The 72,089-nt window shown below is 38.2% G+C and overlaps 2 protein-coding genes and 1 pseudogene across 3 annotated transcripts; 2 read left to right on the top strand and 1 right to left on the bottom strand.

Moving 5' to 3' along the window:
* The first annotated feature begins 6,280 nt into the window (after positions 1-6,280).
* On the top strand, positions 6,281-10,834 carry LOC149818550 (E2F transcription factor-like E2FE). The gene is made up of 11 exons (XM_089984088.1): positions 6,281-6,369; positions 6,456-6,523; positions 6,611-6,663; positions 6,770-6,847; positions 7,110-7,169; positions 7,259-7,388; positions 7,846-7,913; positions 8,006-8,081; positions 8,205-8,266; positions 8,361-8,805; positions 10,444-10,834. The coding sequence occupies exons 1-11, from the start codon at positions 6,281-6,283 to the stop codon at positions 10,542-10,544; spliced, it is 1,230 nt and encodes a 409-aa protein (XP_089840214.1). The 3' UTR covers positions 10,545-10,834.
* A 33,143-nt stretch (positions 10,835-43,977) lies between these two features.
* On the top strand, positions 43,978-58,377 carry LOC149818549 (pyruvate dehydrogenase E1 component subunit alpha-1, mitochondrial-like). The gene is made up of 8 exons (XM_089985920.1): positions 43,978-44,854; positions 45,567-45,646; positions 47,350-47,427; positions 51,500-51,595; positions 51,690-51,761; positions 51,943-51,996; positions 57,879-57,944; positions 58,032-58,377. Exons 1-8 carry the CDS (start codon positions 44,152-44,154, stop codon positions 58,074-58,076), a joined length of 1,194 nt encoding a protein of 397 aa, XP_089842046.1. The 5' UTR covers positions 43,978-44,151; the 3' UTR covers positions 58,077-58,377.
* A 2,721-nt stretch (positions 58,378-61,098) lies between these two features.
* Positions 61,099-62,756, bottom strand: LOC149818548 (putative galacturonosyltransferase-like 6 pseudogene; annotated as a pseudogene). The gene has a single exon (XR_016427173.1). The product of XR_016427173.1 is annotated as a putative galacturonosyltransferase-like 6 pseudogene (transcript).
* Positions 62,757-72,089: the final 9,333 nt, after the last annotated feature.

Genomic DNA, 72,089 nt, shown 5'->3' with positions numbered 1-72,089 from the left:
CATGATCAATTTTAGAAGTTTTCGTCTACTTCCTTTTGGTTATTTCATCACCTTAATTCTTTTACACTTCAATGTACCCCTTCACGACGAAGCAACATCTATCTCTACTCTAGTATTCGATGCCAACTTTTTTTGTTCAAGGATGTTCTTCTCAACAATCAGATGAAGACAAAGAATTTGATGACCAAAAATTCGAGACGCCATCACATTCTAACATATTTTCTGTTTTGGTGGATGTCCAGACGACACAAGACCTTCTTATGCAGAACCAAGCTTCATTAATAGAGGTGTTTCAATCATTGAAAATCAGACAAGATCTCATCCTCAAGCATTTGCATTCGCCATCAAATTCAGAATAACTTTCTTTCATAACGATCTGTAATATTAATACTTTTATTCCTTTCTCTTTTTGTCGATGACAAAGGGAGAGAGAAAAACTCATTATGCACAATGATGTGTGCAACAAAAACCTCTTACCTTTTTTATATGTTTGTAATAAGCACCTACTCTGATTTACGGTTTCTATTGCTTATCATTATTTTTTTTATATAGATGCATTTACTATCTATCATATTTAATCATTCTAAAATATGGCATATTGATAGAGGAATCATATATTGTCATCATAAAAAAGGGGGAGAATGTTGAGAAACTATGTTTTGATGATGCATATGTGATATGATAAATATGATATGCTTTTATGTATGAAACTGAATATGTTATAGTATGACTGAATATGATGTGCTATAAATCTAACGTGTATTTGGTGCAAGGATCCTTCATTTGAAGATAGTGAAGGCTTTATGTTTAAGTACAACATCCTGATGCAATCATACTATTCTGAAGAAAAAGCTTGATAGGCCATACATTCATAAAGTCTTTCCAAGAAGATCGGCTACTTCAAGATGAAGATTTTTCTTCTTTAGAGTCATATGTAACAGAACCTTCAGAAGCATGCATATTTCATATTAGAGTATATGCTTTAAAATCATACAAAACCATTCATATACAAAAAGACAAGCTTTCATAAAAAGAACCGTTATGTATATTGTATTATTTCAAAAACACCTTTTTGAAACAAATCATTGTACTTCTCAAAGCATTTATGAAAAAGACAATTTGACAATATATAAAAGCTCATGATTTCAAAAATATTTATGTAAGAAAAGACAAAATACATTGGTTCATAATACACAAACATTCACATAAGAAATTTTGGTTCATAATACATAAACATTTATGTAGGAAAAGACAAATTATGAAAATAAATATTATTTTTATACACAAACATTTATTGTTGAATAAAACAATTAATTTAAGAAATGACCATTTATTTATTTAAGGATTAAATACAATTTCAAAAATAGTCACTTAAAAAGTGACGACTTGTATTTGAGAACATCATTCTTTTTAGTAAGCATTAAATGGTACTTCAAAAGCATTTACTCAAGAAAAGATCATTTGAAAAATGAGTAGTACAAAGAGCATTCATTGTACTTTCAAGTATTTACTCTAGAAATGACGATTTGTGTTTTAAGTCTTATTTTTTATACCCAAAACATTTAATGTACTACAAGTCATTTATTTAAGAAATGACAAATTACAATTCTTATTTCAAAATACGTAAAACATTTAATGTACCTCAAATCAATTTAGAAATGACGATTTGATAAAACAATCATCATTCTTTAAATGCACAAATATTTATTATTAAACTAAACATTCATTTAGGAAATAACGATTTGAGATAATGAATATTATAACACACATTTATTGTTCTTCCAAAGCATTTAATTAAGAATGACAACTTATGAAAAAGTAAAATAGTATACAAATTATTGTACTCTCTTTTTCATTAAAGAAAAGATGTTTTGAAAGACAAAGTGATACGTACCAAAGAGTACTCTCATCTGAAATAGTCTTTCAAAACGAAACTCGACTTTTTCTATACCTATATATATAAACAAAAAGATGTAAAAAGATATATACACATAAAATATTTTTGAGATAACACTCAAAGCTTTGAAAAAGAGAAAGAAAGAAAAAGTGACAAAGAAAACTCTCAAACAAAAATCAAGTGTGTATTTGAAAGCAAAAGAATATTTTTTGTTCACCAGAGTGATTATTCTACCTACTTTTCAAAGAGAGAACATTCTGTGAGAATCTTCTGAAAAGAGTGATATTATTATACGTGCTTTCATATTCTGCATATCATTCTGAAGGTTCTATAGGAAAGTGTTGTAACTTTCTATTTTATTGTTGATTCCTTCTCGGGTTTGAGAAGAAAACCTCTGTGTTAGAGAGTGTTGTTTTCTTCTCGAGTTTGAGAAGAAGACCTCTGTGTTAGAGGGTGTTGTTTCCTTCTCGGGTTTGAGAAGAAGACCTCTGTGTTAGAGGGTGTTGTTTCCTTCTTGGGTTCAAGAAGAAGACCTCTATAAGAGGGTGTTGTATTATTTATCTCGTAACAAGGATTAAATAGTGGAAAGCTCAAGTGGTTTTACTTGAGAACTGGACGTAGGTCAGTAACTCGACCGAACCAGCATAAATCTTGTGTTTATTGTGGTGCATATTGTCTTATGTTTTAATTCTCGATCTATGCTCATAAATAACTATTCACCCTCCCCTCTAGTGGTATTTCAATGTTGGAGTTGTGCCCATCATTGGCCTTAGCTCTGTTGGCCTGAGCGCTGCTCGACTGTGCCGAGCCTAGCTAAAAATGACCAAGAATAAGGGAGGCAAGTCACGAGAGTGGTGACCTTTTTTGGTTGGTGTAGTCTCTAGAAAAAGGCAGGAGGTGGTGCCAATGGGTGGTCGTGCTACAACATCGGCAATGAACCAAAAGAAGGAGAAGAAGGGTGTTATTGGGTGGCGCATGTAGAAAATCAGAAGAAGGGGGAGGTGGTGTCGGCGGGTGGCCGTGCTGCGACATCGATAGGTGGAGACAGTGATGAGGGTGTGGGTCAGCACCCTTACATCAAGAGAGGGAGAGAATAAGAGAGACGAGAGGGTGAGATAGTGCATGAGATGTGAGTGACCTGAGAGTTGGGAGGGGATATTTATAGGGTTTTAGGCTTGAATTAGGGAGAGGGGGTAGGTGACAAAAATAAGGGAAGTGAAGTGGGTTGGCAAGGGTTTTAAGTGATTTAATTTGTTTTGAAATTTTGTGTAAAACTCATTTGGGTCTTTGGACCCAAATTCAACGCACCATCCTTATGTGTGCACAATCCATTTGAGTTGGGTCTTGTACTCCAGACCCAACCCAAATAAAGATCTAAAAAAAGAAAAATAGATTAAGGATCCAAATTGTAGATCAACCCAAATTAGGTCCAAAACTAACCCATTTGAGTTGACTCGTTTGTATATATCCCAAATGATTTTAAGATCTACTAGGTCCAAAACCAACCTATGTGAGTTGACTAATTTGGATCCCCCACTTAGGTCCAAACTCAGTTCATTATATATTTGGATCGGGTCCCCCAAATGAATCCAATCCTAACCCATGTGGGTCAACTCTCTTGGATCTCCTCCAAGATCCAAAGCCCCATGTGGCAGAGGCAACGTCCAACACTTGGTGATGTGCACTAGCTGCTATTACCAAACAAACGAAACCCCTGTTGGTAATATATAAAATATATATGCACTAAGCGTAATATATATATATATATATATGTGCATGATCACTTATGAATATGACCAGAACGAACTCGCGCGGCCGGTCCATCGTGCGGGTGATGGACACTCCATACGAGGTTCCACCAAATAACACCTTTAACGACCACAAAAGTTGCTGCGAAAAGTCCCAACGTAGAACACTTCCACTGAGTGGCAGAAGTTTGTTTTGGTCATGTTCGAAAGTAATCATGCACCTACGCACTACTATATATATATATATATATATATATATATATATATATATATATATATATATATAGATAGAGAGAGAGAGAGAGAGAGAGAGAGAGAGACGAAACATTATTTCAACATAGCCACATAAAGGGTCAACAAAGTTGAGCCTAAAGAGAATAAAAGCAGAACAAAAACAAGCAGAAGTAAAACAAATGAAAAAATAAGCGGCTCATGCAGGAGTTGCAAAACCAATAAGGTCCGGGGGGAGCAGAGCGACAACAGGAGGAGACGTTAGATCGGGAAGATGAATACGCAAAATCGCGTAAACGTCCACTAGGATTTTTTGCGCAAGATGATTAATGTCGACTGAAGATTCCTGAAAAAGGGCATCATTGTGCGCCATCCAAATGAACCACCAAGTGGTAAACAACCACGACCTCCAGATTAACCGCCAACGCTTGCTGCGCCAAAGGAAGATCGAACCCAAGATGAGGTCTAGCATAAAGGACTCCTCCATAACCAGGACCTCCGGGTGCCTCCAAGTCCTACGAAAGATCTCCACAAAGGTAGGGCAAGACCAGAAGAGGTGTAACGAGGATTCTTCAGTAGCTTAACAAAGCACACACCAACTCGGAAGCTGGAAGCCCCACCTCTTTAAGGTAGAGTGAGTTTGGATCTTATCGTGCAAGATTAACCAAGCCATGACCCGAGTACGGGGAGAAGGGCCCTTCGCCCAGAGCGCAGATTCGGGCAACCAGACCACCCCGAGGGAAGCAACGATCTATAGACTTTGCTGGTCAGGAACCTCCCAGTATGAGCAATAGCCCAATGCACTCAGTTACCAATATCGGTGGGATCATCAAAATTGTTGTTGAAGAAAGCTAAAGCCGACAACCATGACTTACGCAGATGAGAAAATGCTCCATGCCGCAAGTGAAGGAAAACCAAAAGGAGAGAAGAAGACCCATACTTAGAGAGAAGAAAAGTAGCGCAAGGATTAGCCGGTTGATGGGCAAGCTAACATTGCTTAGACACTAGGGCAATACTCTTGAGTCTGGGTGCATGAACACCTAAACCAGCCATAGAACGCGGCAAGACTACCGAACACCAGCCAACCAGGTGGTGCTTACCCTTGAAGTGACACCCAAACCAAAGGAAGCCTGCTAGCTGCTAACGGGTTAAGTGCTCAAATAGAGGTTACTCAAATGTCCATCACGCAGCTTGATGGACTCAACATCATTTTTATGCAAAAAAAGCTTTTATTGGCACTATTTTGGCACAAGTAAAAGTCCAAAAGTATTAGCTAAGACTTTTAATGGCATTATTTTAGCGCCACTGAGAGTTTGTTTGTGCAAAATAACGATGAGCGTCCATCACGCCCCATGGTGGACACTCAGTGTGAGTACCTAACTTGTGAGCCGCTACCAATTTTCATATACATGAGAAGTGAACATATTAATTCCCATTTAAAATTAAAATAACATGAAACTTTTTGTACCATCCAGCTCGCATAGGGCTCGTCTCCTTCGTGGATGAGTTGAGCTCGATTGGGTCTGGTAAACACTAACACCAACCAAGTCACAAGTACAATCTACTGGTAAACCAGCCGAGCCCAAATATGCCATGCTGGGTTCGTTAGTCTCGTTTGCGAACCCTAGAGGTGATGTCAAATCTTTCTTTACCAAAATCAGAAAATAATGGCTTCCCATCTCAACAATCAGTCCAAGACACAGCTTTAATGGCTCATGATGTTCAAAATTTCAAGATACAGCCCAATGTGAGAGCAAATACCTTTCAAACATTGCCTCCAAAACTATGCCAATTTAAACAGTGCAGACAAGGTGGGGGATGCCCTAGCTTTGAACAGGTGTGCACTACGTCATCATAGTCTATGCGTGCAGCTCACTCACGTGTCACGTGAATCCGTATTTTACCAACACACCCTCACTTAACCCAAACATTACAACCAACGATTTCAAACATTGGTGGGCATTTGAATCATTTAAGCAGTCAAGCACCATATCCGTCCATGGAAAAGTCAGAAACCCTAGGTTGGTGGTCACTGATGGAGGTTGAGGGAAAGAAAGGAAGCACGTGAACACGATTAAAAAAAAACCCAAAAAAAGGCCGTGCTGTGCTTTTCGGCGTCCGCAATTTATTTGAATGAGGGGCTCACGCTTCTTGTCGATCCGCTCCGAGCCTCAGGTTCGGATCCGAGCCTATTTTTTCGAATTCATGACGCGCCGCGCCTTTTTAACGGTCCGTTTCCCTCCATTCCCATTTCCCCCTCTCTCTAGATTCTCTCTTCCCAAACTAGAATTCCCTCTCTCTCTCTCTCTCTCTCTCTCAATTCTGATTCTCCAAACTAGAAATCCTCATAATCCCCCCCCTCTCTCTCTCTGGGTTCGTAGAGAGTAGGGTAGTGGTGATAGAGATGTCGTCGTCTTCCTCGTTGAAGGATTTGCATAGTCGCCATTACACCTATAACCGCAAGGACAAGTCACTAGGCCTCCTCTGCCAGAAGTAGTTCTCTCCCTCTCTCTGAGCGCGTTTTTTGTTTTTTTATGGAATCTATAAGTAGATCTCATACCCAAGTGGATTTCTTGCAGCTTTCTTGCCCTGTACAATGGGGAAGGGATTGAATCAGTCGGGTTGGATGAGGCCGCTAGCCGTCTCGGTAAATCGCCAACTTGGGGAAGGGGTTGAATCAGTCGGGTTGTATTGTGGTTGTCGTGGCTGATTTGGTCTTGGTTTTTGTCTGCAGGCGTCGAGAGGCGGCGGATCTATGACATTGTGAACGTTCTTGAGAGCGTTGGGGTAAGCCCTGTTTTTTTCTCTAATTCTTTGTCCTCTTCTTTTTCTTATATTTTTTTTCCGATTTGGGCTTTCTGAATCTCGGTGGTGTTTGCCTGATTTGGTTTAGGTTCTTGCAAGGAAGGCGAAGAATCAATATTCCTGGAAAGGGTTTGAGGGGATACCACAGGCCTTGGCAAAACTAAGAGTATTGCACAAATTCCCCCCTTCTTTTTCTTTTTTTAGAGAGTTATGATGATAAAACTTACTAAATCGGACAACAGTAATTGATCTAGTCTGCCGCCATCGGATGCTTAACATCACAAGCAATGTTTGGTCAGACTGCCGAGGATCTTTCACAGGCGGTGCATATGGATTTCTCATGGTTGATACAGTTCTAAGTTTCCAGTTTTCGTTGTCCGTGGTGTTTTTCATCTATTAATGATTCTTAGTGTTTGGGTCGAGTGCAGGAAGACGCAATGCGAGAAGCATCTAATAACATACTGCCACTTGTTCATGATGATATCAGGGTAAGTTTAATTACTCTTTGTAGGTTTTATCAACTGTTGATCAATTGTTTCTGTTACTGATTTATTCTTTTTTTTTTCTTTAAATCAAGGTTTCTGACGATGAGGAGGACGAAAATTCAGCTAACCCCAACAGCCAAGAATTTCCTCTGAAGTGTAGCCCTAGCTCCGTTCTTCTGAAGCCCCCTACATCCAATACAAGTGCAACAAAAGTGAAGTCAGGTATACACATGAATATGGGAATTGTTTCTTGCGTGGTAATGTGTTGTATAGAGTGCTCAATTTTCTGATGAATGCCAATGGCTGTTGAGGTTGGATGGTTAGGCATGAGCACGAGTCAAGCTTAGTTGTCACGTGCCCATTTCATGAATTTTTTGTGTCTATTAAGTTTGAATAAGGAAAATGTAGTCAGATGGATCACTGTGGTGCTTTAACCAATTGGAAAACTGAAGCCTAGTTGAATTTGTGTTGGTTCATGGGTGCACAATAAATATTGTCTTGCCACTATATGATATGCATGTGCACGTAGCCATTCATTATGCCCAAAGTTGTGAAATTCAAAGAGGCGACACAATGCATTATAAAAGATTTTGTCTTTCAAACGGCAGATTCCTGGAAAATGCAGAAACTGAGCAGAATTTTGGTTACTATCTACTTAAGGGATTGTTGGTATGTGCAGAACGTAGAAGAGAGAAATCTCTGGGCCTTCTCACACAAAACTTTGTTAAACTTTTTCTGAGTTCGAAGGTAGAATATCCTCTTTCTTGATTGCTCCTTATCCATTCAATATTATGTGCAATCTTGGCATACAATAAATTATTGTTATATGTATTATCCAGGCAGAGATTGTCTCACTTGAAGAAGCAGCAGTTCTTTTGCTTGGGGAAGCAAATGATTCTTTGCAACTGAGGAGTAGTAATTCTTGAACTAACTCCATCCTCAATGCTTTATTTTTTTTCGTCTTTTGATAATTAAATTTCTGTTTGCACTTAAAAACCAACTCAAATATTTTCTTATTTTTCTGTCTGTATATTGCAGCAAAAGTGAGAAGATTATATGACATTGCAAATGTATTGTCATCCATGAATCTCATTGAGAAGGTGATATTAATATGGATAAATTATGGAAAATGATAGAATTTGTGCCATCCATTTTTTCTCTCTTTTTGAAGATTTCAGTGGGTTTTATTTTCAGACACATCATTCTGTCACCAGAAAGCCTGCATTTAGATGGTTGGGTGTTAATGGAAAATCTGAGAAGAATTCTGGTTCGGTTTGTTCCTCTGATATCCCCAAGGGAGTGATTAAGAAGAGGGAGTTTGGAACAGAACTTTGTACCAATATAGACATTGACACAAAAAGGAGCAAATTGTTCTCAGGAATTCACATTCTGAAGCCAAGGAAAGAAAATGAGGTGAATTTGGAAGTTAGTGATGCCAAAAGACTGATGCAGCCACAACAGCAGCAGCACTGCCAAAGACAACAGGAGCAGCAGAAAGAGAACATTCCCTCGAAGGGGTTTGTTTATGGACCTTTTTCTCCAGTTTGTCTAGCTCAAGCGAATGCAGAGAGCAGTTCAAAGAGATTCCAGGACTGGGATGCCTTGGCTGCATCTTTTCATCCTCAGTATAAGAACCAAGGTAAGATATAGTGGCACCAAAACTTTTCTTGTTCATAAACTTGATTCATTGGATCGTGTATGTTTTCATATAAGATGACCTGGGATTTTGCTAAAGATTGAGTTAGGTTTGGCCTTGAGTCCTGTTTGTAGTTAATTATCAAATGAGTTAAGACTTAGATGTAGTAGGTATGCTGTCTTCTGAATCTATGCCTGGTTACCTGATTGCTTAGTTAATTCTTTTTGACATTCTGATGTTGAAGAGGTAGATGTGATTTAGAGCTTTATGCATGATTTAGTTGTCTCCTGTGAAGTCCTGGAATGGAGACTGGATACTCCATAAGCTGACTGTTTTTTTTTTCCATCTGAGTACATTCAACTCTATGTAGATCATCCAGGCCCTGGAACCTGGATCCTTCTGGGTTGCATTTCTTTGGATTTAGTCTTAGTTGTGTGTGTGTGTGTGTGTGTGTGTGTGTGTGTGTGTGTGTGTGTGTGTGTGTGTGAAATACCCATAACTAAACTGGTTATGGCCATGCTGATGTTGAGTTTGAATGGTATCTCTTCTGCTATTTTTGGGTCTTTCTACTTGATGCTCAACTTTTCTGCTGAATGATATTTTTTAGAGTGTTGGATTGAAGCGCTTAATGTTAATCTAGTGGGTTTTATGTTGTCTACTCAAACCCAAATATACAAAGTTTGAACATTCTTAAGAGAGTCTGCTTGGGTATCTCAAATTATCACTCAAAATTTCTGGAAGTTATTCTTGTATTAAATCAAGTCATTCTAAGTCATCCCAATTCATCCCAAGCCTATGCTCATCATTTTTATGCAATCTTAACCCTCCTTTATTAAGCCACGGTTTGTGTTCCTTTTCCATCCCTGGAATATCTTACAAATTTATTAGCAAGTTAAAATATCTTACAAATTTATTAGCAAGTTAAATGTCCATTTTTTGTTGAAACAGAATTTAATCATTGACTAGGAAATGTATTTTAAGCTAATTTATGGGGGAAAATATTTTTATGATGGCTGCCAGCTCGGTTAGGCAATTTCTTTTTTCGTTGTTGGTGCAGGAATTTTTCTAGTTCCTTGATTTCTTAAATTTTGAATTACTTGTGTTCATAATGATGGCTACCATCTCAGTTAGGCATGTCTTTTTTTGGTGTTGGTGCAAGAACTTTTAGGTCCTTGCTTTAATTTTTCATTACTTGTGTTCATAATGCCAGCTTTACTTTTCTTCACTTCTATGAGAAGCTAGATATATATCAAATGCTTGCTTGAGACGGCTCTTCACTTTGCATAAACACCATAATCTACCACAACTTTATTCAGAAACCATACAAATCTAGCAATTGAGACAATTTGACCAAGTACCCATCCTATTAGTGACTACAAGAAACCCTAGGCCACGAGACTAAGTTCTAGTCGGAAAACTGATCTAATCCTGAAGATCTTAACTAGTCATTTACCAGTCCTGGAAAATTGTGGCCAATTGCACGAGTGAAAGTGTGTGTGAGTTGCATATGTGCATGTTGCATATGTGCATGTTGCATGCAAATACATGTGTTTATGCATGCTTATATGTGTGTAAGCATATGTCTGCACGTTTTTTGTGTGCATTGTGCAAAACTGAACAGTGGTTGATTTTTGTGGTCAGCATTGAGTGATCTTTTTGCCCACTATCTGGAGGCTTGGCAAACATGGTATGCACAAGTGACTACTGGAGGAACTGACCGATCCCATCTCCATGCTTCCTAACTTTAATGTGTTAAAGCATCAATGTACATCTATTTGGGAGCAATGTACTGTATCATTATGTTCTTTGATAACAAGGCTAATGACCATGATATGCTACTTATTGATGGCATTTCAGTGGTCTGATACAATCATGATTGTTTTCTTAGTGACGGTTGCCCAACTATGCAATTTCAATTAACTTTCAATAACGAGGTCATGTTTAAGATTCCTTGTTTCATTTAGCAGAAGTGTAGTAAGCACACATTCAGTTTGCAGATATTTCCAACAACGGCTAAAGATTATTTGTAAGAGTATTTGAAAGTCTTGTTCCTGCTTGTGTAGTTTCTTTAGTAAATGTGAGATTTGAATTAAGAGCAGTTTTTGAGTGTGTGTGCTGGCATTCTACTTACTGCTGGAACACCCATGATGAGAGAGAGATTTCAATCAGGTGATGACTTAATCAGTGTTCAATATTGACTTTGGGTTGAATGTTCTTCCAGTTGAGGCTTTGAGCTGTGTTGCTCTAGTAAAAATCTCAGCTGGACATGATTGATACTCAAAATTTAATTTTGATATGATCTGTACTCAACAAATGGTTCTGTCCAAGACTGCTGAACAATATAAATGATGTTTGAGGTTCATGCCCTACATCTTATTTTTTTTAAAGTCAAGCTGGGGTTAGGCAGACACCCACCAGTTATTATTCAGCGTACCATTGGATTTTGAACCTGTAATGTCCCACCACAAAGAGACGTGCACTGACAGCTCCTACCAACCACTGACAGCCCTACATCTTGTTTTAGCATGTAACTAAATAGCAAATCATTGCAAACCAACATCGCAAGTCTTGTTCTTGGTAAAATATCAGAGAATATTCTTGTCAAATTGAAAAATATAGCTTTTCTTAGGAAAATATTAGCACAGTAAAATATAGAAATATTAAAAAATACCAAAATAAAAAGTTGCAAATAATGTGAAAATAGTGTTTTTGCTGTGTTAATATCATGAAAGCATGATATTTTCAGAATAGGGTGTTTTTAAAATATTGTATTGTTTGGCAGTTTCTTAGCTTTTGAAAATACCATTACAGAATTGTGATATGTTCAAAATCTTGCCAGTGGTTGTGATGGCTTCTGGCCAAGTGTAATATTATCAGAGTTGATGCCTCCTAGCAGTTTTTTAGCTCTGAATTTCACAATAATATCTCCTTTTTGGTTGGTGTACGGATGTGGGCGCCACGAGGCCACCTGGGTTCGGCCGAGCTGCTAAATCTTGATCAAGCCTTTGAACTGTTTGATAGCAATCTAGGTTAGCTCAGTTGATTTGGTGACTCACAAAGGATCCAATTGGGACCTAAGTATCCTAGCCTTTGAATCCTCCTTGTTTTGCATTAAGGATACTTTCATCATGAAACTTGCATAGGTTTGGTTTTGTCCAATCCATATTCGTTTTCTCCAGCTCTAAGTGTTGAGAAAAACGGGCTTTCTCCCAAGTGAAAATCAATGGAAGCAAAATATATATATATATCAATAGAAATTAAAGAAACCCACAAGATTTACGTGGTTTCCTCAAACTGAGGTATGTTCATGGCGATTGATAGGTCAGTTTCTTCTACTATTTTCAAATAGAGTTTACAAAATGGCCAACAGGCATAAGTCTTACCAACACACACAGGTGTAGAGAAATAACAAGAGGAAATACCTCACCGAAAAGAAACAAATGTTCTGAAGAACCAGCCGCATGAAGCAGCCTCAAAAGGAAGTGAAACCTTACTTGCTAGACGAACCACCCCTCCCTAAATAGAGAACGAGATTCACATTTAATGTGAAAGTTGAAGCGCCATCTCACAAATTGCTATGTAGCTGAAGTGCCAATCACAAATCGCTGTTGAGCTGAAGTGCCATCTCACAAATCGCTATGCAGTTGAAGTGTCAACCATAAATCGCTATTCAGCTGAAGCGCCATCTCACAAATCGCTATGCAGCAGAATACATAAATCAACCTTGAGACAATCAAAGGTCGTGCTTGGAAATCCCTCCGCAATAATGAATATGCACGGTTTCAATAAGCATACCAATAAATGTTAGTTAACAAAAATGTTCTTATTTAGCAAATAAATGGGTCTCACAAAGGGGGGAAACCAAACAATTCTCTCCCTCTCGACTTATGTGGAGGCTTTGACCATTCCTGCCAAGAGTCGACACTTCTCATGCTCGACCTTAGGCAATGCCTTAGTCAACATATTTGAAGTATTATCATTAGTGTGAACTTTCTCAAGATGTAACAGTTTATTATTCAAGACATCACGAATTCAATAATATCTAACATCAATATATTTCGATCTTGAATGAAATGAAGAATTCTTGCTCAATTGGATTGCACTTTGACTATCACAATGAAGAACATACCTTTCTTGTTTTAATCCCAACTCTTGTAAGAATTTCTTCATCCATAGTAATTCCTTGCTTGCTTCTATGATGGCGATGGACTCTGCTTTTGTAGTGGAGAGAGCTACACATTTCTGTAATCTTGATTGTCATGCAACTGCTCTCCCTGCAAACGTAATCAAATACCCAGAAGTAGATTTCCTATTATCGACATCACCAGCCATATTAGAATATGTGAACCCATCAAGAATATGCTCACTTTTTCCAAAACACAAACTCATCTTTGAAGTGCCCTGAAGATACCTCATAATCCATTTCACTGTTGCCCAATGTTCTTTCCTCGGATTTGACAGAAATCGACAAACAACCCCAACTGCATGAGCAATATCCGGTCAAGTACAAACCATGACATATAGTAATGAACCAACTGCTGAAGCATAGAGAATTTTTTGCATCTCATTTTCTTCTTCATCACTTGTAGGACATTGACTTAAGCTAAGTTTGAAATGACCTGCAAGTGAAAAATTAACAGGCTTTGCTTTGTCCATATTGAACCTCTCAAGAACCTTTTTAATATAATTCTCTTATGATAGCCATATTAGCCCATGTGATCTGTCATGAACAATTCTCATCTCAAGAATTTGTCTTGCTGGACCTAAGTCTTTCATGGCAAAGGATTTACTCAGTTCTAACTTCAACTTGTTGATCTTGCTTATGTCTTGGACCACAATTAACATATCATCAACATAAAGCAAAAGAATAGTAAAATTACCATCTGAATTTTTTTTCACAAACACACAATGATCTGTAGTGGTTCTTGAATACCCATGCTTAGTCATGAAAGAATCAAATTTTTTGTACCACTGTTTCGGTGCTTGCTTCAATCCATACAAACTCTTCTTTAATTTGCAAACCAACTGATCCTTACCCTTGTCAATGAAACCCTCAGGTTGCTTCATATAAATTTATTCTTCTAAGTCACCATGCAAAAATGCAGTCTTCACATCAAGCTGCTCAACTTTTAAATTCATACTTGCAGCTATACCAAGTACAGTTCAGATGAAGAACATCACAACTGGTGAGAAGATTTCATCAAAATCAATTCTCTTCTTCTGACCAATTCCTTTCACAACAAGTCGTGCCTTGAATCTGGGTTGAGAGTTGTTCTCATCATTCTTTTGCCTGAAGACCCATTTGTTTTTCAAAATCTTCTTCCCTTTAGGTGGTTTCACCAAATCATAGGTGTGATTCTCATGGAATGACTTCATTTCCTCTTTTATCGCTTTAAACCATTCAGTTTTGTTTTCATGCTTCAAAACTTCTTGATAAGTCTCTGGCTCTCCTTGATTTGTTATCATCACATACTCATGTGAAAAGTATTTTCTGGATGGTTGTTTCTCTTTGATAGATCTCCTTAACGGTGTCTGTAGATGTGGCTCTTGGGGTGATTGCTTTTCCTCAATCTCTGGCTCAACATTTCTTTCCTTTACGTTATCATGAGATGCTTGCATCTCTTCAATGATATCCTGAACAACAGGTGAATTAAGAGGATTTAAGTCAACAAGATCTCTAGTGCTAGACTCAGTTGTCTCAAGCTTGTCAATGTCTTCAATAGTTTGATCTTCAAGAAAACATCTCGACTTCTGACAACCTTTTTATCAATTGAATCATATAATCTGTAGTCAAATTCTTCATGCCCATAGCCAAGAAATATGCATTGCTTTGCTTTAGGATCAAGCTTGGACCTCTCATCCTTTGGAATATGAACAAAAGCTTTACAACCGAATACTCTCAAGTGATCATAGGAGACTTCCTTCCCTATCCAAATTTTCTTTGGAATATCGCTATTCAATGGAATAGAAGGAGACAAATTGATAAGATCAATTGTTGTCTTCATTGCCTCACCCCCAAAAGATCTTGACAATTTAGAATGTGACAACAAACATCTGACTCTCTCAAGAATGGTATGATTCATTCTCTCTGCAACACTATTCTGTTGATGTGTCCTTTTGACTGTCTTTTCATGCCTGATGTCATGATTGATGCAATATTGATCAAATGGTTTAATGTATTCACCACCATTATCCGAGCGAACACATTTTAACTGTTTTTCAGTTTCTCTTTCAACCATGGCTTGAAAATGCTTAAATACACCTAAAACTTGATCTTTAGTTTTCAGTGTATAAGCTCAAATTTTTTTAGAATGATCATTAATAAAAGTAACAAAATATAGTGAACCACCAAGTGTCTTAACCTTTAAAGGATCACATACATCAGAATGTACCAAATCTAGAACATGAGATTTTCTAGATGCAATATTTCTACGAAATGACACTCTATTTTGTTTACCATGAAAGCAATGAACACGTGTTTTCAAAGATGTACCTTTTATCCTCGCTAGAAGCACTTTCTTGAACAAAACTTGCAATCCTTTCTCACTCGTATGCCCGAGCCTTCTATGCCATAGATCGATGGACGAGTCATTCTCCACAACATTTATAACATCCTTGCAAATCTTTGCTTGCATAGTGTAAATAGAACAAGTCTTCTTTCCTTTTGCTAACACTAGAGAACCTTTGGATAACTTTCACCTTCCATCACTGAAATTGTTGTTATAGCCTTCATCATCCAACTTTCTAGCAGAGATTAAATTTAGTCGAATATCCGGTATATACCTTACATCTTTAAGCAACAATTTGCAACCAATATTTATTTCTAAGCAAATGTCACTTATACCGATAATTTTTAACACATCTTCATTTTCCATTCGAACATTCCTGAAATCACCTTGCGAGTAAGTTTCATTCTCGAAATCATGAAATCACCATGGAAATCACCTTCACTCATCATCTTTCATTTCTTCTGGTTTGCCGCTATCACCCTCTATGGGTTCATCCAAATATTTACAAACCAAAAGATCTTTCATTTTTGTTTTTCAAGTCATCCAATTTGTGCCATTCAAACTAATCATACGCCCAACGTTGCTTTCCATAATTTTTACACAAAAAATATAACGAATAAGAACTGGATTAACCAAGCTTTGATACCAGATGTTGAGGAAAACAGGATTTCTCCAAAGTGAAAATTAATGGAAGCAACATATATATATATATATATATATATATATATATATATATATATATATATATATATATATCAATAGAAATTAAAGAAACACACAAGATTTATGTGGTTCTCTCAAACTGAGGTACATCCACGATGACCAATAGGTCAGTTTATTCCACTATCTTCAAATAGAGTTTACAAAATGGCCAAAAGGCATAAGCCTTACAAGCACACACAGGTGTAGAGAAATAACAAGAGGAAAGACCTCACCAAAAAGAAATAAATGTTTTGAAGAACCAGTCGCACGAAGCAGCCCCAAAAGGAAGTGAAAAAACCTCACTTGCTAGCCGAACCACCCCTCCCTAAATAGAAAACGAGATTCACATTTAATGTGGAAGTTGAAGCGTCATCTCACAAATTGCTATGCAGCTGAAGCGCCAACCACAAATTGCTATTCAGTTGAAGCGCCATCTCACAAATCGCCATTCAACAGAATACGTAAATCGACCTTGAGACAATCAAAGGTCGTGCTTGGGAATCCCTCCACAATAATGAATATGTGTGGTTCTAATGAGCATACCAATAAATGTCAGTTAACAAAAGGTTCTTATTTAGCAAATAGATGGGTCCCATAAAGGAGGGAAACCCAACACAAAGTTGTGGTTGGATGTGATCTTGATTTGTGCATGACCCAGTCTTGTAACATAACATTGCTTGCACAACACAGGCATTAACGTGGCATATAAAAAGGGGTTTCAATAGTTTGGAGCTTAACAAGACTTGGATCCAATTTCAAGGTGCTGGTATCAGTTTGGGATCTGGGTCTCGCCTGACCTGCCAAAGGCAAAACCATACCTAGGCTTTGGGTCCTATAAGAATCACGTGAACCAAACTCAAACCAAACCTGGTAAAATTAGGGATGTCAACGGGTCAGATCTAGGCATTACAAAATCTGACATAATTGGATCTGACCTAATCAGATTCAGATATGGATTTGGAATCGAATGAAAAAGATAAAACCAAATCCAGATCTGGCTAGTCTAAAACCTGACATTTACACTTAATTGTATTTGGGTTTTAATTATTCAGATTTCAATGAAAAATTAATGCAGAACCCGAATCTGATTTTTAATCAGACCTGGATTTGCTACCAAATTTGACTAATTGGATTCAGATTTTGGGTTAGATATTGGGTTATATCTGACCCGTTGACAACCGTAGGTAAAATACTATTTTTTTATACATTTTACATTTAAACAATTATAGACCTTAATTGGGACTTGAGTTGGACATGGGTCTGGTATGAAATTTCATAAACAATATCCCGCTCCATATTTTAATATGGGTTTGACTTGGATAGTTAATTAGATCCCTTTCTTTGTTGCCAAACTTGGACATTGTTGGATCCGTGTGGATCAAGATCGGGCCATATCCGACCTGTTGACATCCTACTTTGAAGCTGGATTCAGTAGAATCCACAGACATTGGATCCTACACAAGTTAAGCAATTTTTAATAATATTAATGCTGACCTGATTGGAGAGAGAGAGAGAGAGAGAGCCAAAAGAAGATCAACATTACCACTCATGAAGATCAACAAAATGTTGAACCCATGAACCAAATAATATAGATAACAAAACAAAAAATAACTAATGAAAAAGAAACTACAGACATATAACAACCGACAACAAAGCTAAGCTCAACCAAGATTCGTTGGATTAGAAGAAACCACCGATAAGTGAACGTTGTTAAGATGGAATGAGAGGTCTCTAAGATGCATACGTAGAATCACATATACATCAACCAAGATTTTATGGACAAGATTATTAAGGACGACCAGAATTTGACGGAAAGTAGCATCATTGCGTGCCATCCAAACAAACCACCAAGTAGTAAGTAACTACGTCTTCCAGATTAGTCTCTGCCGCTTGCAACGTCTAATTTTAATAGGGCCCAGGAGCATATCAAGTGCAAAAGACTCCTCTTTGAAAATTACGTCCGGAGATCTCCACGTTTTATTAAATAAGGCCACAAAGATTGGACAAGACCAAAATAAATGAGAAGTAGTTTCTTCAGCAGCTTGACAAAGCACACATCAGCTAGGAAACTGAAAGGCCAATTTCTTTAAATAACTTTGAGTGTGAATCCTATCATGCAAAATTAACCAACCCAAGACCCGAGATCTTGGGGAGGGGCCCTTAGCCCATAACACACACTCAAGGAACCAATCTGCCCCCGGGGAGAGCAACGATCTATACACTTTGTGGGTGAGGAACTCACCATTTGGTGCAATCGCCCATTGCAACCATTGATCGTAATTTCCCGCATCTCCAATTTGATCTCTGAAGAATGATAAGGCTCTCAGCCACATGCTTCGCAAGTGCGAAATTGCCAACCCCCGGGTTCCATGACGAAAAAGAGATAAATCAGGAGCACCATATTTAGCATGAAGCAAACTAGCGCATGGAGAATCTGGATGATGGGCCATCCAATATTGCTTGGCGACAGGAGCAATACTCATAGTTCTTGGAGTAAAAACACTTAAGCCAACCATACGCCTAGGTAACACCACCGTTCGCCAACCAACCAAATGGTGCTTACTCTGGAGTTGACACCCAGACCAAAGAAAATCCACCATTAAATGGCAAATCTGTTTCTCCACACCCACAGGTATCACGAACATTGACATGAAGAATTCAGAAATAGAAGAAAGAACATGCCTAATTAAAGTCAGATGGCCAACGATGGAGAGATAAGACGCCTGCCACGCAAAAAGCTTATTTTTTACTTTTTGAATAGTTGGAGCCCAAGCAGCGAAAGAGAGAGAGAGAGAGAGAGAGAGAGAGAGAGAGAGAGAGAGAGAGAGAGAGAGAGAGAGAGAGAGAGAATGGAGTGTGCAGCAAAGGGAAGGGGGACTCCATGCATGGACGCCACAACGAGAAGGTGCGGTGGGTGTGGGGCCGTCTCATATTCTCTTCTTCTTTTCTCTCTCTCATTTTAATGGTTCAATTTCATGTACCTTTGCATATAATTAATGGAGAGATTGTGAAACCAAGTTATCGTGATCACCAAAAAAAGAATTCGTAACATTTGTTCTGGGAATTTGGTTAGTGGTGAATCCTTTTTGAGTAATTTGGTGTTAGAAATGATGTGTGTATTCTGGAAAAGGAAACACAGAGTTCCCAACTTCAATGAATCTGGAAGAGAAAGTATACTTATTTGATTAGATTTAAGCTAAAGGGAAATATTTTTTCATCTCTGCTGATGATTGCTTCAGAAAAAAGTATAAAACCCTGTAATGGGTTAACTAAGTTTATGTTGATTCTTCCAAGTATATCTTGAAAACATGTTTCTTTTGTTGGATTTTGGTTAGAAATTTGCTTTCATTTTTAGGTGAAAACATTTTGTTTATTTATGCATACACTGAGCTAATATTTGATCATATAGGGTTTTTTGGTAAATTGGGGATTGGTTGATATCCCTTAGTTGCACATTGAGCACGCATCCTCTTCTTTATTAGCTTGGCTGCCATTCTAGCTTTAGGTTAAACAAAGTGGCAATGAAAACCCATGTTTGGATGGATGCCTGGTCTTTGTTGGAAATTTATGCATTCTTCGCCAACCGTTGTAGGAGATCTGAAACCTTTTCTAATATGATACGTGAGAACAATGCTTGGAGGCGATAGTTGCCTCATCGAGGTTGCACACAACTTCACTTTTGAGATACTTGCACTTTCTAGTGTTATACTAACCATCCCTTTCATGGGGTAGGTTAGCCTAGTGAGAGAGAGGAGAAGGAGAAGGAGAAGAAAACCCATTGAAAAAACAGGGAAAAACATAGAGCTAGTTTTTGCATTCCTTTTTATCTCTTAAAACTGATATTTTTTGGACCTTAAAAAGTAACCGATGGAATTAGAGTAAGCACAAAATATTTTCATGTGCACAATAACTTTAAACTCGATTTATATCGCAGTTCTTAATTCTTATCAATTTCGTCATCTACCAGTGTTCTTTGGAAAATAACATGTGTTCAAGTAGTAAGTAGTATAATTTCATAAGGTCTACATATTGTGGAGATGAGAATGTCATTATTATATTATAATAATATTACTTATTTAATAATATACTCATTTTTTTTGCATATGTTTGTTAACTCATTTTTTTAGGTTCATTTTTTTTGGCATGGTTTGGCTACGATCATTACAATGATTGAATAGCTGAAACCATGGAGGTATTCTTCAATAACAAAATGGTTTATTATTTTGCATATATCTGCTTGAACTCAAGAAGAAAATTTTTGGCAATTATTTTGACAAGTTAGTTCAATTTTTATTAGTTAACAACTATTTGATTATATTTAATTGATGGATTAAGAGAGAATAAATTTAAATTATCCATCATCCCATTCTCCACTTCATGCACCTCACTTCCCACGTTTTACGCACATCGTGTCACTCCCTACCTTCACACACTACACTCTATAAATACCCCCTTCCCTCGTCTCTCTCTCTCTCTCTCTCTCTCTCTCTCTCTCTCTCGTCACACTCTCTCCTTGTCGAGCCTCCCAGGGTGGTGTTTGTTCGCCCCCGATGATTTACTGAATCCCACGTCTGTGTTCGGGGGGTCGAATGAGCGACACGTATTTAGGCACATGGGGCTCGTATTTCCGTGTATGATGACATAACTTTGCATCAGACTCTGGTGCTGTTGTAAAGACTTAATCACCCTTGCTTTTCTTGCCCTGAAATGACTATTCGAGTAAATGACAAAAATATCCTCCATTCAAAAGATGGGAAAATACGGTTCGAGAAAAGGACAAAAAAGTCCTCCATCCAGAAAGTTTGATGTTAACTATTTAAAGTGGAGATGTTCCCTATTCATGAAACTCTTGCACCATCTGCTGTAACAGTAGCTCCCATTATCAACCCAAACTTTGCCTTCGTCTCCAGTCGAGGTTTCCACCTTGTTTTTTATTCTGTTTTACAACACATTGTCGCCTTCTCGTGCCTGCCTTGTGTTACAAAACATTCCTCTGTCTTCTCTTTATTTTTGATGTCGTTAGGCATTATAGAAGAAAGCAATGATGCACAAACATTCCAACCAGTGCCATTAAGGCGGCGTGAGTAGCTTTCCATCTAATCATGCTATCGATGAAGAATGCATGTCGTCTTGTGTGCCATTAAGGCATTGTTTGTTTATTGCAGGTAGATCTTGTTCTTACGATGGTTGGAAACTTATCGATATTTGTAAGACGCTGGGACCTGTTGACAAGAATGCTTGTTTACAAATGCTAGGAAAGGCCTCTACCCCATCAGGTATCCTACATTCACTCATTATATGCATTGTATCTCAAACCCCTGTATTAGTAACATACTCCCATTTTTGTGAGATATATCTTTGTTAGTTAATATCGATTTGTTTGTTATTTTGCTCGATTTCTTCCGTATCGATTTGTAATTTATTGTGCGATATATTTATCGACCTTTTAGATATTATGGTTTTGTATTGTTGAGTTGTAAGTTATTATGCTGAACTGCCGTATCGATTTTCAATATATTATTCGATATTCATATCGCTTTGTAAGATATTATATGTTTTGTAATATGTATTTCTAAGATATTTGTACACAGACTTTGAAAACGTGTGCGTGCAGAAACACATCGTTACACGATTGCGGGGGTGATTTTCGCATTCATACCGCTGCTCTGTTAGCGATTTCTATTGAACTCGCTTTATAGCATCGTGGATATAATGAGAGCGTTATCCTCAACACACATGTACGACATGTATCTTTTATTGGCATGGTAAGTGACAACTTGATGCTCAGTATAAGCAAATATCAAACCGCACTTGCTTGGATATTGTCATTCATTAAATCGTTGCTTTGACTTGCTTAACCTTATCGATATCTGTTGTTATATGCATCCTGATTAAATCGCAGTAAACGTATGCGCTTGCTAACGCAAATTGATATATTGCTTACAAAACATTTCACTTTCTTATCTTCTTTTTTATTGTTGTTAGGCATTATGGAAGAAAGCAATGATGCACAAACATTCCAACCAGTGCCATTAAGGCAGCGGGAGTAGCTTTCCATCTCATCATGCTGTCGATGAAGAAGGCATGTCATCTTGTGTGCCATTAAGGCATTGTTTGTTTATTGCAGGTAGATCTTGTTCTTACGATGGTTGGAAACTTATCGATATTTGTAAGACGCTGGGACCTGTTGACAAGAATGCTTGTTTACAAATGCTAGGAAGGGCCTTTACCCCATCAGGTATCCTACATTCACTCATTATATGCATTGTATCTCAAACCCCTGTATTAGTAACATACTCCTGTTTTTTGTGAGATATATTTTTGTTAGTTAATATCGATTTGTTTGCTATTTTGCTGCAAACACCAATTGATATATTTCTTAAAACTTTGTTGAGCTTATCATCAGGTTGTAATAAATATGATGTAGCTCAATCAATTGAAAGATCTGGAGAATTGAACATCTATACTAATGACGCAACTGAAGAATTGAACATCTGCGCTATTGATCCACATGAAAAGAAAGGTGCAGGCATTAGACCCACTCTTGACTTGAATGTTCCAGTAGAAGAAATGCAATTCAATAATGAGGTAGATTACCATGACAATACACATAATAAAAGAGTAGGCACCGGGAATGTAAATAGAAGCACACTAGACTTGAATGTTCCAGTAGTGGAAATGCAATTCAATAATGAGGTAGATTTTGATGTCAGTACACATAATAAAAGTGTAGGAACTGAGAATGTACATGGAATTACACTTGACTCTGTTCCTGTAGAAGGAATGCAGTTTAATAACGAGGAAGCTGCATATAAATGTTACAATGATTATGCCTTAAAAGTTGGCTTCAGTGTGAGAAGGTTTTCTTGGTCAAAAAATGCACTAGGTGTCTTGGTTAGAAAGACGTATGTTTGTTCCAAGCAAGGTTGAAAGAAATCAATGGGAAATCCAACAAGGAGCATGCCAGAATCAAGATGTGGATGTCAAGCGAGAATGGTTTTGAGAAGACATCCGAATGAGAAATTTGTAGTTCGTACTTTAATAAGTGATCATAATCATGATTTATCTGCATCATTTATGACTCCTATGCTAAGGTTACATCGTAAAGTAACTGTAGCGTATGCTGCAATGGCTGAAATAGCCGATAGCACCGACATTGCACCAAGGAAGACATGCAATTTGTTTGCCCACATCGACGGTGGTCGCGATAATGTGCCATTCACACCTTTGGATCTAAGAAACCACTTGAGAAGGAAGAGGACAAATAACATGAAGAAAGGAGAAATATGTTCTTTGGTTGATTACTTACAGAATAAATCAAGCAATGAACATGGTTTCTTTAGTGCAATGCAAGTGGACGAAGATGAATATGCTGTGAATGTTTTGGGCAGATTCAAAGTCAAGAGTAGATTATGAATGCTTCAATGATATGCTTGTATTTGATACTACAGTAAAGATTAATACTGAACAGTGACCATTTGTGCAGTTTGTCGGAGTGAACCATCACGCACAGAGTTGTATATTAGGTGGGGCATTTTTGTATGACCAGACCAAGGAAAGCTTTGAGTGGTTGTTCAGAGTATTTACACAGGCAATGAACGGGAAGCAACCTGAAGCTGTACTTACAAATGGTGATCACGCAATTGCGGCTGCAGTGCTTCATGTGTGGCCAGATGCACATTATCGCCTATGTTTGTGGCATATCTTTCAAAATGCAGCAAAGAACATAGGACACATATTTAATCAGAAGACAGGGTTTGACAAAATGTTTACTAGGTGTGTGCTTGAGAGCGTAGACGAGATCATCTTTATGTTTGATTGGGAGAAAATGATTCAGACATACGACCTTAAAGATTGTCTGTGGTTACAAAATTTATATGCAGAAAAAGAGAAGTGGGCATTGGCATATGGAAGACAATACTTTTGTGCTGGTATGATAAGCACACAAAGAGCTGAATCTATGCATGCCACGCTGAAGAAAACCCTGTATTCATGTTTGACAATGTTTTGTTTCATGGAACAATATGAATTATTTGTAGACAGTCTAAGACAGAATGAGCTTGAACAAGACGTGAAATGCTTCAATACACGACCTCTAACTTTTGGCATGAAAATATTGATGCAACCAACAACTCTGTATACACTAACTGTATTTGAATGGATCAAGAAAAAGGTGTTACATGTCATGAATTGCAAAATAGAAGGACTCGCGCAAACCGAGAATATGTACAAATACCATATTTTTTGACAGGGCGAAAAGTATCACGAAAGGTGAGAAGCACATGTCACGTACAATGTTGACAACAGAACAGTTGAATGTTCATGCAAAATGTATGAATTCAAAGATATTTTATGCTGTCATGCATTAAAGGCACTCAATCAAGAGAAGATACAAGAAATACCGGAGTCTTACGTAATGCGAAGATGGAAGAGACATGGAAAGATTGAAACCATTGTTATGGAAAATGTGAGTAAATCTGGTGTTGACGAGAAGTGCCACATAGCCTCCCGTTACCAACAACTGTGTAGGTCATTTATGCATGTTGCTGATTTGGCATCGAGAAGTGAAGAAGGCTATGTATGCGTGAGAAAAGCTTCAATGGAGTGGCTTGAAAACTTGGAGTTAATTCACCTTAAGTCAGTTGCAGTGAATGAATACCAGCCGAAGATAATGGGATAAAAAACGTAGGTGAAAATGATGTTTCGCTTGACACTCCTAAGAAGTTGCGCCGAAGCGTAAACATTATCTTCAACAAGTCAGTAGTGAACGTTGTTGATTATGATAGACATATTTATGAAGCAAAGGGTATGAAAAGAAAACCTGCCTCTGATCGCAGTCGTCGGAGGGCAAAGAGTGCACTAGAATTGGTTGGCAAGAAAATGACTAAGAAACAACCAAGCTGTAATAAAAAACAACAAAGCCCTTCGAATGAATAGGTATGTAAGACATTATATTGCTTTCCATTATGTGAAGCTTGTTAATATCTAACTCGTTTAATGTCCAACATGCAGTAATACCCTATAGAAGTAACACCAAACGTTGAAACCTTTATTTCTCCCGGCCAGATTTTCGGCAACGATAGCTTCAGTTTTACAAATCTTTTGGTATGCAATCAATGTTGGAAGGAGCTTTGCATTTCTTGTGAAACTTAATGCAGTGTCTTATATTTTCTATTTCATGACAGGCTCTGATGCATTCGACAGATAGATATGGGACACAAGAATCTCGTGTGGGCTATTAATTTAGTTGTCATGCCCCTTTGCATGACCCGATTTCCACATTGTCGGATTTGTTAAGAGTTTATAGTGATTTGTCAGTGACGACTTATGGTCCGTTGTTGGATTTGCTTAAATCGATAGATAACGATTTGTGGCTTCTGCAGGAAGTCGATTCATGGCATCACTGAATGGTGATTTGTGGTTATCGTTGAATAACGATTTGTGGCATCGCAACATAGTGATTTGCGGGTATTGTTGGAATGTCAATCCAAGAGGGTTGAGAAGGGTTGTTCCAGTAAGCTCTTTTGGGCCATTGACCAAGGTTGCAATTCATTTTATGATGTAAGAAAGCTTTCACCTGCGTTTTCCAGGTAAGTGGTTGAACAATGTTGGACTTGTGTAATGATAATAAAACGAAATCATTTTATGATCTGAGTTTTTTTGGTTGATTTAAACAAGTCATTTATTTATTGAATTGCGATTTACATCCAATAAATAGAATGTGTCCCAACATAGCTGCCAATCTACTTCCAAGATAGTGTCATGTTCACAAGCTACGAGTGCCCTTCTTTTTCTTTGTACTTGTGCGTATAAACATCTTGTAAAATAGATTATTATTTTATTTATCGTAAATTGCGCTTTAGAAGTCTTTTGGTATATAATCAATGTTGGGAGGAGGTTTGCATTTTCCTGTGAAACTTGCAGTATGTGTCTTATATTTTCTATTTCAATGTTGGAAGTAGACTGGCAGCAATGTTGGGACAAATTCTATTTATTGGATGTAAATTGCAATTCAATAAATAAGGAACTTGTTTAAATCAACCAAAAAAACTCAGATCATAAAATGATTTCCTTTTATTATCATTACTCAAGCCCAACATTGTGCAACCACCTACCTGAAAAACGCAGGTGAAAGCTTACTCAGATCATAAAATGAATCTCAACCTTGATCAATGGCCCAAAAAAGCTTACTTGAACAACTCTTCTTAGCCCACTTAGATTAACATTCGAAGGACAACCGCAAATCACTATGCTGCGATGTCACAAATCGCTATTCAACGATAATTACAAATCTCCATTCATTGATGCCATGAATTGACTTCCTGCAGAAGCCACAAATCGCTGTCCGGCTCACAGCACAAACTATCCAGCGATGGGTGTGCCATCCTTCTACCGGTGGCTTGTTGACAAGTATCAAAAGATAGTTGTGGCTGTTAAAGAGGAGAGGACAACAAAGGATGAAAATGGAGTTGAGTTCATAGACACAGACAAACCACTACTACAAATCATCATTCAACTGATGATCACTACTACAAATCGTTGTCCAGCGAATAGGAAGGACAATGACAAAATGATCAGGCGACGCGCTTGGAATTCTGCTGCAGAATTGAATAAGGAGGGAAACCAGTCACAAACAGGTTTGAATGTAACACCATAATTGTTTTCCATTGCAATCCATCACTTATAAGACTGAACGCTTTTAAGATTGCTAGAGTGTAAGAATCAATATATGCAAATCGGTCCACCAATGGTGTTAGGACTGTTTTGCTGTAAACTTGCATTCGAGGATTATTTACTTAATTTTTCACTAGACAAAAGGGTCTCCGTAATTATTAACGTTATCTCAGTAAGGTAGGCCTGCTTGAAATCCAGTGGACTATGGCAATTATTCCTCTTCTCCTTCCTCTTCTTCTTCGTCTGTATTGATCGAGGTCATAAGACCACCTCATCCAATCGATGTACTACTTACGCGCCTCGTATGTTCCACAGTACTCTACGAGTAAAGGGAAATAGGTCCTCAATAGGCTGGCCTAGTAAGGAACGGAATGTTTGTTGTTTACAATTCGCAATAAACATATGCGTTGCGTACGAACAGCAAAGGATGTATCGTAAGTTTTTTTATTAATCGTACATTATTCATTTATTACGGTGGTTGAGCAGTAGATCTTTTGGCTCATAGATAGTCGCACAAGCACTGGACGATGTGATTATCTTCTACTTCGTGAACCAGCAATAATCAAACCGACGGTACCTTTATAAACCTGGAGTTCCTCCTTCGAACATGTGAGGCAAAGGAAGACAGCTACACGACCAACAATGGCGAATTAGTACGATATTGTCTACACATCGTCTCCATTTTCATCAAAATCCGTCTCTTTCATGTCGTATTTGCGCTTTGTGTTGTGTACTCTATAATTTAATTTCAATACCATTCATTGCAATGTCCTTGTTCATTTCAGTAGAATATCCACCGACAAAGTTGGGCGAGAACTTAGTCAATCACTCCTTCAGGACATCAAAAAAATGCACAATGAATTCGCACAGTGCAACATGATCAGTAATTTTGTTCGTATGAAAGTAGTATGAGTTGTCTATATACGTAAGCCATGTGTACGTACGTTAACAACCACATATTTGTTGCAAACAGACTATATCTGATTTCGTCAGTTATATTAAAAACAACGCGTCAAGCAAGACTATAAGCATCGTCAGCCCGTATTTCATGGTATATCAGTTGTATTTTATGTTGCTTTTGGTTATTGATTTAGTCCAGTTGATTCATATGTTAACATTGTTGTTAATAAGGTTTCGGTTTGCAGACTATCTTACGCCGTTTGCCATACTCTAGTGGATTTAAAGACGACCTACCTTATTGGGTTAATGGTAATCATTGCGGAGACCATTTGTCTAATGAAAAGGTAAGTAAACACCCTTAGAGTGCAAGGTCACAACATAACAGTGCTAACATCATTTTTTACGATCCATTTGCAGATATTGATTCCTACACTCTGAAATGCTGAAAAGCATTGGGTCTTATACGTGATGGATTTACACGAAAAACAACTATGGTGTTACAATTCGTTGGAAGTTGATAGTGGTTTACGGCTTGACATTTCCCTTCTCGTAAGATTCCATTTATATGAGTATCGTGTCGTGTACTGGGGTCATGAATTTACTTTCGGCCGCATTATTCTCAGATCGGTTTCGTCAAAGCCATTTTGGGAGTCGACGTTAGCGAGTGGATCTATCGCACAACATACCATGCTCCTTTACAAAATAATGGCATTGATTGCGGCGTATTTGTAATGAAGTACATTGAAGCGATATACAATGGTGCAGAACCCTGTTTCGACGCTGTATGCAATTTCTTGGCCTCTGTTATTAGTGATTAAATGCATGTCTATTGGTTCCACATTAGAATTTGTTTTTGCAGGCTGATATACCTGGATTCCGTGAAGAACTCTGCCAAAAATTGACGTCCTTTCTAATTGCGAAGGCGAAACTAACCGAGCCGCCACGAAGATCTAAAAGGCAAGACCAACGGTGCCCAACCCGCATGATTGACAATCGCAGATTTAGATTGCGATGTATGCAATGAAAGAAGCCTTCTAATGTTTGAAATGATAATTTTCAACATCGTTATGAAATGTTTGATGTTTAAACATCGCCTTATTGCTGACACGAACAAAATAAAAATCGCTGAAGAGATTCGAGATGAATGCAGTGAACAAGAGCCATTAATGTCGCTTCCGAAATTACAAATAGTACACAACGATAAGACGGGTTTGCTGTTGAGAAATGGTGGTCTAACGTCATCTTCACTACTACTACCATGAAATCTCATGTAAGAATTTGAAAATTTTTTGAATTTAAAATGACTTTTCCTTTAGTTATGATATTGCATACATATGAAAAGAGTCTACACGGATAACACAACTGCGTCGAATCTGCCTATACACTCGATTCAAGAACAAGTCATTTTTGCAGGAATTGTCGGTTTGTCGGTTCCTTATTCGCGAAGCAAAGTGGAACACATTCTTAACCTGTGTGATGGGTCATTCAAATATTAATGAAACGTCCTATCACCCTCCGCCAGTTTTCAAATAAATATGACAGTTTTAATAAACAAAGAGCAAATCTCAAATAAAATACCCTCCGCATTAATGAAATTGAAGAATGGCATGTCAGAGAGCTATTCTCAAAACTAATCAATGCGATTGGACCTGGTAGTTCACATCACGGTAGCAAGTAGCGTGTGGGTTTGATTGTAGAAATATTTGTTGTTCTTATATAAATCCACAACTTCGTCCACACGCGTCCCAATAAATCGCCTTAGGTCTACATTACTGATTTACACCTCGACAATGGTCGACGCAAGTCACTCTCATCTAGCCATGCACTACATTCGTTCATGATGGGGCATATATATTACGATTTCATTCTCGCAAGTTCAGCAACACAGCGATTTCAGAGAACAAACCTTTCTTATCGATAAATACTTCATCATTTGTTCAAAGCGAACATTACGTGCCTTTGTGGACCACAAATCGCGGAAATCTATTTTCGGGCTTTTCGTTTACGTAATGCGAGCTATACAACGATTTCAGAACAACAACAAAATATCTTTCGCTGTACAGTATTTTTAATTACCGAAGAGCTTCATTACTAGCATTTGTTAAGCGCATACAACACAAAACTATTTCTCGATACAATTTAGTTTTTGTAGATGTAGCTGTACAACGATTTACAAGAGCGTTTTGTAATGTTCAAATTATATTTCAACGGAGACAGATTTACAAAATTTGTAGTCCTACAAAATTTGCCTACCAGAAGTCCTTCTCCTACATATCTTCAGTCTGTCTCTATCTCTCAGTGTCTGTCTCTCCGATTGTGTTGATACCAGAAACAAGACGATTCAGATACCGAGTTAGATGAACCCCCGTCACCGGAACGACCGCTCCTCTAAAACCTCCTCCTCGTGAGGGAGAGGAATGACCGCTCCTCACCATGTTGCGACTGCACCGCCGGAGTTGGGCGAGAACGGTGATGGCGGAGCTCGTTAGGTTCTACAGAGAGAGCAATCAATAGGTTTCACATTACATATTTTGTCTCCTGTTCTTTTTAAACTCAATCAAATTTCCACATATTTCCTCGCGTAATTCTGGTATATCTTCCTGCAACAAAAATATTAATGTGAAACCAATATATAACAGGAATCCCCAATAACAGCGGATACAAAGCTCATACATCATCGAAAAAAGGTTCTTCTTCTTTGTATATTGCTTCAATATGCTTCATTACGAATATGCCACAATTGACCCCATTACTTTGTACATGAGCATCATCAGCACAGAACAACATCCACTCGGCAATGTCGAGACCCACATAGTCGTTTAGGAATCCCGCCTGTGATAAAGGGAAAATATAGTATAGTCCGGTCCACCTCAAATAGCTACGATTCACCTATGGGCAAAAGCTTACCAAATGCATAGCGTCACGTTCTACACCACTGTGGCAGTCCAATGAGTTGTAGCACCATAGTTGTTTTTCCACAAAATTCATCTCATATAAGACCCAATGTTCTGGATTTTGCCACAGCGTAGGAAGTAAAATCTGCGAATCGATACAATAATTTATAATTCCATAGACATATCGTGATGGGGATGTAACGACTAAACCTTGGAGAAGAGGTTTGTTCACTTACCTTTTCAAAATTCGAAAAGTCTACGAACTCATCACCGTTGTTCAAACAAGGTAGTGCATCTAGGAATCCACTGGTGTATGGCTTTCGCTGGACGTACATCTGTTGCACGAAATAGTAAGGTTTAACCACTAAGAAAAGTGAAGCAAATAAAACAATGGCAAACATGACATACCATGAAATAAGGGGTGATGATGCGTACTATATTGCTCGTTTCGTTGCTTTGAATATAATTGACAAAATCACACATTGTCTGATTGCAAAAATTTATGAACTTCAGAACATATAAACCGAAGACCTAGAAAATGATAGTGGTTATGTACGTACAAAATTACTGATAGTGTTCCCGTCTGCAAATTCATCTTGCATCTGCTCGATGTCATCTACGACCTCGTTAGGGCGTTGCCGCCCACCCTTGTCTGTGGATGTTGCACTGAGTGCACCATGAGCGTAGTATTCAGAATTCGACATTGAAATTATTTTTCACAGTAAACAACACAAGCTGAAATACGATGTGAAAAGGCAAATGTTGACTAAACCGGTCAGGAGGTTCAAAATATATACGTTTTAATCGCTACAGCTGAATTTGTGGAAGTGGTTGTCTTCTTCTTCGGTGTCGTTCCTGGTCGTATTGCTCCCATCGTGCTCTCCTTTGGCGCCATGCCTGGGTGTATTGCTCCAATCGTCCTCTCCTTTGGCACCATGCCTGGTCCTACTACTCCCATCGTCCTCTTCTTCGGCGCCATGCCTGGTCGTATTGCTCCCATCGTCTTCTTCTTCGGCACCATGCCTGAATGAAGATATTGATGCCACATTTGCAACGCAGATACGAAATCGACGTCGTCAGTCAAATATAAAGGAAACGTCCTTTGACATGCCACCCTTTTTCGAAAACCGCCCGCAAATTAAATGATTATGTTTTAAATATTTAATAATACGTCTTTTCACATGCCGCCCTTGTTTGATAAACGCCCGCAAATTAAATGATTGCGTTTTAAATAATTAAAAATACGTCTTTCCCCATGCCGCCCTTTTTCGAAAACAACCCGCAAATTAAATGATTGTGTTTTAAATAATTAAAAACCCGTCGTTTCGAATACCGCCCTTTATCGAAAACAACCCGCAGCTTAAATGATTGAGTTTTAAATAATTAAAAAACTATCGTTCCGACTTCATATTATAACAATGGTTAAGTGGGAGATTGACCTGACCCGAACAAACCCGTTTTCCAGGTATGAATAATCTTTGACAATTATTGAGCTGATTATTAAATATGGATACATCGATATATTTATGCCACATATCTTAGCCCTTATCGGTTTTTTAACAACAAACGTTCATTCTCGCTTTATACTAGTATCATTTAACACCGCAAATCGTTGTTGACCTACAACATTTACAAAGGGACAAGCCATTGCCGTTTGTGCTGTTGACCTCATGAATTGCAATCCTATTTCGCAGTTTGCATTGAAGGTGTCCCCGCAAATGAGAGATTTCTGTTAGGGAAAGATATCGTACCGATTTTGGCTGGCCGGCATCCTATTGCACGATTGCAATTTACTTATGATCATCAGTAGCGATTTCTGAGCATCAAACTTTTCTTATCGCTATTGACTGTTATCATTTACGACGTCGGAACTCGTTAAATTATTGTTCACGACATACATATATTATCGAGGCAGAGACAAATACAGCAATTGCTGGGCAGAAATGCTCTATCATAACGATGGTGACCTTAGTCAATGACACGGATTCTGAACAACAGACATCTATTTTTTATTAAAGTTTATTTATTTACGAGATCCACAAACGAAACATGTTTGTTACATATAATAATAAAGAATTAAAAAATAAAAGAATGTCACGTTACGACAATTAATTATACAATCGCAACAAATAGCTATCGTGATAAAAAATAATGCCAAGGGTTTATTCCTAGGCACTTGACGAATCAGATGAAATATCATACACTTGTCTCTCTATTTTTATTGGTGGACTGTCTATCATGGGTGGCCTCATAGGTAGCGTCCATCTTACTAAAAAAACTGGTCATCATCTCTACCACTAAGTTCAATTGTATCCCCATATTGCTAATTTCTGTCCTTAATTTCTTATTCTCCCTCTCCATAAGATCGAACCTTACGGCTGAGACAATGTTCTCTTTTGTAGCAAGTGTTCGCTCTTCATCGCGCTTTGTTACTCAGGGAATCGTTGTTGTAACCAAAGAGAGACGTCGTTTTGGTTGTAGAGGCTGGGCTGCAACATGAGAGGGGGCAGTTGGGATGCATGGGTTCCCAATTTTATTAATCGACAGATTTTGGCGCATTGGTTCCCAATAGCTTTCGAAATAGAAGGGATCAAATTGTCGTCCGTTAGAATCATACGATACGGCAGGGACAAGTGTATGATAATTCGTCTCTGTAGCGTTTGCGCCAATTCACGTTCCTGCACCCACCACTATTTATCTTCCTTCTGACTTCCAAAGGCATATTTGGGATAGACTGCCTCAAGCCAGATTGTAGAAGAACTCGACTACCATGCTGCAACTCGGCTTCATAATTGCAAAACAGCCACAAATCGCGGTCAGACAATCTAGCAGCCTCTGCAACAACGTCTTGGTCATCGGCCTCCCCATCTCCATAAGGTCTCCACAAAACCTGTATATTGGTATTTTTTTTTAATAACGAGTGACAAATATATTATAATTTACTTAAGCATGATATGGCAACAATGATATGTACTACTGAAGACAATCCTGCAAAGATGATTACTTAAGAATGCTAAACATTGCAACGATTTATAATACTCAATGATAAATGCTGACACGATTGTAAACAATTTTAGAACGTTTACCTCATTCAGTTGCAGCTCATCTAAAATGGACTTAGCATTATGAACTGTGACGTTTATTCTAGCCCAGTGACCGATCTTTGGAAAACCACAACTCGCAGGGGCACCACATGGACGCAATGGAATAATATGTTCCCACGCCCAAGCCTAACAAAAAAATTATTATTAGATACACTACAACCTTCAATAAAATTAGTCTATAATTACTAAGTATGCAATCAACAAATACCTGAACAAATGGCCAAAATCCCCCAACTGTTTTCGTACCATTACTCGCACGGTAGAGTTGATTGTACAAGTGTGCGAGCATAACGGCACCCCAGGCATAGTTGTCGACTTCATCTAAGTCTGCCACGTACTGCAACCACATGGAACTTATTCTCGAACCAGAACAATCAGAAAATAATGTAAGACCAAAAAAATAAAGAAGAAAGCCGCACAACTCTTTGTCAGCTGTTTCAGATGCACAAGTAGCGTAGCAGCCTTCTCATTTATTACAGAAAAATGAGACTTTCATTGATGTGAACTTCATTCCACCAGAAATACATTGACTTTATTCATCCATCGACATTCCTAAAAGGGCCGTGCATTTTCCCCTTGCGTTATAGTTTGAATGCCGTATTAGGACAGCACTGCCATCGCACTTAAGGCCAGTGATCGCCGCCACATCTTCTAGAGTCATGGTGATCTCAAAAGAATCAAACTAGAATGTGTTAGTCTTATCATTCCACTTATTTACCAGGTGAGTCATGGTATTCCAGCAAGTTTCAAAATATTGTTGGTCCAAAAGGGCACCGAAGTGCATATTTCGTAATCGGTCCTTCTGATATGCACTCAGCTGACCATACCACGACAGAACTACAGGCCATTGACACCGACCTCCAAGCTTTTCACCTGGTGCTCTATTTCTCCTGTGACCTCCCTGTAACACAAAATAACATATTACTCATACAAATTATAAATTAGTTTCATTTGTACTTATAAATAATATTCTACTAATCACTATAAATAATATTGGTTGCACACAAACTATCACAGTCATCGCTATACATATTAATACCTAACACAGTAATCGCTATACCAAAATCACTAAACATATTATTAAATCTTCAAAGACAGGATAAATTTATTTACCTTGGTCGCTCTTTTCTCCTGTTCTCCCTCCAACCTAGGCCTTTCTGGTGGGTCCACTGCCTCCAACTGCCTTTCCCTTTCCTTCTCTACCAGCTCCACCATCGCCTTCCTTTCCCTCTCCTTCTTTTTCTCGCCCTCCTTCTCCTTTCTTATTCTCTCCTTCCTTTTCTCCTGCTCCTTCTCCTTCCTTTCTCTCTCCTTCCTTTGCTCGTCCTCCTTCTTCTTCCTTTCTCTCTCATTTTTCTTCTCCTCCTTCTCCTTCCGTTCTCTCTCCTTTTTCGCCTCCTCCTTCTCCTTGCTTTCTCTCTTCTTCCTTTCATCGTCCTCCTTCTTCTTCCTTTCTCTCTCCTTTATCGCCTCCTCCTTCTCCTTCCTTTCCGCGTCCTCCTTCTCCTTCTTTTCTCTCTCCTTTATCGCCTCCGCCTTTCTTTCTCTTCCAAACATTGTTTTCTTCTTTCCTGCACTTCCTCCTCCTGCTTCTTCCTTTCTCTTTCATTTTCTTCCTCCTCCTCCTTCTCCTTCCGCCGCCTTTCTTTCTCTTCCAAATATTGTTTTCTTCTTTCATGCACTTCCTCCTCCTACTTCTTCCTTTCTCTTTCATTTTTTTCCTCCTCCTCCTTCTCCTTCCGCCGCCTTTCTTTCTCTTCCAAGTCTTGCTTCCTTCTTTCCTGCACTTCATCCTCCTGCTTCTTCCTTTCTCTTTCCTTTTCTTCATCCTCCTCCTTCTCCTTCCGCCGCCTTTTTTTCTCTTCCAATTTTTGTTTTCTTCTTTTCTGCACTTTCTCCTCCTGCTTCTTCCTTTCTCTTTCCTTTTGTTACTCCTCCTCCTTCTCCTTCTGTTGCCTTTCCTTATTTTCCTCATCCTCCTTCTTCTGCCTTTGCATTTCCTTACCTTCCTCAAACTCCTTCCTCATTCGCCTTTCCTTTTCTTCCTCATCCTGAGGCTTATTCTGTTCCTTCTCTTCCTCCTCCTTATTCATTTGCCTTTGCCTCTCCTCCGCCTCCTTCAGTAGCTTTGCCTTGTTTTGCTTTGCTTTATTCTCCAAGATCCCCTTATCCAATTCCACCCTTGACTCCATCATTACCTTGTTAAAATACCTTTGTCAATCCTCCTCATTCTTTTTTTGCCTTTCCCTCTGCTCTGCCATCTTCTTCCGCCTTCTCTTTTCATTCTCCTCCGTATTTCTTTGCTTTGCCTTCTCTTCGTCATCTTTCTTCTGCATCTTTTGTTTTTCAGCATTCTTCCTTTGGTCCGTAACCTCGATATCTGAGGGATAATCCTCCGCATAATACAATTCTAAGGCTTTCTCCCTGTCTTCATCGTTCTCAATCTTAAGTATATTTTGGTACTTCTCAAGAACCTTAGATAGATGAGACTGACGGATCACTTCTCTAATACACAAACCATAGAACGACGAGGCATCTCTTCTCTGATGAGCCGCAGACATTGCTAACCTGCACAACACATTAAACGATCATCATGATTACAAATCGTCGCAATATTTGGGTTCATAAGTACACATCTTTGTAAGATTTATCAAACTTACAAGTCGTTGTATAAGAAGCAACCTATAGATTGAATAACGAAATCTTACACAAAACTCACTGAAACGATAGGATTTTGGATATTCCAACTGTAGAGTAAGCAACAGTAACAACTAATACGCAACAGAAGGTGGCAACGATGTTGCGACTGCGAGTAAGACGGAAACAGATGCTCTGGAACAAAGGAAAGGATGCTCCGTTGTACACAGATGAAAACAAAGTATGCTCCAGTAGAGTTTTCTGCTTAGGGCGAGAATGGATTGTTTTGAACTATTTAAATCCTACAACATACAACATGCTGCATACACAAACTTTGCGGAACGTTTTGGCGCGATAACGATAAAGGGCAGTTTTGTCCTTTTCACGAACCATCGATTCAGTTTTCTAGATAGAGGGCATTTATGTCCGTTCGAGGAAGAGGAAGAGAATGGCGGTAAAGGGTACTTAAGTCTTTGCGATGGCACCAAATTACGATGCAATATGATGCGGACACACATGGGGATACATGTCGGTCTGCATCTTATACGTGGCGCTCTTTGGAAACACCCAAACATGAGATGGAGTACCGGCCCTGTTCGGGGGGGGGGGGGGACATATAACCTGCTTCGCTCTTACTCTCTTGTTTTCATGAGCTTGAGGAGATGTGAGCACCAAATTCCCTCTCTCCACGTCATGCGATGCATGGTGGCCACAACCACCATCTCCACCCTCTAGCACAGTCGGTCCTGGGGCTCTATCGGACGGGAGGAAGTAGTTGTGCCTGACTCAATGCCACCACCTCCTCCTCTATTCTCTACAGACGCTCGACAACACCACCATCTTTTCTCCTTTTTTTGTCTTTTTGTAAACACCAGGCCAACGACTCTCGGTCTTTTGTAGTCGCCGCTTGAACCAGTGTTCTTCTGGTTCTCTACCACCTGAAGCAACCAACGACTGCACCACCACAGTCGTTGTCTTCTTCCTCTCTAATTTGATGCCATCGGAACTCCCCCCACCTGAGCCGCCTCCCTTGGCTCATCGTGTCTTTCTTTTGTGCTTCTACAGAAGTTGACACCACCTCCTCTTCTTTTTTTTTTGTGACAACGTAGTTACCTGTGCCCCTGCCAGAGCCAATTGCCGCCCACCTGGTTTTCTGTAGACGCCGACTGCAAACCTCCCTGACGTTCAGCCTCCTTAGTCACTCCTTCTCCTTTCTATTTTGCTGCAGTTGATGCCGACAACATAACCGCCAACACCCCTACTTTTTCTGTGCCTTCCTTCCTCTCTCTCTCCCTGTCGTTTTAAGCAAGCTCGGCTCAGTCGAGCGATGCTCAGCCCAACTGAGGAACGCCAACCCAACTGAGGAACACCAGCCCAACTGAGCCAGGTGTGGTGCTTAGCCGGACAATCGTCATTGTCTTCATTGTGACCTCCTCCACCACTTCTTTCGCCGGACCCATATAACGGTGCTAGACCATGCATATCTTTGTACAAGCAATGCGAATACCGAGGCACAAACAAACTTTGCCTGCAACTTGCTGGAGGATCACATGTTCTCGGAGGAAAATCCTTCCCGATATTTTGGGATTTTCTGCTTCTTTTTCATATATCTACATGGTTTACGAGGTAGGGATTTACATCAATTACATGATAATTTTATGATATTAAAATACATATTTTTATATGTGAAATAAACTTAATATATATATATATATATATATATATATATATATATATATATATATATATATATATATACTGAAAATGCATGATTGACTTGCAAATTGTTACTTACAAAATACACATACATCATTAATTAAAGTTTTATGTACGAATTATGTATGCATAATATTTAAATGCTGGTTTTACAAACAAATTTTGCATGAATAATATTTAATTAAAATTTTATGTATAAAATACACATGCATGTTATTTAATTAAAATTTTATGTACAAAATATGCATGCATGATTATTTAATTAAAATTCTATGTACGAAATTTGCATGCATATTATTTAATCAAAATTCTACGTATGAAATACACATGCATGTTATTTAATTGAAATTTTACGTAAACAATATGCATGCATGATTTGACTTGAAATTTTACGTATATAATATGCATGCATGATTTGACTTAAAATTTTACGTATACAATCTGCATGCATGATTTGACTTGCTAAAATGAACATAAATTTATGTATGAAATATGTATGCATGACTTGAATTGTATAAATTTATGCTTGTATGACTTGAATTACATAGATTTATGTATGAAATACGCATACATGACTTGAATTTGATGAATATATACTTGAATTTGAATGTTATGAAATGTTAGATATGCATGCTCTATGTTGTAAAATAATAATCATGCTTGTTTGAACTTTAAGTTGTTAAAAAATAAGTTCAATGCATAAGTAACTCTGAAATTCACAATTGTAAGGTTTTGAGTATGCAATTGTAGGACTTCGATTTATGTGGACCGAGGTCGCACGTAAATTGAGTCCTTTGATATGCATTTGAAAAATCTAGATTCTCTCGACTTGATATTCAAGTATTGTTTAAGATAAATGTCAATTTTAACTATACTGATTTCTCGTTGTTGATTTCTCGTTGTTGGTTTTTAAATACGAATACATGAACTTTTGAAAAACCTGAAAACTTGTATGTATACATATTATGATTAGATTTCATGCATAAAATGTTTATGGCTTGCGTTAGAGCCTGAGGTTTAAGGAACCAAATCATGTCTTGATAATTATGGTATGTGGCATGTAAATTATACTATAAGGCATATAAGGGCATGCATGCACGTGTGATCACTCTTGAGGAGCAAGGGGTTATTGAGAACCCAATTGCGTGCGTAAGTTGCACCAATTTATGAACAAAAATCTGCACACATAATTAATGATGTTGACGCTTTTACAGGCAAGAAGCTTGTTCAGTTTTTTATACTCTAGCATAATGAATAAATTATAACAAATTGAGTAATTAAAGATATATAACTACTATGAAGAGGTGGTAAAGTGCTTATGCCTACAATGGCAAGGTTGATAGTACTTGGGAGAGGTACTTAGGCGGTTAAGCCTTGGGATATCTAAGTATGTTGTAATGAACAAACTTTTAATTTAATAAACCCAATAACCCATTAAGTAAATGATTTACCTTAGAAAGGGCAAGGGGTACAATCCTGAGTGACCCCGTTGTTACAACTATAAAGTGAGAGTATTGCTGAATCATAACCCACTTGGCTTCGAGAAGTATGAAACTTGGAACTACCAAAGTTTGTCGTAGGACGTGGTAGATTTCACAACTATTGTATTTAGTCTTGGATACATCGTAATTCTTGTTACGCCATAATAGAGTTTATCTCCATGTCACAGACTGCCAGCTTTGGGCTCCGCTTCTATCCGTCACTCGGATAAAATACAACTCATAAGAATAATATACCTCAAAATGTTGCAACTGTCTATGATGATCGTCCCTCATGTATTCGGGTGGATGGTAATAAGCGAAACAAACACCTCATTATTCACACAGATTGTAATAAAAACATGCCATGTTAACCTCAACAATTAAGTTTGATTATCAGCATGATCTGAATATTATTGCTTAGCATTCATACGTTGCATGTAAGCTATGTATAAGATCATGATTGATAATAACATGTTGTATTGCTTTCGAATAACATGCACATTCTATATTTATCATGCTGATTAGTTTCATAAATATCTAAATTAATGTGATGTGACTTGTATTGCTTTCAAACATCCCTTATCTAACATATTGCTTGGTTATCTAAATTATTGCAATGTGATATTGTGGGATGAAATGCATGTTTTAATGTTGTATGATTTCTTGCGATTTGATGTATACCTACTAGGCTGGATGTAGTCTAACCCCTTATATATCATAATTTTTAGGTGATGAATAAAATGCTGAGTTGCTAATAGCGGGATGCAAGGCAAAGCTCAAGTACTGGTCAGCCTACACAACGATGCAACACATTGGGTATGTCCAATGTGAACACCCACCACTCTTTGATCAGCCACCTCTTTGTTGCATGATCGACTCCATATTGCAACACATGAAAATTCATGGACACAATCATGCATTTAGGATCTTGCAATAGATATATGCTCTCATATCCAAACCTGCAAGGATTAATATAAAGATTAACAATAATTAATGCACAGTATAATATATGAACAATGTTAAATAATGTTTGAGTATAAATCAAAAGTTTAAGTACAATAATGAAATAAATACCTATAACAACTCCAACATCCCAATCATGTTTTTTCTTTCACTCCTCATGCTACTCAAATTTGCATACAAGTATGGAAGTGAGGCTGTTCCTCATGCATATTGATTGATACGATCTAGGTCTTACAATAATTCAATGTACGATGCATGGATCGACTTCGCACTAGTGTCGATGAATAAGCATGTGCTAAACAAGTAAAACAAGAATACTCTCACCTCTTTCTTCATCCTACTAATGCCCTTCTCTCTAACACACGGTAGCTTTTTCATCTTTCTTCTCTTGTTGGGGTCATAACGGTTACTCAACCATAATAACTTAAACATTTTTCCTTCGAACGCATCATCCTTTGCTTTAAAATAAAGATCATACAGATGCTTGAAATCTTTTCACCGATATCCACTCACAAGCTCTCCATGGTACTTAAATTTGGTGATTAATGCTATGTCTTTCAATGTGATGGTCATCTCAAAATCTCCAAACTAGAATGTGTGGGTTGCTGGATTCCAAAATTGCATAACGACATCTAGGAGAGTGACCGATATTTCATAGTGTGATCTCTAAGAAATGTTGAAAATGCATCTTATATAGCTACTCCTTTGCTTCCTCCATTAGTTTTAGGAACCACTAGTGTACTTGGAACCAGTAGAACTAATGCATACAAAATGTTGGATCTTCTCAATGTTGCAATCACAAACAAATATAACGTCTTAACAATTTAGTTATTCTAAAAACATGTTTCACATACATGACAAACCAATCAATCAATTACAATATTCAAATTAGTTAAAATGATTAGTGGGTAACCTTAACAACATTCAACTAGTTAATTAAATCCATGAATGTTGGTAACCTTAGCAATATTCAACCAATTAAAATGATTAAATAATTCAATTAGTCACATTAGAAACATTTACTTTTTAATATTTAAATTATTTAAACAGCTAATTAACATAAAAAGTTTAGTATCTACTAAGTAACTTGAGCCAATTTTTCTAGAACTTAACATATTGATTATGAACAAAACCAAATTGTTCATGCACTTTTTAGGTGTGAAGGAATGTTAATTGACACTGTTATTGATTCAATGATAAAATAATAGTCCATGCTTCACACACACACACATATATCTATATCTATATATACATATATATATAATATTTTATACATTGAACTGTAAGAATCAAACTAGTTATCCTAAAAGCATGCTTCACAGACGCGTGCACGTGCACACATACACATGCACGAGCACGCACACACACACACACACACACATATATATATATATATATATATATATATATATGATAATTTAACCAATGATTGAATATACAATTGACAATGATTGCAAACATTTTACAAACATGTATATGTAAAATAATAAATAAACAAAGTACCTATCAACGAGCATCAGACCTTGTTCCCTGTAATGACTACTTCCTCAAAGCTTGCACTTTCTCCTTCGGGACATTATCTAGCGCACTCTCTAGCCCAGCCCGAACATTTGACCCAACCACATGACCCTCAGTAACATTCACTTCCTGAGGAGGGTTCACATTAATCTCATCCTTATGGTTCACAACCTCTCCTTAGTGCGGTACCTCTTCTGTCCTTTACATGATTCTTACCTTCTATTATCCACACTCTCTATCTTTATCTCGTCATTGTCATTGTAGGTGGTTGCATCTCTACTTTATCTATCCAAGCATTAAGGTTAACAACAACATTAGAGTGAGCCAATGGTTTACTCTTCTTTACCAATGAGTTACCTTCCCCCTCTGATGCTTTCAAGACGGGAGACACATTTTGCCTTAGATATTGACTACTTTAAAAGTATTAGTTGTTGTTTGGCCAACATTGAAGGTGTTTGCTATTGATTATTTGAGCACAAATTTTTGGGTTTACAAAGAGTGTATTTTTTATGAAAAATGTCATACACTTAGATTCTTGACATTGGATGTGACTCTCTCTATCCATGTGTCATGCGTACTTCATGCTTCATAGTACATCAAATGATCTAGTTCATATTTTTTTCTTTTGCTTTTTTTGCAGTACTTAAACACTAAAAGATGATGTGGGTGTCGACCCTTCTGCATAATCTTCTCAATGGTCATATTGTATTAAACAAATTCAAAATTTTCTACCCTAACAAGATAAGGAATATAGGTAAGTAGACAGACAACAAAAATACATAATATATGCTATTGAAAAAGCATTGCAAAAATAAAATAAAATAGCATATTGACAATGCAAAAACCTCAATCGTTAAATAAACAAAAAAAAAATCAAACAATGTTCCCAACATGATATGTTTATATAAACAATCAAACAGAAGGATAGAAACATATGAATCTTTAAAACAAATGGAATAAGATATTGATCATGCAATGATAACTTGAAAACAATGCATTTCTTTTACAAAATAACTAACTCATGCCAATTGTGCAAAAAAATACTTATTCAAGCTGTTGTTTTAAAAAAACAATTAGTACAGACGTTAAAGATGTGCTTACAAAAAAAAATCACCGATGATGATTCTAAAATATCTGAGGATGAAGTGTCATTAATGAATCATCGACAATAGTTGTTGAAAAAGTCATCAGCTGAAAGCAGGTTGGGGAACAAAAAACCCTAGTTTATGCAAAAATAGTCTTGTGGTGAAGACAATTGGCTTTTATACTCAATTATTTAGCAGTGCGACTTTCACGAGGTATACATGTTGATCACTACATATATGCAACTTTAGTGTAGTATTTGCGAAGTTATGTGGTTTAGTTTAACTTTACATATATTTTTATGTTAACTTCGTGAGGTATATGCAAATTAAGTAGGATATTTGCGAGGTTACGAGATTCAGTTTAATAGGAAGTTTATATATTTTTATATGAATTTCGTATTATATATGCGGACTTAGTAAGGTATTTGCGATCTTCACAAATATAATTATACTAACTTCATGGTGTTCGCAAAAGAAAATGTGCAGACCTCCTTTTAAACTAGAGAATCAAAGTTTCACACATAGAAAAGGTGAAAAGGCCCTAATAAAGTTGGCTATTTATAATTTTGAACGTGAGGCAAATTTCGAACATTATGAGGTATTTGAGAAAATGATACTTTGAAAAAATCTATCATTATGGGAGTTTGAATTTTCTTTTACGTGACTTGACAAAACATGAACCTGACAATTTGTTATTTGGGCCGGTCTGGATGCACTGTGATGGGTCGTGTACCTGACACGTTGACAGCCCTAAGACCAATTGAGTACTGGCTACACATTTTCCCCTTTGGATCTTGGTTTCTCACTTTTGCCCGATTTCTTCAAATATTTGTATCGGGTCCGGACCGATAGCCGAGTAGTCCCGGGACCAAATATCGCTTGAGAAAAAGCTGCATGACCAAAATAACATCTTTTCATTTAAATACGAAAATACCCTCATTATGTAAAAATGTCCGGCATAGAATATATGGCTTAACTTTTTCATGCTTCCCTGATTCACTTTAAACATTCCCCTGCAATATCTTCGTCTTCCTCATTTCATCTTTGCATCGGCTTCTCCGTCGCCCTCAAGCTATTTCTCTGCGAATTCGTTCAAGAACCCGAGCTAAGCAGAACTCCAAACAGGGACTCCTAAGAGAAACCAGGACCAAAGCCCCGCCGTAATCATGAATTCCCTAGCTCGCGCCGGTTCCAAGCTCCTCCGCGCCCCCCCCGCCACCGCCACGGCCACCGCTACCTCCCTCTTCCACCGTCGGTGGTTCTCCGTCGATGACTCGACGACGCTGACGATCGAGACGAGCGTTCCGTTCACGGGGCACAAGATCGAGCCGCCGTCGCGGTCGGTGGAGACGACTTCGGCGGAGCTCATGGGGTTCTTCAGGGACATGGCGATGATGCGACGGATGGAGATCGCCTCCGACTCGCTCTACAAGGCCAAGCTGATCCGAGGGTTCTGCCACCTCTACGACGGCCAGGAGGCGGTCGCCGTCGGGATGGAGGCGGCGACCACCCGCCGGGACTGCTTCATCACCGCCTACCGCGACCACTGCATCTACCTTGCCCGCGGCGGGACCCTCGTCGAGGCGTTCTCCGAGCTCATGGGCCGCGTCGCCGGCTGCTCCAAGGGAAAGGGCGGGTCGATGCACTTCTACAAGAAGGAGAACGGGTTCTACGGCGGCCATGGCATCGTCGGCGCCCAGGTTCCCCTAGGATGCGGCCTGGCCTTCGCGCAGAAGTACGTCAAGGACGAGGCCGTCACCTTCGCGCTCTACGGCGATGGCGCCGCGAACCAGGGGCAGCTCTTCGAGGCCCTCAACATCGCCGCGCTCTGGGACCTCCCCGCCATCCTCGTCTGCGAGAATAACCACTGTGAGGATGTTCTAATTCCTTCGATTTCCCCCTCTTATTCTTCTTCTTCTTTGCTGTTTTTATCCATTCGTCTTTGAATTTTGGGGGAAGCTGCGTATTTGGCCTGGATTCATGGTTGGTTGATTGTCTTGTGAATTGTTGTTTTTTGGTTTGATGATTGAGACAATTGAATTCATGCTGCAAAGATTTTAGGGTTTGGGTTGGTTTTCTTTATGATTATGTTGAATGATGAATTTTGATGGGAGATAAGGTTTCTAAGATTGCTAACCAGTCGATTAATTGTGAATTGTGTGTATGTAATCATCATTCTGAAAGAAAATGGTTAGGTGGTTGTACTACTATGTTACGTTGATTTGGTTCCTGGTTGCTGATGGCTAATTTTTGAGGTGGGCTAGGTTTCCCAAGGTCCTGTCTGGGTGAAATGTAATAGGTTGTGAAGTGCTTCTTGTTTAATGATCGAGAGCGTTGGAAGTTCCTTAATTGCGTGAAATTCTTAAGAGTTTTCAGTTGTACTTTCTTTATGATTATGGATGGTTTCTGTGTGGACATATATATCAGAAGGCTCTTGATTGATCCTAAAGATTTGTGTGGCTTTTCGGGCTTCTTTTTGTGTAGTTCAAATGAAAATTGTTGATATTGTGGTGTTGTAGGAGAATAGATGGGAATTCTGTTTGTCGTCACAGTTCTGATTGTTGAATTTCTTTGGTCATAGATGGAATGGGGACTGCAGAATGGAGGGCAGCCAAAAGTCCAGCTTACTACAAGCGTGGGGACTACGTTCCGGGCTTAAAGGTTACTTATTGCAATATAAATTGTTCGTGCTATTGTTTTTAGTGGTGTGTTAGATGTGGATAAAATAATGCTTTTTATTAATGTGGATTTTATGAGTTTGAAATCTGATAGCTCAGAAAATGAATGTTCATGCATAGACTGAAAATACAGTCAAGTAGTTGGTAACCATTCTGTGCTTCATACAGTTGAGTACTTGTCAGATTTTTTTATCCAAAAGAAACTTGTCAGATCTGAAAGTTGGATGATGACATGATAACATCCATATCTCTAAGAAGCCATTTTTGCCAAACAATCCCAGTTGTAGTGTGTGCCATAACTTAATACTTAGCCTCCGCTTTAGTCTAATAGACAATGCAATCATCTGCTGCTTTTTACTCTTTTATGATATCAAGAAGTATGCAAGAAAGATGCAAAAGCCAGTAGTAGAGGACCAAGTGTTATTCATCCCCCAAAGTTAGAATCATAATAAGGTCTATGCACTAGTAATTACATTGATGAAGAAAATTATACATAGTGCACAGTGTCTAAAATATAACGAATGTTCCTTAGTACTGCTAAATGAACTGTATGGGATGCATTCATAAACTAACTGACGAGATTCACTAGATAGGAAATAACGTTGTGAAATCGTTAAATAAATGAGGCTCCCAACTAGTTGGTAACATACTGTACAATTAGTAAACGGCTCACCGTTTTTCTATCTGAAGCTAGCATTTGCTTTAATGGCTATGTTGACGCGCTTCCCATCCTCTGTCAGTCTAGCTTGAGGTAGTAGATCAATTGCATACTTGTGTTATGATAGTAGACATCCCTTCCTAGGGTATGTAATCTTTAAAACAAAAAATGTAAAGGAGTAAACCTAAGTCCTTCATCTCAAGAATCTGACCAAGCTTTTGTTTTATACTAACTATCAAATAAGTGTCATGTCTTGTGATAATCATATTTTCAACATATAACAGAAGCAAAACACTGTCCTGAGGAGATGAAAAAAAACTTGGCTCAGTAGTGATAACTCTATGTGAAACCCAAGTTGTTTAATTTCAGTAGTGAAACTAGGCCCTAGGTACCTGTTTGAGAGCATAGAAAGCTTTCATAGGCTATACATTCTATCCTCAGAATCCAACAGACCATGTAGCAACTGTATATAAACTTCTTTGTCTAAGTCATCATTGAAAAATACATTCTTCACATTCAACTGCCAAAGGTCTCACAGTCTCACTGTTTAATGGTGGCAACAGCTAATAGAGTGTGAATAGTAGCCATATGGGCTAATGGGGCAAAAGTCTCTATATTATCAAATACCAAACTGTTGTTTGTAGCCCTTTGCCCCAAGTTCTGAAGCCTGAAAAATGCTTTCATGAAGAATTTGTGCTCTTACTGATAGGCTAATTGAAATGCTGACTGGCTTTTCTTTTCCCCTTTATGATGAATCCTAGAATGAGGTTATTGGCCTTTGATTTAGTAGTGATAGTTTACTTGATTGGCCATTTTATGCCCAGCTTGAGATGGGTCAATTTTGGGCCCAAAATTAGAAAGCACATAGACCAACATGGAATGAATATGTTGATGCTTTACATGTTCATTACTGAAGTTGATGATGCTTGATTAGCACATTTATCAAATATCTGTTAATGCTGATACACCTTATGTTTCTTCTTTGTTGATGGTATCATTTCACCCTGTTTTGGTTTTTCTTGCAACAGGTGGATGGGATGGACGCTCTTGCTGTTAAACAGGCGTGTAAATTTGCCAAAGAACATGCCTTGAAGAATGGGCCTATAGTGAGTAAAAGATCATACTATTTCATTTCTTTTCTATCAGATCTATCCATTGTCATTCATGTTGATTATTGATGCTAGCAATGCACACCATTTTCTTAGGGTAGGTGATGTACAGAATATTATTGTTCATTTTAAACCTTTTTAGGCATTACATGACTGTCTTCTCTTGTTTACTTCCTTTTCCCCATAATCTGATTGTGCATCGAGCTTCTAGGCTTTGTCCTTTGAATTCAGAAATGCGTGTAACAGGTGACAAGTCATTATCCCTCCCCCATGGATCATTAACTTTTTAGCATATAGATTTCATTGTTAATTGGCTAGAATGCTTGATTGTTACTTGTCTACTATGGTAAAATTCAGGAGCAATACTTGCCCATTTTTTTGTCATTCTTCGTCTTGTTCTTTATATCTATTTCTCCAAAATTGTCACATCTGATCCTATGTTCCTTTTATGTGGAACAACATACGTTGAGGTATAACATTTCTCTACCAATCATCACCAATAGCATTGTGTCTTACCATAAGTGCAAATATGAAATTAAATCTCAATTGCATCTTGTACATCACCTGACCTACTCCATCCTCTCATCATAAGTGACAGTTTCAAACAGGGGCAGAGCTAGGAATCTAAATTAGGGTGGGCACAAATGTATAATAAAAAGGATAATATAATTACTAATAAATTTTACTAATAATATGTTCAAAAAATAGTTATTCTAAAACATACCTTTTACATTTGACATCGTCGACTTTTAAATTTTTGGAAAAAGATTTATAATTGATTTATTTCTAATTGATAAAAAATATCGATTGATAAAATCATAGACCTCTCATCTATGCTAATTGATTAAAAGAATAAAATCCCTAAAATTCTAACCAAAAGCAATCATTCATTATTCATGGATTCATGTGCTTAGTGCTAATTGAAAAAGAAAAACACATAAAAACTCTAAAACCATAACTAAGCGTTGATGCCAATTAAAAATACCAAATCAAAACCCTAATTCCTACAAACATCATAAATTATGCATTTCTGCTAATTAATAATAGAAAACCCTAATGTTCTACTAAAATCAAGCATTAATTTTTCATGGGATTCGTGCATGGTAATTAGTAAAAATACCTGAAACTATAACTAAACATTTGTCATTATAAAAAGAAGCTAAATCAAAACCCTAAATCGTAACAAACATCATTCAAAAATGTGTTAATTAAAAAATAAACCGCCTAAAGTTCTAACCAAAATCAAGCATGCATTCATGAAATCATGTTTAATGTTGATTGAGAAAAAAAAACACAAAATACCTAATTAAATATTCTCCATTTTTAATTTTTTCTCTCTCAAAAAAATTAAATATCCATGTCATTTGAAAAAACCAAAATAAAAAACTTAAATCCTAACAAAAGTCAGATTTAGGGGTTTGATTAGTGATAACTAAATCAAGCATTCCATGAATGGAATCATGCTTAATGATAATTCAAAAGAAAGAGAACACAAAAAAAACCCATAAAAGCAAACAATATTATAGGTAAAATATCACGATATTAACATGAGAATATCACGATATTCTCGTGATAATATCACAATATTATGAATTATTGTTACTGTTTTTATTTATTTCAACATCTTAAATGTGTTTCTCTTCTTTGTTTTGCATTTTTTACTTATTTCTCTTATTATATATGTATTTTATTATCTAAACATGATAATTTCTTACTTATTTTTGTTATTTTTATATATTTTTTATTTTTTAAGCCCTGATATTTTGCTGAGATTTATCACCAAACCTATAGTATCGCGAGAAATAGCCGATACCGATATTTGTGACTATGGTTCTGAATTATCATTGTCTTTGATTCTATGTTTCATTTCTGAGATAATTGCTGCAATCTTGCGGACAAGTGCATATTTTGCTCCAGCTTTTTTCAGCCATCTCTTAAGAAAATGACTATTTTCATTCAAAGCTACTGTTTATTTCCACACTGCAATTTGCATTTGAAATGAACTCTGTGGACAACCTGAACAGAATCTTTTTGTTTCTTTCACAAGTTTGAAATGGCCTAAAAAAGGTTCATTTGAAATGAATTCAGGTGCTTTCTTGTTCATTCTTAAATTGAGCAAAGGATTGTTAAATTATCCTTTTAGTTGTGGACGAAATGGGCTATGGTTGGGAAAATGTATTCTTTTTCAAAAGGCTTGGGTCTTACGATTAGAATTTAAAGGAGGTTTTTTTTCTCCTGTTCTTCAGTGATTTTTGAGCATGTATTTTCTGATATATATATATATATATATATATATATATATAGAGAGAGAGAGAGAGAGAGAGAGAGAGAGAGAGAGAGAGAGAGAGAGAGGTCGTGTCAGGGTGCACTGCACACCTTGACCCGACTTTCACTGCCCACCCTGATCTTAAGCCCCCTATGAAGGGGATTTTTTGGTCAGGGTGGACATGTACCCACCCTGGCCTCAATGTGTCTCCGCCACTGGATTCAAATGTTATAACCTTAGGTGATGGCCCAGTCCCCACAAGGACATTTGGTGATTATACTCTGCTGTGTGTGTCATCAGGTGAGATAACACGTAAACAAGACTCCAGCTGGTACCATTGGACATAATCCTCACTACATTTGACTTCACTCTGTGCTTTGTATGGTCCCAACATCTTCATGATTTATTGGCACTGCATTGACCAATCTTACCCATGTGACATTTGTTGTGAATCCTTAAACCCTTGTTATATTTGGTTTCTCAATCATGAGTTTCAGGCAGATTTTTCTTCGTTGTATATGGGTATGTTTGAATTGCGGACAGCATAGGACAGGACAGTGCTGTCCACAGACAGGACAGGACGCACTGTCCCGACCTGTCCACGTGCCATAAAAATATTTTTTTTCCTTTTTGTATTCGAGTGTGTCCGTCCTTCACTGTTCTGTTGGGGGGGGGGCATGGAACAGCGGCGGACGTCAAATTATTGTTCGCGCGTTTGTGTGGGTGTGTGGATGTGCACATGGAGCCCACACTCGGTGCATCCAGTGGATGGTGATTCAAACGTGCCATACATGTGATTGGTCTGCCATAAAGGTGTGTACGAGTATGATTACGTCTTAATAGCTTATTGCCTTTGGAAACCTTATGCATGTATCATAGTAGATGGACGGTAGAACCTGTGAAAATGCATATGTTTGACGTCTGCGGGTATACTTTTTCGTTGCTTGTATGTATGTTATCCATGACAATGTAGGCGGATGTTGAAGATAGGGACTCAGGATTCTGGGCCTTGAGATGGGTGACCTTTGAAAGTGAATTTTGATTAGGCTGTCCTAGTCTGATTCTGGCTGCGACCCACACGGAATGTCTTTCAGGCTGGTTCAAATTGCTGGGAGTACCTATATTCTCTGGCATGTTGCTTCAAGTCAGTTTGAATTGGATCCCATGCTGTCAAGTCCATGAAGATGATTATCATGACAAGATCTTTCTTTGAGCACAGGTGAGCTGAGTGTATGACATGACTAAGGGTTGTGTCTGGCCTTTGTCTTTCTACTCAAATTCCCCAACCTGTATTATAGTTAATCGATTCTAGGACACCTCTCTCTCTCTCTCATCCTAACCACTTGCTTAATCAGAATCTACGGGCATTTATGTTCTTTTATTTACTAAAAAATTGCTTTGAATCAAATGAACATAACAAGAAACTTGGTTTTTCAATTGTGAATTTCTGGTACAATATGAGCTATTGTTTTTGTCTCCAAAGGGCCATCCTAATGTGAAAAGTACCTAATCTAATGCATGTTCCGATGAAATAAGCTCTAGAGAATACATCTGCAAATTCAGAATTAAGCAAAAAACTCCTTCAGCAATGTTTGGAACTGGTTAGGACAGATGAACAGGTTAAGGCCTTTCTCTCTCTCTCTCCTATTTATTTTCTTCTATTCTTCCTCTATGCTCTTCATCAACCTGCTTTGGCCATTTGCCTCCACCTTGGGAGAGCACTGAACATATTAACTAATGCATACCTACCCATTTCTTATCAAACAAAGGTATCTAATTATCGTCTAATGTTGTTTTTTTTAGATCCTTGAAATGGACACTTATAGGTATCACGGACACTCTATGTCAGATCCTGGAAGCACTTATCGCACACGTGATGAAATCTCTGGTGTAAGACAGGTAATTCATAAATTTGGCGCAAATTAGTTTGACTGTGTTGCATGACTTGTTTTCCATATGTTTAACTGTTTGCTTCAATTTGTCTGCTTGATAGGAGCGTGATCCAATTGAACGAATCAGAAAGCTGATATTAGTGCATGACATCGCTAGCGCAGCTGAACTCAAGGTTTTCCAACTTTCTCCTATATGATGCATGTATATGGTTAAAAGTTTCAAAATAAATGACCCATAGTGAACCCAGCACACCTGTCTAACCATACAAGGATAGCATAAATGGAGAATTTTCAGGGTAGTGCCACACAATATTGTTGTTTTAGCATTGAGAAATCTTATGTGTGTTCTTGCAGGACATTGAGAAAGAGGTTAGAAAAGAAGTTGATGATGCCATTGCAAAAGCTAAGGTTGGCACTTCATAGTTTAATGCTCTTTGTTTTCCTGTTGTAACCTGTAAAAGTATCTCCAACAAGATACTAAGATGAAGACCTTAATATTCTTGATAATAAACTCGGCACACATGCATAATAAGAACACTTTAGAACACTAGTGCACAAAAGCACAACTCACAAAATCTCACAATTGCACAACGGCATAAAAAATATTGGAATCACTTTATTGAGCGCTTGGGCTTTGACTCAAAGCCATAGAAAAACACCAGGGGGAATACCCCTATTTATACACAATGGGAAGCCATGGAGGGGCTCCCAATATGATCGTTGGGACCCCTCCAACAGTTATAATTATAACTTATAACTGTTGAAAGGGCCCAACGATCATGTTGGGTGGGCCCCTCCATGTGCCAAAAGGAAAAAAGAAGGAATAAAAAGAGAGAAAGAAAAAGAAAAGAGGAAAAAAGAAAGGGGAAAAAATACATACATATTCCAAAAAGAATATATGTAAAATGATGAGTATACCCCTATGGCTAAGGTGAAATATATATATATATATATATATATATATATATATATAAATTATATATAATAGGTAGATACATATACATATATTATATATATGTATATGTATTACCTTATATATATAAAATATATATTAGATTACATGATTTGATTACATAATTTAACACTCCCCCTCAAACTTAGGGCAAGATGATCGAAAGTTTGTCAAGGAGAAAGTTGAATCGTGGAGCACACAATGCTTTGGTAAAGAAATCTGTCAACTGATATTCTGAAGTGACATATGAAAGATCAATGACTCTTTTCAGGTAGGCTTCACGAACATAGTGACAGTCCATCTCAATGTGCTTAGTCCGCTCGTAAAAGGTATGATTTTTGACAATATAAATTGCACTTTTGTTGTCACAACATAGCTTAGTGGGTCCTTATAATGTGATTCCCATGTCTTCTAGTAGTTGATGAATCCATACAATTTCCATGGTAGTAGTTGCCATGGCACGATATTCAGCTTCGGTTGAAGATAGAAACTTTTTGTTGTTTCTTACATCTCCACGAGATCAGTGAATCACCTAAGAATACACAAAAACTAGTGGTGGAGTGACGGTTATTTGGGTCACCTCCCCAATCAGAGTCAGTATAAGCAATTAATTTTAAATCAGAAGAAGATGACAGAAAAACTCCCTTATTTAGAGTACCCTTTAGGTATCTTACGACTCGTAAGACGACACTCATGTGAACAGAAGTTGGTGCATGCTGAAACTGACTTGTCGTACGAACTGCATGTGAGATATCTAGTCTGGTAATACTTAGGTACATCAACGATCCTACAAGTGTCTTAGGGAGTAGGATTGGAGAGAAGAACACCATCATCAATCTTCATTTTAGCTCCTACTATAGCAGGAGTTTCACAAACCTTATCATCTGTAATACCTGACCTGTCAATAATCTCAGATGCAAGCTTAGTTTGAGATAAAAAATACCCTCTATGAGAGTATGCTACTTCAATACCCAAAAAATAAGTTAGAAATCCCAAGTCAGACATTTCAAACCTATTCTTTAAAATTGTTTTTATGCTTTTAATCCTTTTAGAACCACTTCTGGTTATAAGCATGCCATCCACATAAAGAAGTAAAATAACAATCCCTGCATTGGATTTTCTAACAAACAAAACAGTATTAGTAAAACAGGATAAAAAACCATTTTCTAACATTACGGAGTTAAACCTATCATACCAAGCCTTGGGGGCTTGTTTCAAACCATAAAATGTTTTTCGAAGGCGCAACACTTTTCTTTTAGGAGACTCCATTCCAGGAGGAGCATCCATATATACTTCTTCATTTAGATCTCCGTTTAGAAATGCATTCTTAACATCCATTTGATAGATGTTCCACTTGTTGATCGAGGCAACTGTTATAAGACATCTGACGGTGACCATTCGAGCTACCGGGGCAAAGGTTTCTTCATAATCAATCATATATTCTTGACTATATCCTTTTACAACTAAACGGACCTTGTGTCTCTCGAGGGACCCATCACTCTTAGTCTTAACCTTAAACACCTATCTACACCCTATTGCTTTCTTACCTTTAGGAAGGTCTTGAAATTCCTATGTCTTGGCTCTTCTTAGAGCTTCGAGTTCATTATCCATTGCGACTATCCATTCATGACATTTTCGTGCTTCCTCAAAGTTTCTAGGTTCTATGTAAGAGTGAATGGCTCTTAGACAGACTCTATGTTTAGGTGAAAAAGACTCATATGAGATGAACCTAGAAAGGGTTTTTCTATGTCTTTCGGTCCTACGAAGGTTTTTCTCACTTTGAGGAGCAGTCCCACTAGCATCATCATATCTTTCGAGGGCACTTCTGAAAGTTTTTCTATCTCTATGAGTGTAGGTTATGGGATCTCTATGCGGTTCCTGATTGACATGTTGATGAAATGAAGAGGACACATGACTGGTTTCATTATCACTTGAGTCATTCTGATTCGACTCATCATCACTAGTTTCATCACCTTCAGTTAACAGATCAAACAGAAAAGAATAGTCTACATTCTTGTCATTAAATTCAATTTTTTCGAAATCACTGAGACTTTCTAAAAAGCTTACATTTCTGGAAACATATAGTTTATCATTTTTAATATCATAAGACCGAAAACCCTTTTGAGTTTCAGAATAACCAAGAAAGGCACAAGGAATGGCCTTGGGAGAGAGTTTGCCATTTTTATCAGTAAGGACAAAACATTTGCATCCAAAAACCCTTAACCTGGTATAATCAGGTTCTTTTTCGTACAATCTTTCAAATGGGGAAACCTTGTTCAAAATTTTTGATAGGAGTCTATTTATGAGATAGACCGATATAAGGGTTGCCTCAGCCCAAAGTCTTTTCGGAATATTCTGTGAAATGAGCAAGGTTCTAGTTGTTTCAATGATATGCCTATGTTTTTGTTCAGTCAACCCATTTTGTTGTGGGGTTTTTGGACAAATTTTTTTATGGAGAATACCATGACTTTCAAGATAACTTTTGAATTCATTAGAAAGATATTCGCCATCGGAGTCGGTTCTAAGAATTTTTAAACTTCCATTGAATTGATTTAAAATCATCATATGGAATGTTCTAAAAATCGAAAAAACTTCATGTTTATGTTTAAGAAAATATATCCAACTAAATCTAGTGTAATCTTCCACAAAGATAACATAGTATGAGAAACCTCCTTTAGATATCACCGGAGCCGGACCTCATACATCGGAGTGAACAATTTCAAAAGATTTTGTTGTAAACATGGATCTTTGAGTAAAATGTAGGCTTTTCATTTTTCCAAGTAAGAGATTTTAACAATGTTGGGATGCCCTAATCTCTTATACCATACATGAATATCATTGTTTTGAGCAACATTACAAAATTGGTTCTTGAGAATTTGGAGAAAATCAACATAGTAGAGGTCTTCTCTCCTAGAGCCTTCCCCAATTAACTTCCCGGACTGGCGATCCTGTATCTAATATTTATTAGAAGAGAATTTTATATCTCAACCATAGTCCGAGAGTTGAGAAATCGAAAGTAAATTTAAGTTTAGTTTTGGTATAAGACGATTTTTTGGAATAAAGAAGTCTTGTTTTTCAAAATTGTCCATTCCTTTAATTTCAAGAGGTGTTCCATCCGCCGTTGAGACAAAAGATGAAAGAAATTTTTTAGAAAAATCGGAAAGAGAATAAACACTTGGAGTCATGTGAAATGATGCACTGAAATCTAGGAGCCAAGATGTCTTACCGAGAGATGAGGAGGATGACATAGCGGCTCCAGAAATGCCTCCTTTGAGAAGAGGTTGTAGAGCATCCGCAATTTGTTGAAGGGAAAGAGGTTCATTTGATGAAGAAGGTCATTCCTCTGGTTGGGATGCCATAGCTGCGACAAGTATTTTCTTTCATTTGGGGCAAATGGGTTTGATATGCCGGGGTTCTTTACAAAAATGACAAGTTAATTTGCTATAGTCTCTTTTGCCATATCGATCATTTCCTCCTTGACCTTGATTTTTGAAATGAGGAGGTTTGTAGGCCTTCATATTATTCCCGGGTCTTGACACAACATAGCAAGCTCGTCCCAAATAGATGATAGTTCGGCAAAATATTCCCGAATAGACAAATCTTTTTGTTGAAGGGTCAATGCCTTCTTTTGAAGGTAATACTTGCGTGATAATCCCTTAAAGTATACATTTTTTCAAGGTACAACCAAGCTTCGGAGGCCTTTTTGAACTTAATGATGTTGGCGTTGATCTTGGTTTCTACGGACGAAAAAATCCAAGACAAGATCTTGAAGTTCTTCATCTCCCACTCATCATGCTTTTTTGAATAATCTTCTAGGGCTTTTTGTCTATCTTCTCCCTCAAGAATCTTAATATCCTCTTTTTCAATGATTGTAAGTTTAGGTTTGGGTTCTGGTATTGAACCTTGAATGTACCCCCAAAGACCCTTTCCTTTGATATGTGCTTCCATATTGCCGGCCCAAACATGATAGTTTGAACCACTAAGTTTAAAACCAAGGGAGAAGTGAGAGTCTTTTTCACTTATTAGAGAAGGTAGAAGATAAAAAATAACACGTACCTCAAAAGATTTTCAAGTCTTTCTTGATAAAAGAGGCTTCTAAAATATTGCCCGAAGAAAATGATCTACTTTAAACTCCAATAGCTTGAAGGCACATTTTTCGAGGCACTTCAAAAAATGAAGAGATGCGCAATTTTCCTTCTTCAACGAGGCTTTGATATCATGTAAAAGTATCTTCAACAAGATACTAAGATCAAGACCTTAATATTCTTGATAATAAACTCGGAACACATGCATAATAATAACACTTTAGAACACTTGTGCACAAAATCACAACTCACAAAATCTCACAAATGCACAACGGCATAAAAAATATTGGAATCACTTTATTGAGCACTTGGGCTTTGACTCAAAGCCATAGAAAAACACCAGGAGGAATACCCCTATTTATACACAATGGGAAGCTATGGAGGGGCTCCCAATATGATCGTTGGGACCCCTCCAACGGTTATAATTATAACCTTTGGAAGGGCCCAACGATCATGTTGGGTGGGCCCCTCCATGTGCCAAAAGGAAAAAAGAAGGAATAAAAAGAGAGAAAGAAAGAAAAAGAAAAGAGAAAAAAAGAAAGGGGAAAAATACATACATATTCCAAAAAGAATGTGTAAAATGATGAGTATACCCCTACGGCTAAGGTGAAATAAATATATATTTTATATATATAATAGGTAGATACATATACATATATTATATATATGTATATGTATTACCTTATATATATAAAATATATATTAGATTACATGATTTGATTACATAATTTAACAATAACCATAGTCACAAATATTGGCACATTTTTTAAAATATTGTAATTTTATTGCGAGATTTTCGAAGGACGATATGATGCCCTAGAAGAACATGTTATTTTCAAAATATCCCATTTTTGATGTGATATTATCACGATGAAAACAGTTTTTTTTTGTTTTTTATATTATTTATATTTTTATAATTTATTCATATATATATATATATATATTCATATATTTTATGCTAGGTCACATGGATACTCCATTTTGACTTCCATTCTGTATCCCCTTATAGTCAAGTGATGCTGGAAACATTTTTAAAAATGACCTTATTCCCGTATTCACAGCCATATCCATGTGACAGATTTTGTGTTCTATGTATGCTGAGATTTTTTTTGAGGAAAACCAAAGTTCTAAACATATGACAAGATTTTCCTCGCCGATTTTCCTGAGAATGTGATGTCGGACTATGTTTTGCATCTATATTTCTTAGTTTAGTTGTTAATTTAGCTTATTCTATGCCATTTTGCCTTCAACAGGAGAGCCCAATGCCTGAACCTTCTGCACTCTTTGAACATGTTTATGCAAAGGGACTTGGAGCTCAGGTATATCAAGATGGTATTGTTGTCCCCAACTTCCTTTTCTTTTGCATTCGAATCACTAAATACTAAGCTAGAATTGATAAATTGCAGTCATTTGGAGCTGACAGGCATGAGCTGAGAGCTACTCTGCCATGATCGAAAGCAACCCATTACATGTTTTCTTCGTCTGAATCTCCGATGAAATAATAAAGTTGTCAGGAAGCTCTTGGGCCCTACTATTACCTGGAATCTTATCCTGTACAAATAGCACCATCAGTTTTGCAGAGTCTTCTGTTTACCCTCTCCATCGACTGAAAATTTTCCTGCGGATTCATGTTGCATCTTTGTTTCTTTCTTTTCTCTCCATTTGAAAATTGAGGGAATGGATTCATGTTCTCATGTATCAATAATTGATCTGCTTTAATGGTGGTTGACCATGTGGTGCATATTTTGCTTCTGGGAGAACTGAATATTTATTTCATGCTGTAGAGCACTTGGGAAAGGCATAAGTGTCTCTTTCAAACTGGCTCATCTGGGCTGTCACAGCCCATCTTGTGTTGGTTTGCACATGCTGACAGGGGACGCTACTTGCACGTTATATTACGTTTACTTATAATTAATTTCAATGAATGCCATCACTTGCATGCTTGCATATTCGTGTCTCTGTGTGTGTCTGCTTACTCACGTGAGAGCAAGCGTATATGAGATCATTTTTTATGCAGCGCTGCATGCTTAGCTGCTGATGATCATCCATCTCAACTTTTCTTGAGATGGACACCACAGCCATCAGGAGAAATGCCAAGATGGGTGGCTGTCAAACAGGTTGCTTCATGCCCACCATGCAGCGGTGCTGCACATAATGTGAATACTATATAATATATGATGCCAAATTTTGATCAGGCATATATTCACTGTTAAAACCTATATAATATATCAAACCAAATTTTGAATATGGTGCCCATTTAGCTGTACTGAGCATTTTATTTTGATTAATATGCAAGGGGAAACCACACGCGGAGAAGTTGGAGTATCCTATGACTTGGGCTTGTAATTGGTTAATTTAATTTCAACCGAATGAGATTTCTTGCATGTGTATGTGTGTGTGAGCGCACCCACTCGCGTGAGAGCAGGCATATATTATGTACTTTAGTTAATGAATTCTTCATTTCCCTTAAAAAAAACTTTTAAGAAGCCTATACAATATAAGATGACAAATTTTTGCTTAGCCCTTCTGCGCAAGCCAACCTGTAGCATAGACCTCTGGGACAAAGGTCCTAACCTTGGAGTTCTATGCTGCCGGTATGATGACTAGGGATGGCAGTGGACCGGGGGAAAGCGGGGCCCCGCCCCGCCTCGCCCCGTTTGGACCGGGGATGAAGGGTATGAAACGGGGATGGAGGGGGGACAAAGGTTAAAATCCATCCCCGTCCGGGGGTGGAGGCGGGGATGGACGTGCACTTTTCCCTGCCACGATCCCCGCCTCATCCCCGCCCCGACTACTTTTCCCCGCAATATCCCCGCCTCATCCCCGTTTGAACCGGGGATGGAGGACATGAAACGGGGATGGAGGATAAAATCCATTCCCGGCCGGGGATGGAGGCAGGGGTGGAGGATAAAATCTTGAGGCGGGGCGGGGGTGGAGACCTTGTCCCCCGCCCCACTGCCATCCCTAATGATGACCGTAGTTATGGCAGTTCGAACCAGTGCGACCAGGTTTTTGTGACGGGTGTGGTTTCTTCGGGTTTATAAATCCAAAAAAGGCAATATATTAACTGCTATGCCTATATAATATATATTGCCAAATTTTGAATATGGTGCCAAATTTTGTACTCAGCTGTCGCACATGTTGAGAAAGAGTTCTTTTTTGTCTTGAGATTCTGAAGTTCTGTTTTCATACAAATAAAATGGCATAATTATATAGGTAGTTCTGTGCACGACAAACCAATTTATTTGTATTTTGTTGATTGCTCCTAGTATTAAAACAATGAGATCAATGCTGGATTAGCTATATATAAGAGCCCTGGCCCCCACCATTGGCAGGAGTGAATCAAATAATTGTTTGATTGCTTTGCCTCCAAGTTTGCCTCACCCTTTGATAATATGGGCGCTTTGCATTTCTGTGCGGTGATTAGGGATGTCAATGGATCGGATTTTCTGAAATCCAATCGAATCCCACCGTCTAGTCAGATTTATTTAGCTGAAACAATATCCAATTATAATCAGATGCAGATATGGTTTTGGTTTTTTTTTACTGAATCCAATGAATACATGGATTTGATGGATATCTGAATCCAATTACATGTAAAAAAGTGGATTTAGTATGAGCATTTCATCATCTGATTCGAAGCTGAATTCATTTAAGGGCAGCGTCCGGTTAGTCAGATATGGTACTGATTCCAATCCAAAACTGTTTACATCTCTAGTGGTGATTCAGCCGTTCAAAGACTTGACCCTGTCATGCGGCTAGACCTCTGCACGTTTTCTTTTTTCTTTTTTGGATTAAGAAGGAAACCAGCCGTGCAGAACGGCACGTCTAGTTGTCTTGCCCTAGGGTGTTTCCTTGAGGAGCCGGTGGGCTCATGATGTGCAGGCCAGTTTAAAAACTAATGTTTGATAAGTGAACTATTCGTGGTGCAAGTGTCTGTTGACTTCCAGCTTAAACTCAATTAGCTGGTTAATCAGGATTCTGGCCTTGTGGTTGGTGAGCTCCGAGACGTCCTAATGCTTGAGAGGTCAATCTATGGAAGAAACACACTGCAAAATGGCGGCCATGCTTCGGCATAATCAAGAGTCATAATACCCTTGCCCTTTGTCCCTGAGAACAAAAGCCTGACCAGCCAAGGCCATCCCAATCCCATCGAACTTTATGAAACTCTTACCAAGTGTGCAGAGCCCTTGTGGGCTCCCCAAGGCTTGTTTAAGCATGGACAGATACAGCTAACAATGGTAAAGAGTTACCCAAGTTCATCTACTCCTTAATCAATCATTTACATAAAGCTGGAATCCTGTAAGGATGTACTGTCCTATTAATTCAGACCAAGATGAAAGCCATAACCAATTTTGCTTCATAGTTTGAAATTCAAAATGGACCAGGGAGACAAGAGATGTGCCACTTGCCAAAACGAATAAGCAAGAAAATAAACAGGGCAAAGACAAACAAATTCAACAGTGCAGCACAGAAAAGAATGTTTTTCCCCTTATTATTCGTCCATCTATCAAATCTGATAGTTCCTCTACTGTGTACAGACATCACAACAAATGATCATCTCAGCAAATGATCCCTCCCAAGTACACTTTGCATCTATCTCATCCTCTCCACCATCACCATCACCATCACCACCACCAACAGCAATAATCGGAGGCAAATAGAAAGAAAGTATTTCTCCCTCCCATCATCATACAAATACACCAATCGGAGCTATCAGTATTCTACATAAACGAATCAGATAAAAAAAGAACCTAAAAGACTTAAGAACCAATACAAACAGAGACAAGAGTCGAGAAAAAAGAAAAAGAACGGTCTTCCCTTCTGTACAATCATCTCTCTCCCCAAAGAATCAACCAATCAATCAAGGAACAAATCTGATCCTCCAATCGAAGAGCCACAAATTGTCCCACCATTTCCTTCCTCCCGACCTTCACTCCACCGCCGAGATCCCCCTCTCCGCCGCCGTCTTCCCTGCAGTGGCGTAGAGATCGTACGGGCTCCACAAGCTATCCAACGGGCACGGCGCTCCGGCGTCGAGTCTCGCCCACGGCTTCCCCTTCCCACTCCAATGCAGAAGGCTCACCGGCCCAGGATGCAGACCCCTGCAGCTCCCCACCACGTTGTCTCCGCCCAACCCGTGCTGGTTCCACCGGTGGTCCAGCGCCTCCACCTCTCCGGCGAACACCAACAAGAAGGGCGGCAATGACCCGAGCTCGTAGATCCTCCTCTCCTTCTGGATCTCCATCCACCCCTCGATCCTCTCTCTGTACTTCGCCGCCCTCCACGCCCCCAATTCCATCACCATCACCCCGGTGTTGAAGTAGCACGGCGCCCGGCTCCGCCCGGCGAAAATCGCGGCCATGGCCGGGCTTCCCCAGAAATTCGCCGTGAAATACTTGGTGAAGTTCGCGTGGCAGTACTCCGGTGCCGCGACCGGCCTGCCTGCGGTTGCGGAGCCCCAGAGCTTCGCGACGTCGTCGACGACGACGAGGTCTGAGTCGAGGTAGACGACGCGGCCGACGCAGGGCTCGAGCAGGTCGGCGAGGTAGGTCCGGGCGTAGTTCAGCGGCTGCTCGAGCGCCGCCCGGACGGAGGCGGAGACGAGCGACCGCACCCGCTCCTCCTGCTGGAACCGGTAGAGCTTGAACCGGAGCGAGGGGAACGCCGACCGGACGATGGTTCTCAGGCGATCGCCGTCGCTGGAGAAGACGAAGTGGAAGAAGACGCTCTCCGGGCAGGAGGCGTGCTTCAGGACGGAATGGACGGCCGCGATCGAGCCGCGTAGGTACTCCCCGTCGAGCGTCATCGCGATGTGCACCAGCGAGGGGTCGCAGACGGAGGCGCTCCGCCAGTGGGCAGTCGGCGGACACCCCTCGCCGTTCCGGTACTCCGGCGCCTCGGCGTACTCCGAAAAACCGCCATCCGGGAATGACCGGATGGATTCCGTCAGCGGCGAGGCGCAGAGCACGAGGACGACTAACGTCAGTATTGATGCAAAACCGGGCATCTCTCTTGTTCCTCCGTCTGGTTCTTGTTCAAGAATTGTGCGTTATAAGGGTGCGACGGAAAACCGGAATGGGTCAAGAAACGCGGTTACTTCCACGCGGTTTCCCGTCCGCGCCTGCGTGATGACGAAAGGTAAGGAAGGGGGAGGGGGCGATTATATACCCGGAAAGAAGCAGAGGGGTAGTTTTGGAATTCAGTATTTCTGGAAAACGGACCAATGGTTGAAAGACAGCTGGCTCCCGAGCATCCAGCTGTGCTCGTTGGCGACGGCACCCATTGGGGCCCACGAGACGTGTGGGCACGTGCTCGTTGCTTGCCACCGAATTAAAGATGCCCGCCGGATTCCGTCCGGATCCGGCGATTTTTCGCCGGAATTTTCCTAAGAGCTTTGGACGACTTTTTCGGACGGAGTTGATAATCTAAGAAGTTTTTTTTAAGTCAAAGGTCAATATGGAAATGTATGACGGGATTTTTTGGAAGAGTAATTCAAGTCGAGGCTAGCATCAAATTGGATTAAGATTATCCTTTTTTTTTCACTTTACTTAGTATGCGTGATTTGTAATGACATGACACGACACTGGACACACCATGACACTTCATGTGCAGAATAAGCGCTATCAGGCCTGATCATCACCTCATCGTTATATCCTTAATTTAATTTTATTTATTTTTATAATTTCTATCATTTATTTGATATTTACTTGTATACTTTTTCTAATTTGTCATTGATTACTTTACAAATAATTGGTCCCTCTTGCCTTAGCCGTGTCACAAGGGACTCGAGGACACAGGGTGCAGATTTGACTTTCAAGTTTGAAATCTTTTCAAAAGTAAGTGGAGGGCACGATTTCTTTATATTTTAAAATTTTCATCAATAAAAACTAATTTTGATGTTATAATATTAAAAATGTTTTTATTAATATTATAAAAGTAATAAAATATTAAAGAATTAAAATAATAGTACCAATCCCTATTCGCATGCTTCCCAACTCCTAACATGTCACCGAAGGAATTGTCTCTGTGACGTAGGGCGATAGTTGAAGAGAAAGCATGGTTTGCAAATTATTATGAACATGTAAATATTTTTTATCATTGTTTGTTTACTGTAAAGAATGATTTGAATTAAATTATTTCAATAAGAAAACCTACTTTAAGGTTTAAATGCAATATGAACCAATGAATTTTGAATTCTTTTAAAAGCATAAAGAGATATAAAAATGACCTAATTTTCTAACTAGATAAACTGTAAAAACCACTTTATAGCCTTTGATTTACAAAATTATGATAACAAATTTGAAACTAAATTGTCCATTCAACTCTCAATACCAAGGACCAATTACCATATATACAAAAATATTTTACTGCTGTCCTATTTATGTAGACTATACCTGCAAAGTCTAACCTGATCCCATAGATTCAGCATGGTTTGTTTGTTATAGGGATTGCATCTTTGAATTGTAACATTTTTATACAAAAAAAAATTATTTTTGTGTCATGGACCTTTAGTGTATTGTGACACACTGATTTTTAAATACCTGAAAAACTTGCTTACATGAAAGGATTGCATGATCAACAAAATATTTTACATTAAACAAGCAACATTGGTTTTGCAAAAACTTGGAAAATCTAATTACATGATACAATTGCATAATCCAAAAAATGTTTCCATTAAACAAATGGCATTGGTTTTTAAACAATTGGAAAACTTCATTGCACGACTCAATTGCTTGATCCAAAACTTTTTTTTTCTACTAAACAAATTATGTAAATCACATTTACATAAGGTTGCATTCACAAAATATAAAATTATATGATTTTTTTTCACTAAAACAATAGGATGCTCTTGTCCCTCCCAACATTTCCAAGTTAACTTCGGTACCCGTCATGAGCCTGACCTTACCTTTAGAGTGGCTTGCGGCGAGTAAGTTATCCACTAAACTAGATCCGAAAATGAGTACTCATTGGCACTATGAGCCGCTTGAGGAGCTCAACAACAACAACAACAACAACAACAACAAGAGAGAGAGAGAGAGAGAGAGAGAGAGAGAGAGAGAGAGAGAGAGAGAGAGAGAGAGAGAGAGAGAGAGAGAGATCCTAAACAATCTTATCTTCTAAACCGTCCTAAACAACTTCAAAGGACAAAGTTTCTGGTGTTTATTTAATCCATGCACACATTTTCTATAGCTTAGTAGAAAACATGTGTTAGATTGGGTATTTTTTAGGTTTGGATGTCTATCTAGAGCAATAGAAAATCAACAACTCATATTGCACCAAGACTTGGTTATATAGGGATCAAGGTTTTTCATCAAATCCAGTCAATCCAAAGGATCATTTTAGTGAATAAAGAATGATGAAACAAAAAACACACACAACTATGTTTATGTTTTTAAAGAAGCATTTAGAATGGTTAAGAACACAAACTATTTAGTAGCTATTCATCACTTTATAACAGAGCTGCAAGTTTGTGTTTAAAGAAACTCTTTTATTGTGCCAAATGTGTTTGTACCTATTTAACATGAGCCAAGTCTTTTAATGGTCAAAGAGGAAAGGTTGAAGACTTGGGCTTGCTAAGTTGGGTTCAAGCTTTTGTTGGAACTAATTAAGTGGGTCTAGATCTAGTTTGCAGGCGACTAAGGCTCTGTTTGAGAGCTGGTAAACAAAGCCAGTGTTGGAGAGGAAATGAAAGGGGCCATGGGAGTGAAGAAGAGAATGGGTGATGAAATTGGAGATGTCAACTACAATAAATCCTTATCCTTATGAGGTTGTAGTTGAAAATTTTCCATCTCCACTCAGCACCATTCTCATCTCCAGCTCCCAAACAGAGCCTAAGTCTAGTGGCACTCGATTGCTTTATGTTGGTTGAATCATTCGTATCGAGAGACTTGTTTGAGTGGACGCTGGACTTGGTTGGCTCAATCAACTCTCTAGGATGAAGAGAGCATGAGGCTGAACTGGCAAGCAGCATGGCTCAAGCCTTGTTAAGTTGACTGAGCCTAGTTTGTGCTGACTGTGAGCCAAGCAATTGATTCGGGCTCACAATGGGTGTTGACTGGGCCCTCTTCCCAACACAAGAAAAGACTCGGCCTTGGGCGAGTCATGAACCAACTAACCTAGCACAACTCACGATTCGTCCAACTCGGGTATTCCGATTTGAGGTGATACAATCCAAGTCATTATAACGAGTCCGGATTGGGTGCAATATGATTGCATAAAAATTTTGCATTAAGCACCCGATCACCCTCCATCAGGTCTTGGGCCTCACACCTGACCAACCTCTCCTTAAGATGGAGGGTGATAAGGTGCTTAATGCACAAATATTTGTACAGTCATATTGCACCTGATCTTTTCACTCATCTGGTGCATGTTTTTGTTGCGGGGAGTCAAATACCATTTTTACCCTCTCCTATGTAAGGAATTTACGGTTAAAAATGGACATCTGGCAAAAATTTTCCAAGTGTGCCGGTGGGCTCTCTTTTCGATGAGAAGCGGCAGAAAATAGCAAGAAATAAAATTTGTAGAGGACAGATTAGGAATCCTCTTTAATGCTCACTAACTACCAAAGCTTATGGGCATTAATTGGGGGTAGCGCATCGTACGAAGGTGGTGTGTTGTGGTGGGGTTTGGTTTGGATTACAGACAGGAGGTCTGATTGGTTGAAGTGCTGCAGTACGAGCTGCAGCGCAACTTAAGCTGACTCAGATTTCGAAAATAACGCGTTAAATACTTTTGTAATTAAAGAACAAAATGGTTTTATATCTGCCAAAAAACTATTTTCTTTATATCTTATATGCCATATTTTTTGGAGGGTGGTGATAAGAAGTGCAGTCTCTCTCTCTCTCTCTCTCTCTCTATATATATATATAATATATATATATATATATATATATAGAGAGAGAGAGAGAGAGAGAGAGAGACTAGTGAAATTTTTTAAAATTTAAAAGCAAACACAAAAAAAAAATGAAAAACCAATGGGGCTCTTCGCTTCAGTGAGAAACGCTCTTAAAACCAATGTTATAAGTATCCGTGGGTATCGGCCTGGGAATCGTATTGGCAGGAAATCGATACGGCTTCAGTCTTGAATTGGCTATTTTTAAATAAATACAAAAAATAAGAAAATTTAATTTATTATTAATTTAATAGTTTTAACACATGTCACATTATGATTAACACATAAATTTTTTATTTTTTATTGTTGGCCGATACAGAACGATTCACTTATCAGTATCAGCTGAATAGGTGGCCCAACGATTAAGGGCCGATATACCACCACTTTAGGACCCATTTATTTCACCAACAAATTGTCTTTTCTCATGAGAAAAATGACCGTTTTTCTTTGATACGTGAAGCATTTCTTTTTATATGAATCGCAAAGAAAAGGAGGAGATCTTTTCCTCCAAGCTAAGTTGTTGACCGTTTCCAATTTTGCCAACGCGGTGAGAAGAATGCACACAAACTTGACCATTTCCAATTTCTAGAAGAATCACATGAAGGAAACCACTGGAAAGTTATCACCTCATGCTTCTTACGACCTCTTCAATCTAACAAACATAATATTCCTATTCCATGATTCTCAACGTGAAGCTTTTAAGAAAGAGACGTCTACACTACACGACGTCATATATATTGCATATAAACAACATCAGATGTTACGTGATGCAGAAAAAAAAAAAAGAGAAATGAAAATTAAATTAAGGTGGGGACTCTCTAAACCAAGGTTGCCAAAGAAGCAGGAAGCAAGTAATAAAAAAATAATATAAGAATTGAATGTAAATCCAAAATGGAACACAAATAAAAATTAAAATAAACGTGACTATTCTTAAATTTCACAATTTTTTTTAGTGTAAGAATTAAATTTTTAACAAAATCTAAAAAATGATGATTTCCGATTTTAAAAAAAAATACATGAAAATATGTGAGAAAACATAAAAAACATGAAAAGTAGAGTGATAAAATATATAAGAAAATAGATAAATTGTGTGAAAAACACAGGAGAAGCATGGATTTTCATAAGTTTGGGATGCGAGGAGTATCACACTTTCAAAACGAGTTTCTCACCTATCTAAAAAGCTTCCGGTAACTCTTCTCTAAACAAAGAATTTAAGTGAACTATAATTCGTTTTTCCCAAAATAGAGACCGGATACAAACATGAGAATCTGAAGTGGCAGAGGGGCATTAGGAATATGAATTCTCCATCCCAAGAAATCACCTGAATCCAAACACACCCTTAGAAAAGAAACCCCTGGCCAGCAGGGTTTTATGAAAGGTTTGTTGAGATGGAGTTCTCCGGTTGGTAGGATAATAGCCGATTGCTTTATTAAGGTGTGTCCCACCCCTCTTCGCAAGCCAGGGCAAGGGTCATAGCCTCACAGTTTTATGCTGCTGGACTGTAGGTATGGAAGGCTGAGCCAGCGCGACCAGGTCTTCGCCGGGTGCAGTTTGTTTGGGTTATAAATTCAAAAAAATGTGTCCCTGTGAGACCGAGGGACAGGTTGACTCAGCTGCGAAAATTTCCATGTCATCAAAAAATAAAAAAGTGGACAGGTTTTTAAATCTACATTTGTCTCTTACCATTTTCTTTTACATAATTTACAATATAAATGATGGTGCCATGAGTCGTCATCATCATATGTAATGGATCTGACCATGATTTAGTCTGGCTTGCAAAGTAAAACTGGACCTGGATTTTCGGGTCGTATAACTCATAGTTTGATGAAACTTATCGGGTTATATGTGGTATGTGAGTATAATTGGATTGGGAACCGGTTTTGGTTAGGGATGCCAACAAATTAGATTTGAGTCAGATATCTGACAGAACCCAAACCCAATTGATCAGATTTGATCAAGCAGGTACTATCGGACTAATTATCGGATTTGGTCTGGGTCTCCGCATCCAACTCTGAGTCCAATGGATAATCCAAAGCAATCACATATAAAGCTTATCCTATTAGCTAAGTGGATCCAAATTCAGTTTGCTGAACTGAGTTTTGATCCATTCATATACCTAGTTTAAAACTGGACCTGAAGTATACCACCTTCAGTCAGATCCAGTTTACAAGAAAATTACTGAAAACAATAGGTTTGCCCCACTAGGTGTAGGCTGAGATTTGCCAGATTGGGTTAGGATTTTTTAACTTGGAACATGATCCAAGTAGGGTTTGTCAGAATTTAGACCCATATCTGCACATATCTGGATCTGGATCTTTCATTGGGTTTTACCTGGCCTGACATCGACATGGACGTAAATCTTGGAAGCAGGATTATTCTGAGTTATGGATCTTTCGCTGTCAGATCCATTTCCAGTACAAATTTACCTTTTTCAAAATTCAAATGTATCTAGTAAAGGGTGCATTTTTAATCAAAATATATATGTAGACCAACCTGGATCTGTATTTGGTTGAAATGTTTATAGTCCCATGTGGATCCAAACCAATTCCGGGTCCGTAGCCTGATTGAATCTCAGGTGAGGTTTGTCTGATGACATAGTTAGTCTTTCACAACTAATGTTCATTATTTTAGAGATCCTTCCTAATGATGGGCTCAAATTTGTTGGGGAAGGCAGTTCGAAAACCTACCTAATCTAACAACTAGAACTGGGTCCAAATGAGTTGGGGTATCCTTTTGAAAGAAAACAACAAAACCCCCAACATCAAACAGTTTTACCTACAACCGTGCGACCTTTGTAGGTCTTTCAACATACTAACTTGCATTTCTGTGTTGCCACAGAGACTTGGCCGGCTTGATTGATTTGCAGCATGGTAGAGACTGGATCTGGACCTTGGTCCAGTTGCTCGGTTCATTCTCGAGCTTTTCAGAGTTTACCAATGTTTTGAAAAGGCTCTAAAAGTGAAAGACTTCCTTAAATAGTTCCTGTACTCAACTTGGTCTTGCCGAGTCCGGTCAGAAAAGTGGGTTTTTTAGAGTTCATTTTAATGGTAGGGAGTTTGGAAATTCCTACAGATCCATATCCAAACAAGGGTACATTAGCTACTGACTGAGTCACCTACTTGTGGGACATTTTGAGTTTTGTTGATGAACCACTGGCCTAACTTATAAAAAATGGCCACAACTTGTAAATATGCATCTCTTTAGTGAATTATGGTCCTCCGATTGCAATAACTTGTTGATTTAGCCTATTCAATGTAGTGTCCTAATTCATAAATAATGCATTATATAGACTGGTTTGGTTTCCAACGCCATTAATGGGTCAGGCCAGATCTAAGGCTGACCCACTAGGACACAGACAAACCAAAGTAGGTCCGTAATTATTGCATACTGGGTTGAAACCCCTGTCAGGCCCAGATCTGAGTTGGTCATTTCCCGCCCTGGACACCACTCAAACCCTAAATTCAGCCATGAACAAAACCATTTTTTTTTGGGTAAAAATAGGCTTTTACCAGATGACTTTGAACTTAAAGGAAACCCAGACAGTGAAATAGACCTGGATACACTATGAGGCATGATTGGACCTTGACCCAACCACAATATGGGTAGCTTCAGGTTGGAGATAGATCCAAACCATCCCAGACCAGCCCCCAAAAAGCCACAATTGGGATCTGTTGATGTGTCAAATTATAGTTAGATTGCTGTTCTAACTTTGGTCCCTACCATGAGCAAAATTCAAACAAGAAAAGATAAAAGGAATATTTCAAAGTAAGGTTGACTAATGATTATTTTGCTGAGGCTGGTGGGACCCTTGCATAGGATGCCATGTGTCATGTCTATGAAAGGAAGACAAGTAAACACCTATCTGCCAAAAGAACACCAAACCCTTGGTGCCTTGCACTCGCAGAGTACTTTTACCAATAGTTCAGGGCTCCAAATGGGTTGGACTTTGTTTGGGTTCAGACCCACATCCAAACTTTGCTTTGCTGCCTAAATGAGACTAAACTAGCCTTTTACCAGTTTAATGTATTAATAATATGAATCAAGGTCAATCCATGGCGTAAAACCCCAAGTCCCCCCTTGCCCACCAAGGAGTACAGCTTCAGACTTGCTGCTGCAAGGAACACACTGGCGGATTTGGAACTTCTGACTATCCATCAACTTGGTGATGTTTATGAGTTACCCTTACCGGATGAGAGGAACCCCCATGAGCCAAACATTATGCATTATTGGAAGCTATCTTTTCTCTTAAACTTTTACTTTTTGAAGACTCTCTCATGAAATATGTTTCATGGAAACTAATTAGTTGAAATCGTTTATGTCTATGGAATTTGAAGATTTATTATACCCTCTAGTTGACACACACACACACACACACTCATATATATATATATATATATATATATATATATATATATATATATATATATATATATATATATATATATATATATATATATATATATATAAGAGAGAGAGAGAGAGAGAGAGCATTTTGTTCAAGGTAAAAAAAAAACTACATTCATAATTTAAGAGGTTTTTTCAGGGTAAATCTTTAGTACTAAGATGGTACAGAACTATTAAGTAGAAATCACCTTTACTTCAATATTTCATCGATTTTTTGTAGTTCAGGACCTACAAATGTGTTTTACATGGTCTGTTGAGTGAGAAATGGCTTTTGGCTTATGTTATTGCGATTAATGTGACATGTAAGTAGGTTTTCTGAGGGAAAATATGGCATGTAAGTAGGGTTTTCTAGGGCTTCAAAAATCAGTGGCTCACAATATACCAAAATTTGATGTCTTCAAAAAAATTGTGTCCTTATCTTGGAAAAGCATTAAGGTCTGATCCTCAGTAAACAAACATGAACACACCTGTATGATCATATTTAGTTGGATACAGCTTACACCTATGATCTCTGCCTCAATAGTTGCTATACCCTCACTAGTATTAAGAATTTACCTGGGTTTTTTTGTAATTTTAGTCGATAAGCTTTACCTACGATCATGCGTTCATTTTTTTCTATTTTTTAATCCATGAAAGTACTCCAATTGTTTGCTCAAGTTTTTTTTTGTGCGGAGAAACTGTGACTTAAAAAGGTAGATAATGAGTTCAGACACCTCTGAAAAAATAATCAATGTGTGCAGTGGCTGATTTTATATCAAACACTTTCAAAAGACTTATTTATCATGGACTTACTTCAATGACTTCACATGGTCTTGTTCATCTCATCGAGTTGTGTTCAGGTAAGGACATTGTTGACTGAATCCTGCAAAGGAGGGTCCCCCAACTGCTGGTGAATATCAGGGGGAGCTTATTATGGCTGTACCTGATCATAATGGAGCAATAAAATGCTGTCTGTGATCATAGTCTGAGAGCCCTGTCCATAGCACAGAACAATGGAATCCATGGCTGGAAGCTGCCCCTTGAAGAAAAAGCAAAGAAAGGTAGACTTGTTTTGCTTGCCAAGTTCTCGCAAAGAAGTAGACTTGGTTGGCAAGTTCTCTCAAACTTCTAAAAGATAGATATAGGCCCTGGTGGACCAGGCCAACTAGTTGGTACCAATGTCACA

This window comes from Nuphar pumila, chromosome 13, assembly GCF_984573655.1.
Source record: "Nuphar pumila chromosome 13, dmNupPumi1.hap1.1, whole genome shotgun sequence".
Taxonomy (NCBI): domain Eukaryota; kingdom Viridiplantae; phylum Streptophyta; class Magnoliopsida; order Nymphaeales; family Nymphaeaceae; genus Nuphar; species Nuphar pumila.
Note: the sequence above shows the minus strand (reverse complement) of the source record. Positions and strands in the feature narration are given on the sequence as shown.

Excerpts from the sequence above, each read along its gene's own strand:
- LOC149818550 (XM_089984088.1), top strand. The coding sequence starts at position 6,281 with ATGTCGTCGTCTTCCTCGTTGAAGGATTTGCATAGTCGCCATTACACC. Across the intron at positions 6,848-7,109 it reads AGGCCTTGGCAAAACTAAGA|GAAGACGCAATGCGAGAAGC; the intron begins GTATTGCACAAA and ends GGTCGAGTGCAG. Across the intron at positions 7,170-7,258 it reads TTGTTCATGATGATATCAGG|GTTTCTGACGATGAGGAGGA; the intron begins GTAAGTTTAATT and ends CTTTAAATCAAG.
- LOC149818549 (XM_089985920.1), top strand. The coding sequence starts at position 44,152 with ATGAATTCCCTAGCTCGCGCCGGTTCCAAGCTCCTCCGCGCCCCCCCC. Across the intron at positions 44,855-45,566 it reads CGTCTGCGAGAATAACCACT|ATGGAATGGGGACTGCAGAA; the intron begins GTGAGGATGTTC and ends CTTTGGTCATAG. Across the intron at positions 51,997-57,878 it reads ATGCCATTGCAAAAGCTAAG|GAGAGCCCAATGCCTGAACC; the intron begins GTTGGCACTTCA and ends TGCCTTCAACAG.